The following is a 70,032-nucleotide window of genomic DNA, read 5'->3' on the forward strand; positions in this document are numbered from 1 at the left end:
TTCCATTAAAAGGATGTCACGTTCTTTCTTAATCATATGAATAGTTCGCATTAATTCCCGCACCACTTCCGTATTAACAGATTAAGAAAAATCTGGAAAAACTCCTGTAACTTCATTGCAGCACTATTCATTTCTTCGGAAGCCATCGGTTTATCTTTGAATAAAGATATATCGCAGTCAGCTTTTACCTCCTTTGCGTTTTGTTCTTCTGAGTGGGAGACATGTCTCCTTAATATACTTTTATAACCAGTAGGAAAAATAGACCTTTTGGAGATATAAAATATTACTATATCTGTCATACGTCGGGAAAATTCAAAAAGTATTGTGTGTGTGCATGCGATTGCTGGTATGTGTGCTTGTATGTGCGTGTGTCACAGAGCTATATGGATTGTGTGCTTGTAATAAAGCTTTATGCAATGATATTAAAGACCGTTGCTTATTTGTTTTTTGTTCATTAGGAGACACGCAAAACTAAAAGAAAACTTTTAGAGACACAAAATATTAGTTTATAATCAGGTTATAATAATCATAATGTATGTTTATGTGAGTACGGATGTGTGTGTGTGTGTGTGTGTGTGTGTGGGTATGTGTGTGTGTATATATGTGTGTGTGTGTGGGCGATATGCATCAGGGGGAGCACAAACAGCCGCCATCACTCCCCTTACTGTGTGTATTTAATAAGACATAATGCTATAGAAAATTAATAAAGTGACCAAAAAGAAAGAGGAACCGATACACCATTGTATTAAATTGTCAAAAGATTAATTTCCTCATCTGAGATCACGCATATACCCAGTAATTAAAATCGAAAATAATTTAAATATTGATCACGGATAACTAAAGTTTTATTGCTATACATTCTACGATTAATTTGGACTATAGAACGCTCATGCACGTAAATTGTATACACTCCTTTATGCGGAAATATAAACCACGGCTGGTTAATGTTAATGCGGTTCGGTGAAATGTATTTTGAAACTCTGGGGGAAGAAGACTGGTTCATTCATGTGGTGTCAAAGTATGGTTCTTTGTTCGCTTACATACAACGTGTCTGCAGACAAAGTCAATACGAACCATTTCCTATGTTTTGCTAGGTAATAGGAAAGAACAACATGGCCTCATGATTATGATAATATCACGGAAATCTATGACTGTATGTGCTCTGTGATATCGGATCTGACTTGATGTTCTAACCTATTGGGGAAGTTTGGCTGTTTTTTATTTCGTATGGATGCGGTGTATGCAGAGGGATTTATACATTATGTGAAAAAAAAATAGGAAAATAGATGAGGAAATTAAATTCACGTATGTAAATGATATTTGATTCCAGTGATTTCAACAATTTGAAAATTAGACAGCATAGCAAATATAAGGTGAGGAGTTTTACAAGTGTCAAATGATTTTGCTTATTAAACATGAGGTGTACTTATTGCAGCTGATTGACAAACTGCCCTACATCGACGTAAATAAGCACTGAAGTGATCAGTGATTTAGTAGTAGCCATTATGATAAAAAGAATTATATTATTTCTCCACATCACACATACACATTGCATATAGGGCATAAGATAGTATATCTTTAGCACTCTCCCACGGGATTGTACATGACACGTTAAAAAAGAATAGTGTCAATATGATTGGTTATGACGCCACATCTTCATTTTCAGAATCATTGTCGATATGGGTTTATGCAACGATCCAAAATTTTCTCTTATGGACAGCCTGTATTCTATGTTTTGTAGCTGATTACAATTTTCGTTTTCTTTGGGTTGTGCTTACAAATGAACTTCAAATGACAAAAATGGGAGAAACCCTCACATAACATGCCAGACATTGGGTACTATGCTGTAAGGAATTAATTTTCCTGATTTAAGTCTAAACTGTCTATTTAGCATCTTCTAGACGAGGGATTTAATCGTAGAAATAGCAGGAAAATGTGTCCTTTGTTATATTGCGTTTGTATCGTACACTCCTAGTTTAATACCATATAGATTCTAACTTCCCCTTGCAATACAAGACAAATTTATTCTTTAACACGAGAATAGAGTGATCTGTAAAATTGAGAGTAGTGGGGATGTGTGTGTGTGTGTGTGTGTGTGTGCACCCAAGAGGAGTTAGAGTTGCCTATTATATATATAGTGCATGAGGCTGAATGCACTATAACAATATAAGCACCGACAAATTCTGAATTTGCCCCGAAGGTCAGTTATATTCAATGAGGCCGCAGGCCGAATTGAATATAACTGCCTGAGGGCAAATTCAGAATTTGGAGGTGCTTGGTACTTGTTATAGTGCAATAAGATGTCATGCACTATGTGTTATATAAAATAGCATACATACCCAGGCGAACCAAACGAAAGCCTAGATCACTTAAGATTCTACACGTGCATGACCTGTCTAGACAATACCAGTTTCTTTGAACCTGTGTAGACAAAATCATAAGTGTGTATGCTATTTTATATAATGAAATAGGTCATACAAACAATGTCAAATGTGTGTCTGAACTAACTTTCAGAGACAGTTTTACAAAATATCACAGAATATTAGTTAAGTATTTTGATAGTTTATGGTCTTTTTCATAAAATGACTCCTAATTTGGGTAAAAAATTTAGTCATCGTTCATGAGAAGTAGCCTGTTCGCAAGTCATTGTTTTCACACAGTATGGCTCTTTGATGGTCAACTGTTATCATGTTGACAGTGTAGCAAGAAATCATACACGTCGTGTTAGATTTTGAAACCAGGATGTATTGATGAAGTCAGTTTAGTCTTTGTTACAAGCACGCAGGAAACAAGGCTTCACGTATCAAACTGACATTCATCACAATACCATGGAACATTATTATCATTGCATCATGACGCAACTATAAAATAGAATATTCGTATCAAACTGACATTCATCACAATACCATGGAACATTATTATCATTGCATCATGACGCAACTATAAAATAGAATATTCCTACATACGGTTATGTATATTGTTCATAAAATCACGTTTATACTGAAAAGAAAGATAATGTATGACATATTAATATTACCTCAATGTGTAAAGTGCGTTGGACTAATGTTTTGAACTACAACAACAGCAGCAAACGCGGAAGAATTTTATGCAGGAATAGTGTGAGATGGTCGAATAGTCTGCACACGCACTCTAATAAGAAGTCGACGGAGAAAACGGACATCAGGCCATCAAGCTTACCAAAGCTTTAACGTCGTCTTGCAGCGTAAACATGTTCGTTCTTATTCATTGTCGTTATCTAACTCGATTTGGCATTTTTCTCAGGTTGAAAGTTAATCACAAAGTTTGTCTTCCGCTCTGCTTTAGAAAATGCAACGAATCGAAAAATTTTTGTTACAGACTTGTGCTTACTAGCTTATTATGGTTTACGCTGCGAGCGTTTTCGATAATTCCCTTGAACCTGTTATTACAGTTGATGAATATTTATATTTGTCCTCTATTCTGCCATTTATCTTTATTTACAGGATTCAACAGCGTCCGAGAATGATGACTGCAAGACGAGTATTAGCCCTTCTTGGGATAGTTTCTATCGCCATTCATTGTATTGGTAAGATATGAACATCATACGTGTACGTATACATGGACATATATACATTTGTACATTTACATATCCATGCATACATGCACAAATGTACAAAAATATTTAACATAAATTTATATTGTTTTTAAAAATTCCACAGCCAACTCAGCTGTGAAAAGGAAACATATATATATATATATATATATATATATATATATATACATTTCATAATGAGTTAACAGTGGGCTTTTTATCAGTGGTCTTGTCATCTATTATTCTTATATAATCATCTTTGTTTTTAAAAATGCCTTGTACTTCGCTTTAAAGAGACAGAAAATCGCCCAAAAAGATGAAATAAAACGTTGTATCTGAGAAATAAACAAGAAGACAAGACGTCCATCCAGCCTCATTATTCTGTCTGCGTTTTATCTTTGTTGGTTTATGTAGGTGGAACCAGCGTGACTCTCAATGTACTAAGCCCGCTGACACCAGACCAGGAAATTACAGCCGTCTGTACAGCCGATAAAGTCTTTGGCTCAGAACACGTGATCTGGTACCTAAATGGCGTACAGATTACCAATGGCGTACAAACAACCAGTACTGTAGATAGCATGATCAACTACTACTATTACCTAGAGGGTCAGAAAGAAAATTTGGAAAAACATATTGGATATTTTGAATTGTTCAGATAGATTGATTTTGATAAGAATAATCTTAGATTAATAAAAGTGCTGCCATAGTTTTTGGTATTTTCAAGATATTCTTGAAAATCTTAGTGGATTTTGATATTATTTTCTGCCAGTCTTCACGCCTTCTTCTTCCTGGCACCTTGCCCATAATGTCACATCATCCTTCAAACTTGTGACGTCAGATGACGAGTGGGAGTTCCTTCACACGGACATTCAAGTTGGATGAAATAAGACAGAATATGTTCTCATTCTCGCATTGGAGAAATTGACGCAATATGTACATGAGAAGGACAAAATCAATGGCATGAATTACCCTGAATCAATGTAGATTTCTTAGAAGAAGGTATTTGTCAAATTTTAACTTTCTGTTTAACTTTTTTCTTATATTAGCCAAAATACTTTTATATTGCAATCATTAAAGGTCCTTTTTACCTGTGGGAGCAATGATTTAAAAATGTTCAAGATATCATATTTCATGCATATGCGTAGGTCTGTTGTACCACAAAAATCCTACCATATAAAATGTTTCCAATAAAGCCTAAAATATTAGGAGATATCAGTATTTTTCTAGGTAGAAGGTAATTGTAGACGGTTTAGACTGCGAAATTTTATTATAACTATTGTTCACATTTTTTACATTTAACAATACTTATTATCGATTTTACTGATTCATATTTCTACAGTGGTTGTTTCTATCCCTAACTCACATTTTAGAACTATTTGAAAGCACTAATGCTGGGTTTTTGTTTCATCTGCAAATGGTAAATTATGCCTTTGTTATAGTGGATATTGCCCACTCCCTTTCCTTTAATCTTACTGCTCAAAATGTGCTAATAACTGATTTGTCGACTGTTTCAAATGTTTAATCTACTGTTAAATGTTCAATTGTGTTTTTGTTTTTTCATTTCAATGAAGTTTGGGACTTATCGTGGATAGGTCTTTAACCTGTTCAACCCCTTTCCTTCTGTTGACAACCCTCGATGAGAAAAAAACAACAACAACGAACGCACAACAAAACAAGACAATACACCTCCCCTTCTCATAATAATAAATACGCACACAAATGTGCGAACTCACTTAAAAACAACCACAGTAAACCATGAAAAATTAACTCCACTAAATAAGTTTATTTCTCTTGATCTATTTATGAAAAACAAAAACATAAATTCATCTTTACACGTTCATTCGTAAAATTCAATAAGTGACGTTTACTTCATATTGTATTTTGGCAAACTCTATATTCAGTGTTGTTTGAATAACAATACATGAATGTTTATTGATGAAAACCTGTATGTGACATTGACTTCCTTTTATCATTTTGACAAACATTATCCGTGCTGTGGGTAAGTGGAATGATTTTCATAGGGAAATCTCGTACAAGGTAATGTGTCATACCAAATCAATTCAGATCGCATTGCCGGTTACAAAGTAATAACAACTGCATCAATTTGATCTGCTGTTTCAAATACAAACGATCTTTTACATATACAGGTGGAAATTTCACCTTTGGTTTATTGGATTTATGAAAATAGAACCAAAACGAAAATATGGTAAAATGTTGGACATCTTGGATTCAGTGAATAGAAAAGGCTGATCTGCTTTGTTGACGACAATCTCTTTTGATGAAATACGGCAGGCCCTACAGATTTAGGTAGCATTGCTGGTAAGATATACATTAAAGACGAAATCTATCCCAAAAATTAAAAAAAAAAATCTTCAAAGAAAGGGAAAAATATTCCTTCCAGAATGCTACAAAAATAACGAAATTCAGACAAGAAAATTTTATGGAATATTTGACATTTTAGAATTTGACATTTTTTTTTCGGAAAATATTTCTTGACCAGTCCTTGTGAATATTCAATTGAGCAAATTGACCATGTCATGCTCTCACAATTTCTTATTCATTTCACAGGCAGAAATTACAAATCTCATATTTCAGCTGTATCAGTCCTTACCAGCCAGGAAGAGTTAGAATATACCTTCGTTCAAATACCATCATGATTTTTTTTTTGTTAAAGTGATGAGATGATATCCCCTTAAAAACTTGTGTTGTTAATTTGTGTTTCTTGTAATGTTAAAGATTTGTAACACCAATGATTTTAACTGTGAAGGGGACGCAAGTCATCGTGTAGAATCCCCCCCCCCCCCCAAAAAAAAAAAAAAAACTCCAACAAAAACAAAAACAAAACAAAACATTAAGAACTTGTGTAAATCTCCACATGGAGCAAAACGAATGCATTCAATAATTGACAACCTTAATCCTTCTCTCCAATCCATAATATCTGGGATACCCTAATCGAAGGCGATGATTCATAACAATGGAATATCCGATCCTTTTCCGATTCCAAACATTGGGTCATTACGATGCACATTTTTGTGTGACGGAAGTGAACTCTCACCCAGATACATCACCTCACTTTTTGAAATCGAATTTGCAGTAATGCGATGGAACAGTATTGCTCGAAAAATGCATGAAATTTTTCGGAGATATCCCTGACAAGATAATGCTTGAATATCTGAACATAGTTTTACGTCGTTAAACCAGAAAACACGAAAATTCCAGGCTCTCTCTCTCAATCTGACGAAAAGCTTCATAGGCAGGAATTTTCCGTTCCCTCATTGGAATCTCTATGCAGTTATAGATGGGACGATGTCAATTTAATATAGGAATAAAGTCGACTATATTTTTCTGTTTACTTTCCGTCTACAACCAAACTTACACATATCATATTGTTTACTCGACATGAAAACCTTGAAGCACTAAAAATGTAATCCTTTTCGGTACACTAAGGACTGATTTTTCTTCCTCCCACTATATGTAGTCTCTATGTGTCCATCATTGCACTGGATGATAACTTGCAGAAGACGCGCTTATGCCAACGCGAGATGTGTCCTAATATTCCCGATCTCAGTTTCAGAACACGAGCTTCATACATATGGAAGCATGTTGCTTGGTACAGGATTCAAGACTTCAAATAAGAAGCATCGTCACTAATTAGTGAACTGCATACGAAACACGTTAAGATAACCTTTTCTTCGTTAATTCGATAATTTGTGACAGAGGAACAAAATGAGACGGAAATGAACTTTGACCTCACGCCAGTAGAAGGTGGCATAATGTGACTCCTATTTATATGCAACGAACACGCAGTTCATCCCAGAGTGCTGCAGAGAGTAAGGTACACATATAGGATTACCTTTGTAAAAAAATTGAGGTTGGTATCACTAAATATTGCTGCTAAATCTTCAGATTTTACACGACATGTAGCCAAAGTTTAGTCGGGAGTTAGAAGACTGAAAAGCTTTCAGGAACATCGGTCTACCTACGGGCACCTAGGATGGAGTGAAGGAATTTTTGTTTTTATCATAATCGCCTTGCAATCATCATCTCAGATAAAGGAGACATTAAGAGACCAGGAAGACGACTACCATCCAGACAGGATATTTGTGTAAGAAATAAACTGGACTTGATCACTGTTTAGAACTCAAAGTTTTTCGTCATGCTTTAACGTTACGAGATGCTGTCCGTAAGTTACGCATGAATACCGGGTGTGATTTCATTATTATGGTTAAGCAAAGTAGACAGCAGCTGCTCAGTAAATACAATAACCCTGAGCGATTTAGTGCAAGCGTCCTTATCAAAGAGTCGTTGATATGAAATTAATCTCTGGGAAACTGGAAACAATGAAATATCTAATATTTTTATGCCTTTATTGTGGTCAATCTCCACGCAGTACCGTTGAATGATTTGTTTTCAGTAATATTTGACAGGTTCGTAACCTTTTTCTATGATATCTTGTTCTGTTCGTACAAGCAAGCAAGTAAATACTACTATTCTACTCTATAGTTGTAAAAGATGAAAAACCAACGTGTTTGAGCTTACAAAAACACATAAACTCTGTCTTGATAGTCATGTTAACAAAGGACAAATATCACCATATATTCAACACAGAGCAAAAAGAAGATAATGTTGTCGTATCAGCGTACTCTCTAAAGCTACCTAGCGACGCCGGTAAATCTTTTCATTTAAGACTTTTAGACTTTCAAAAAGTGTGACAGAAAGATGATATCATCTATTTTGTAATTCTTACACCTCAAGTCGGGTAAAGACTAATGGGAATCATGTAACAGAATAAATCTATTCAAAATGAGGAGGGGTTTTCCTGCCCTAGAATCTCATAGGTTTACGTGTAAGCCATGTCTCAATTCAAAATCCTAACACTACTCATTCTGTGGAACTGCACAGCATTATAGCAGGATAATTTTATCTATTTTCTGAATGAAGGCGATATTGCCGATGCCTTTCAATGATATCACCGCGAACTTTCAGGACGAATTGGACACACACCTTCAGTAATTTCAATCATACTGATGGACTTTTTATCAATCTAAATGAAAATAATTCATCGATGACATACCTCATTACGTTTGAGACACGTTTCCTCAACAGCATTGACCTGTGAGAGTTTAGCGCATTGCACAAAATGTTGACCTCTGACTTTCGTCTTCATTTAAATTTGACATTTTGTCTGTTTTTAGATATCGACGACGGAAGTGAAAATATTCCCTCAATATGTTCCTATGTTAAATAATCCCTCATAATGATAGAGGAAAATGTAGTAAAACGAAAGCGAGGTTGTAATGTCACATATCAATTTCCGGAGGATAAAGCTGAAACCTTCTGGATGAATATATGATCTTTTTGCCATATCATTTTTTAGCCGAAATAGATAAAACAACTGGGAATTAAAAACAGTGACTGTTCAGATGGCAGCAGTTGCTCATCGGCAAACTTAGGTTTCTATACCTACACATTCCGAGGAAGTCACTGCTCGCGGCCCTGCGATGGTAGAACCGGTGAGTATCAGCGAAAAATGTGGATTCGTTCCTGCTATTCTAAACCCGAACTAACACACAAGCGAGTGGGTAGATCACAGATCTTGTCGCGTTTCTCAGTCCATGAAAGCTCTGATCGTGTGTTTGCATATCTATTGATACTCCATCCATTTCATCAATTCTCGCTACAGAGCACGAGGTATTACAAGCTAAAAGGGTAAGATATTAACTTGTGTTTTTTTTTCTTTCTTTACTTATTGAGGTAATGATGAGATTAAAATAATGTTAATTTTAGTGAAGTTATTTCAACACCTCACATTCTACAGCTTCAGGCTTTCCTTTGTCAGGGTGCATGAAGCTTCTATTTAATCTACTCGGATAATTTAACATATCCAGATTGGCCTGGGCCCACACTTTGACATCAGGTTTCATCGCATCACACTTCATTCCATTAGATGACATTCTTTCCGTTGTTGAGAATTTTTTTTATCCATGTCATCCCAGCCCCACTGTAACGTGGTTTCCTTAAAAGTGTCGTCCATAGCGATGCTATTTAAAGAAAGTAAATTTCAAGATTTGATTTAGCATCCACTGTTTGTTAGTGTGAACCAGTTTTTCTCGATAGATTCATTTTGATATCATTTGTAAAAATTTCAGTAGTCTTGTTGATACGAATATGATTCAAAATTCTAACTATTTCTGGTTACACAATATAAGTAATTCTGAATATAAACATTGTAGAATCATAATTTTGTAGATTTCAGAATGTGAGCCGAGAATGCGTAGAATGCGTCTTGAATTTTGTATAGTATCATAGCAGGTCGTGCATTATATGATGATAACTCACTTTCAGTTCGGTCATAGAATCTGAAATTCTACTCAGTTTCCGCCTGTTTTTCCACATGTTTTAGTGAGACTTGCCGGAGGAGTTGACGAACATGAAGGGCGAGTGGAGATATTGTGTGATGGGGTCTGGGGCACGGCGTGTGGCAACGGTTGGAATATGAACGCAGCTCACGCTGTGTGTAGACAGCTTGGGTACTCGGGGGCTGCATCGGTCCATTCTAATGCCTACTTCGGAGAAGGATCGGGCCCTGTTTGGTTAGACGATGCTTTTCACTGTCCCACGTCAGATAAAAACTCCCTTTCGGAGTGCGGTCGATTGCCGTGGGGATGCGCTGATTTGACCGGTTGTGGACACAGCAAGGACGTAGGCGTACGATGTGATGGAGAACGTGAGTCAATTCTATATATAACATCTTTGCTTGTTTTTATTTATATCAATAGTGTTGTTTTCTTTTTTGGTTTTTGCCAGTTGGAACTTTTTGTACACGTAAGTCTCATCAACTGTGATCATCTGAAATATCACACTGTTAAATCGTAATTGGAGTATTGTCATAAACTATACCCTTTCGCATGTGATATTTTGGTTGTAATCAGTAATACATCAAGTATGATTGATCGATGCCATGTTGATATTTCAGTTCTTGATACTTAAAGTTTATCTAATTTGAACTGCTTCAATTGTCATTGTAATTGGGCTTATTAGGTTATATCTTCATAGAGTGAGAAATTGTTACAGAATTGACAGACCTTTCAATATTTCAATCGTGATTGTTTTCGACCTTCCCACAAGTGACATTAACACTTTATATTAGGGCCTACGTTTACTCTCACACAGGGAGTTTTCCTAACGCAGTTCAGAGGGGTATGTACTCACACTTGAATTACAATGGTTTAAAATAACGCTATCTTTTAACGGATGGATTAATCATGACCAGAACGTCCGCTGATTTTTACCCAATAAAGGGGACGTTCGCCCTAAAAATTAAGTTCGTTTGAATAGAATCATAAGAATGAGAGGAACAGGGTAGTGGAAATTTTACTGTATTCTGATGAAAATTTTACGAAAGTTTGAAGGTGTGACCAGCGAAACATGAATTTACGACCACGTGTAGTAGCATTCTAACTTTGTCCTGTGCACAAAAAACATAAAATCTTTCCCTTTCCCCTTATTTATGACTAGATATGATATACATTTAAATATTATTCATTTACTCATTTATATGATATTATTTCAATGTAGGGATTGTATAAGAAATATAACATTTACACTGATTGCATTAAAGGCGCATGTGCGATAAACGGAAATATCAAAAATTCATATTTTGTAATACTGAGCAGAAAGGGTTTGAGCTCGTGAATGACATCATAAATTACCAGTGTGCGTTTGATTGATCACAACGTCCCCTCCCCCCCCCCCCCTAATTGCAGGAGATGCGGAAGCTGCGGCCGCAATATTTAGGAACGGAGACTTGAGTTATGGAGTTGATCGTTGGACTTACTACGACATACGCAGCGAGTTGACATTCACCCCAACGACAGCCAACAACGGCGATATACTTCAGTGTCATGTGTACGGTGTTGTGCGCTCTGCTACTCTGGAGGTTGTAGGTAAATCTGTCAGATTTGATATCAGCATATATCTATGGTACATCTAGAACATAATATTCCAATGGCAGTAGACCTATCATTACTGCATAGTCATACATTACACACATGCATGTGTATTGTTGATTTCATATTTACATTAACCATTTTTTTTAATCGAACATTACACTTAGAATAGGTTGTGAAGTTTATCTGTTGAAAACTTATAATGTGCGATTACACTTAAATAATTCAACAGGTGGTGTAACACCATCTCCCGTCCGGTCAATCACTCCATGTATCACTCCAAGTCCCGATACACGCCCAGGAGAGAACATCTTATCCATCGATGCTGTAGAGATTAAAGGCGAGGATAACCTGGTTAATCTGGTCATCTCTTGTCACGTGAACTTCACTGATCAGCCGTCCCCGTACCTCCACACCTACACCATCGGGACTGAGAATACAACTCTATCATCATCAAGCAGCGCCTCAGCCATCCTCTCACCACGCCCAAACGCCTGCATCGAACTCACGTGCTCCGCGACGAACGGGATTGGAACGACCTCAGCGACGCGAAGACACTGTCCTCGAGGTAATTAGTGTTGGTCTAACTTGTGAATTATGTAAATGATGCAGCATTCTTTGCTGAGATTTTATCACATAGGTATTTGTTCTTATCAGTCCGTCGTAGTTGGGCGAACTCTTGAAGAGTACACGTTTTCATTCACGCTCTCATCGATGTTAGCATGTGTGAAATCACTAATATTCCATGCTCAGTAAAGTATATCCTTAATTGTTAGATACCTTTCTCAACCATGAGTTCCCATTATCGAAGCCACATGCATAACCACCTAAAATGATACTGACACTGCATACCCTGTTGCCAGTTGCAGCTATACCGTTGGTAAACGGCTGCTCTTGTTTTATCTAACTCGTGCTCGAATATTTTGCAGTCAAAGATAACGTCCTAAAAATTTTGAGCATCTTTTTTTTTTCTTTTTTTCTTTTTTTAAAGATCGTATCTGACTCCCCTTCCGGCCAACAAAGTCAATCACATGAAGTTGCTTCGAACATAATTTCCCATTGGTGACCGGGTACCGGTTTGGACATTGATCAATACATAACAAACAATCATATCTAACAGATAAGCCATCAGAAGGAATCATCAGCGTAGAGTTTGAGACTCTAGAGGATGATGATGACGAACCAAGCCTCATCATTATTTGCCACGTGGATCCAGAAGACCAACCCTTTCCACCAATCAACACGTACCTCATTGCAGTCGACGATAGCATCATTTCCGATTCAGCTTCTCCTACGGTGACGATTGACCCTCAACCCAACACGTGCATCGATGTCGTGTGTACTGGTATAAATGAATACGGAGAGATTGAAGCGACCAAGACATACTGTCCCTCACAGCCAGGTAAATTTAACAACAAAGCATAGTTAACGAACAGTGGAGCATTAGAAAACGGTAATACGAAATGTAAAAGATGTTTTCTTTCTTCGTTTTTGACTCTCTCCCCAAGGTGAAACGAATTATAGTCTTCAGCATCTATTGTTCATGTGATTCCGTAGAAGTTTCACCGTAGTAACCACGTCTGATCAACAGCGGTTCTGCAAACTTCAGAATTTAGATGGGATAGGGATAATATATGTAATAAAGTGAAGTCAGGGTGTTGGCAGTATGACAATGTCGTGTTAGCACTGACAAGAAAAGTAAACGAACGTCCACGCGCTGTGTGAACACAGGATATCCCGACAATCAAAGTCAAAACTGCAGATAAAAGTGAGCGTCTCATTTGCTAGGTGACTAGGTACCGAACTGGTGACGACTCGAGTCTCGCTGGTCGCGGAGACGTCTCCTGGAGATTATAACCTGGTCTCTGGGGGAGTCACGAGAGAATGACACTTGTTCTTTTTTTTTTCGGAGGGCCTTTCCAATCTTCAGCTGGTCTTTAGAGACGTCCCTGCAACGTATCCGCGAAATCTCCTTAGTCACAGTCTGGTCGCTCAGACTAATATTTTGTCCGCGAGGTCTCTGGGATGTCTCCGCGACGTTGTTGAGACCCATGAACCGGAGACGTCGCCAAGACATCTCGCAACTGAGAGGACGTCTCGGAGACCTCGCGATGACCTCACTATGATGGCTCCGCCACGTCCAGGTTAAGAAGTTGTCATCTTATCTGAGACGTCTCGGACGCTTCCTGGAGTCGCCTTATTGGCGAGAGTGCATGCCAATTCTTGGTCTTTAAATAGATTTGCACAAGTCACAGCGAAGTCTGCTCCATTGAGATAGGCCCTAAACTCATGTTTAATGTCACTTTCAGTATTGTTCTTGACTTTTCTAGGAATAGGAGCCTTCAGGTTATTTATGTTTAGTCCTTCTATTTTGTCATCTCTCGATCTCATTGTAGAACCAGTCCCCGAACAACCTGTTGGAAACATCCTGAGAATCGAGACGACAGAAATCAGAGGTGAATGGAACCTGGTAATTCTAATCATCACCTGTCATGTTGACCTCTCTGACCAGCCTTACCCACATCTCCACACATACACCATTACAGCTGATAACGACACCTTGTCCTCCTCCAGCTGTGCCTCAGCGATCCTGTCCCCACTTCCCGATGACTGCATCAATGTCACATGTTCTGCCACCAACGGAGTTGGAGATACGTTGTCATGGATGAAACATTGTCGGACAAAAATACCTCCCGGTTCGTGAAAAAGAAATGACAAATACGATTAAAGTGACATTGTTTTGCTAAATTTTGCTCAATTTTTAGGGAATGTGCATTCCAATTGTGTCTTTTGGTCATCATAGGAAATATAGCAGTGCTTGACAATTTATGTCTTCGGCAGAATCTTGGTTCGTAAGCTTTTTTTTTTCTTTGTGGGCTGTTCCAAGTAATCTGAAGAGAAGTATAGCAGAAAAAAAGAATATAGAATATGACTTTTGCACATACTATCTAGACAGTCTTTTAGCCACATGACTTTGGCACATTTCTAGACAGTCTTTCAGCCTCATACGTGATGATCAGAGTATTATGAAATTAACACGAGTCAACATGCATTTGCATTGATTAGGTCCTTTAAAGAAACAAAAGCTATCATTCCTGAAGCAAGGCATATAGTGCGTATATGAGCCTAAGCGTGATCCCATTCTATGATCGCAGGAAAGTACCCCTGCTTAATCTTGTCTCTTCTTTCCAAGTTGTGTGTCCTTTGGGGATCAGGAATCTCCTAGTTACTTCAGGAAGTACGGAATAAGACGTGTGTGTTCAAGGCTATCTTTTAAGTGTCAAATCTCACTTCTTGAATTATGCAACAGCTTCTGATTTATTCCGTATTTTTCTTCATAGGTATGGTATGCAATTATAACGTTTTCCCTGTTTAAATATAGCGCTTTCATCGGAAAAGACTGAAATCGACGAAAATGTCTTTGCGAAAAATGTGTCCGTGCGTTCTTCGCAGCAAATTATACATATACAGCATTTAAGTTAGAGGTATCTCGTTCTGCAGTAAGAAAAGATAAACAAATTAACAGACAAACAAACAAAACAACTACAACAAACTAAAAACGAGTTTCTAAACACACACAACTGACAGGAGATGAAGGGAAAATAAACGAGGAAGTTTCAAACGCTATTACATTGTCCATTGATGCTTTATTGACAGGGGGTCCCATAGCTAGCCCTCAACAGGGGTTCCTTCAGAAGTCGTCGACCACATACGTTCTTCTCATCGCCATTTTCGTCCTCTCCATCATCACCTGTCTCACTGTCCTCATAAAGAGAAAGATTGTCTACTGATTGAGGTGAGTATAATCATTCATATGGCCAAGAAGTGGCATGTTCTAGCATATTCAATTATTACCTGTTACCACATTATGTAAACACGAAACTCGGTGCTATTGAAATATCGTATATCATATGCTTTCATTTTTTCTCTTCTTTTCTAATGTGTTATGCACTTTACAAGCGTTGTTTATCATCATCATCATTATTGTCAATACAATCATTAATATCATCGTTATCATCATCATAATATTACCATACCAGTGCGCAAGCAGGCCTACTTGGTAAGAAACCCAAGATGAAATCGTTTATGAAAAGAAATGAGAATATCAATTTTCATCGGAAAAAATACACTTGTATGTTTGACATGCTGTGTTCTATGTAAACTTGGTAAACGTATTGAGACAATTATTTTTTATGAACACGCCGAGGTTCACATGTTGCTTTATATATATTCCATCGTTTTTATTCCAATGTTCATCCATGCATAAGAAGCTGATGAATACACTATATCTTTCCTTTTCCTGATTCATTATAATTTCTCATTCCCACTGTGTGTTCTCTGCCATCCTTGTGCTACACTCGAATTTGGCAGAAGTTCTTCTGATAATATGCTTTGACAGTTGCTTCCATTTTCTTTCCTATATACAGTAAGAGTTGGTTTTATATAGAAGACACTGTGCTGTCTACAATACTTGTCCGTCTGTTTGTTTGTTTTTTCATTGACACCTTGTCCTGTCTAAATTTCTTTGGTAACGATTACTAGAACCTTTATGGAAATTCTTTTTGCAGGTATGCAACACTGCGAAGGTCAACATGAGGGAAAGTTTTGGACGTATGACAACAATGTTTCCTCCGATTGAAGAATCATATTTCTGTACTTTGTGTGTAACCTAGTTGTGAAATTATTCATCCACAGTTTCCGAAATAGAGTTATTGCCTAGCAACGATTTCTACGTCATTGGAAGAAATAACTTAGATGCTTTGAAAGCAGCAGTAAACAAGGAAAGAACGTAACACAACAGTTGTTAATCTAATTTATGTAATATAATCAATAAATCTTATACATTTTAGTGATTCCATGTACAATCTCCCTGATAATTATGATATTGTTATGAAACATTTATGATCTCCCGCAGACTTTCAGACAATTGCTGTTTGCTTGCTATTCATACACTCAGTAAGTGGCAAGATTCATACTGTTCTTTATGACTGTTTATCTTACGTGGAAACATCACCTGGGCCCACCTTTTCATTCAAGTTCTGCTAATGTAGACGATCCTCTGCATTTCCAATTCTTTTCTCAAAACCTTATGCGAAGAGTGTCCCCTGCTAGTGTACCTTCAAATTCATATTGCTTTACATTGTACATCTCTTCTTACGTTTTCCTTCTGTTGTGATGCATGTAATGTTTATGCATAGAATTTATACGAAAATGATGACAATTTCTTAAATTGTTGATTATGGTATAGACAATGGAATGTAGAAATAAAACTGAACCGACGTGAACTGAAGTAAAATGGAAGGAACAGTAGGCTGCTAAACTTACATGATGTAATTTGACGTGACATTACTCAAGAGATTATGTCTTGTCTTTATGGAAACAAGGCTTTGCAGTAGTTATTTCATAATGATATCACTGGTCTTCATTTTCATTTTTGTTTTTAGTGTGTGATGTTTTTATCCTGCATGCATATCTTCCATTAAAACAATGTCATGTTCTTTTTAAATTAGAAGAATACTTCGCATTATATTAATCCCAGCACCACCCGTATTAAGAAACATCTGGAACCCAACTTCATCTCAACACTACGTATTTCTTCAGAAACCATCCGATCATTTTTGAATAAAGATACGTCGTCGCCAGTTTTTGCCTTCTTTGCGTTTTGTTATTCTGTGAGCAATGAAAGGAGACGTGTCTCTTTAATATACTTGTATAACCAGTGGGGGAAGAAGAGACTTTTTGGAGACACAAAATACTACTATATCTGTCATTTATCGGGAAATCAAAAAAGTAATGTGTATGTGCATGTGATTGCTGGTGTGTGTGCTTGTGTGTCAAAGAGTTATACGTATTGTGTGTATGTAAGGTATACAATGAAATTAAAGAACTTTGCTAATTTTTCTTATTAGGAGACACGCAAAAGGCGCAAAATGGATATCTTTTGGAGACACTAAATATTAGTTTTCATATTTCTAGAAACCCTTAAGGTTATAATAATTATGTATAACAATGTTCATGTGAGTGCTGGTGTGTATGTGTGTGTGTGTGTGTGTGTGTGTGTGTGTCGCATAAGATGTATGGTGCTCCTATATCTAGTATGGTTTAAACGATGAATTTACCAAACGTTAATAATTTTTGCGCATTCTGGAGACACATAAAGAAAAATACTTTCTGAGACATAAACTACAGTATTAGGATATCCTTCATACTTTGAAAAAACCCAAAAGGTGATGTGAGTCCGAGAGTGAGTGTATGTGTGTGCGTGTGAGTTATTGTGCATTGTGTGCGTGTGCTTGTGTGTGTATATATATGTGTGTGTGTGTGTATGTGTATGTGTGCCCATGGCCGTACGCATCAGGGCGGAGCAGAAACGGCAGCCATACCTCTTATTGTGTGTCTTTAAGGATACAGTAAAATATGCCATGCACCATTGGAAAATTAATAGGAATGTGACAAAAAGGGAAGAGGAACTGATACATCTGCATAATCGTTTCTTAACTACAATTGTTATTATAATCACTGCTGCATAGACATGCATATTGTATATCATATCATTAATTTTCTTTCATATTGTTGAATGTGCAATTCAAACGGCTCTATGTTAAATTTACTTTGTATATTTCCTACATGTTCATGATTATGTAACTTATGTATATCGCTGTTTACGCAAGTCAAACGACTCTCTGTTGAATTTACTTTGAATATTTCCTACATGTTCATGATTATGTAACTTTTATGTATGTTGATTTGCAGAAAATAAAGTATCTATCAAACTATCAAACTATCATTGTATACAACTAGGCCTATATAATGATATATATCATACTTTATTTCAAATCAAATCAAAGCATGTTATAAACAAACCTAGTTTACTACCTGCCCACAGGCAGGTAAGTACAAGGAAAGAGAGAATATAATGGACCATTACAACACAGTTGACAAGGACACAAATATACACATACATTTACAAACGACCGAAATACATAATTATGATCAGCTGTTTCAGAACAAAATAAGAAATAAGTTATTTCAATGTACATTTAACCATTTAATCCCCCCCCCCCCAAAAAAAAAGAGAAATCAATTCTAATCATTCATGCGGTTGCATAAACTACCAAAATTGTCAAAATATTAATTTCCTCATATGAGGGAACGTACGTATATATTCATTTATTACCTTGAAAGTAATTCATGCATTGATCATGAATAACTAAAGCAGGGCTCCACACTAACTTTTATTTTTTGTTTGTTTGTTTGTTTGCTTTTATTTCTGCATTCAATCAGATGCAATTTGAATGCAAACTTCAAAAAGTACAAAGACAAAGAATAACAAGTGCAGTGAAATAAATCGATAACAGTACATAAATAGATTCACATAGGTGATTGCATTGAGCAATGTAGATACACAGTAACATAAAATAAAATATACAGTATTTTTCAGTAAACAACAGAGATAATTGAATGCAGGAGACCACCATCATAAGCGATTGAGCTTGAAATGGATGGAGGCCTCATAAAATGACTATCCAACGACATAACTCTCTTGGAGGAAGGTGATCAGGTGAGTGCAGTGCAGTTGCAGGTGAGAGTGCAAGATGCAGTTGAAGGAAGAAAATAGAGATTGACAATAAGATGACAATCTATACTATAAATATTTGTTAGCTCAATTGGTTTGGAGAATATAATTGTATCAAATATCGTTTAAGTGAAGCTTTCAAAGAATAAATACTTGAACAAGACTTTATATTATCCGGGAGATTATTCCAAATATCCGGACCCGAATGTCTTATAGATTTATGTGTCACTAATAATTTGGGATTCAAAAGGTGGAAATTTCTACATATACGAGTAGGGTACGAATGGACAGAAGTATTGAACCTAAACATGTTATCAAACGATGATGGAAGTTGATGATGTATATATTTGAACATAATTACTGCTACCTGAATAATATTCAAATCAAAAACCTTCAATGTTTTAAGCTCATGAAATAAAGAATCAGTATGAGCCATAAAATGCGATCCTGTACAAATACGTGTAACTTTCTTTTGTAATTTGAATATAGAATTTATTTTGGTAGAGCCGCAAGTACCCCATACAACATTGCAATAACTTATATATGGGAGAATTAAGGAATTATATAATAGGAATAAAGTTGAACGAGGAAGAAAGAACTTCAGCTTGGAAATTATCCCTATATTTCTAGAAATACACGTTGTAACATGATGTAAATGCTCATTCCAAGTCAAACTTTCATCTATATATACTCCTAAAAATTTTGAATTCATTTTCTTTTCTAATGGGATATTTTTGGTGACCCAAAGGCAAACATCCGACCTTTTTTGGTTGCCCGATCAGGCTACCAAATTCTTCATTTCTGAAATTTTGGTGGCCCGACTTGCGTTTTTGGTGGCCCCGGGCCACCGGGCCACCGTTAGTGTCGAGCCCTGACTAAAGGTTTATTACTATACATTCTCCGACTGTTTTCGACTACAGTGCGCTTAGGCACGAAGAGGAAATTGCATGCACTGCTTCGGGCGGAAATATAAACCACGGCTCGTTAATGTTAATGCAGTTCGGTGAAATACATTTCGAAACTTTCGGGGAGAGGAGTGGTTCATTAATGTGGTGTCAAATTATGGTTCTTTGTTCTCTCACAACGTGTCTGCTGACAAAGTCAACACGACCCGTTTCCTGTGTCTTGTTGGGTAATAGGAAAGAATAACATGGCATCATAATGATATGACGAAAATCAATGGCTGTATGTGTTCTGTGATATGCGATCATGACTTGATGTTTCAATCCAAAGAGGAAGTCTGGCTGATTTCATTTCGTATGGATGCGGTGTATGCAGAGCGATACACTTTGTGAAAAATTAAGCAAATTAGATGAAGAAATTGAATGTTATTTGTAAATAAAATTTCACACCAGCTCTCCCTGTGTGGTATAAGAAAATCAAGCAAAATATCTATTGCTTTAACAAAAATAATGGAAGTCTCGGTCAGGTTCTATGTGCGAAAACATTTTACGTTACTGGTAAAATCTTGTATTAAAAATCTTAGAAATTTGATTTGGAGAAAATTCAGAGACGGCATGGTAATGAAGTGGGAAATATTAGAAAGTCAAATGTTTCAGATTTCTTCTAATTACGTACTCTTTGACATCACATATGTGGACTTCATACAGCGTATAAGACGGCATGTCCTTAGCACTCTTCCATGGATTTGGACATGACTATTATACATTAAAATATATTTATAATATTGTTAACGGCACCATCTCCTCCCCTTTAAAAATGATTATCGATGAAATTACTGCAAATGATCCTAAATTTTCTCTTTCTAATCTGCATGGTTCCTATGTTATGCTTTGTAGCTGAATAAAAACTGAGTTGCCTTTCAGTTTTGCTCACAAATCTTCAACTTTGGACGATTAAGAAAAGAAAGCATTGGGTACTGGGCTAGAAGAAATTGATTTTTGGGGTTTACGAGTGATTAAATTGAAGAAATGGCAGGAAAATGTGTCCTTCTCATAATGTATTTGCATCGCTTAATCCTAGCTACCACATAGATTCTAACTTTCTCCTTGCAATACGAGACAATTTTATTGTTAGACACGAGCATAGAGTGACTGTAAAAGTGATGATGATGGTGATGTATGTGTGTGCCCCTATATAAGAGGAGTTGGAGCTAATTGACGAAATAGACCATACAGTATCGAATGTGTGTCTCGACTAACTTTCAGAGACACTTACTGCAGAATATCACAGAGTATTAGTCAAGTGTACTGATGCTTCATGGTCTTTCTCAAAAAGCGACATTTAATTCGGCTCTAAAATTAGTCAGCTCTAATGACAAATAACCTGTTCACACATTATTGCTTTCGCATAGCATGGTTCTTTGATGGTCAACTATTATCATGTTGACAGCGTATCAAGCAGTCACACACACGACGTGTTGAATTTTGAAACCAGTATGTATTGACGGCATCAGTTTAGTCTTTGTTACAAGCACACAGTAAACACGTATTCATGTATCAAACTGACATACTTCACAATACCATGGAACATGATTATCACTGCATCATGGCGCAACTATAAGTATGATAAAATAAAATACTCCTACATCTGTTATATATCATGCTTATACTGAAATGGACGATAATCTATGACATCCTAAATATTACCCCATGTGTAATGTGCGTTGGACAAATATATTGAACTATAACAACAGCAGCAAACGCGGAAGAATCTTATACAGGAATAGTGTGCGATGGTCTCCACACACACTCTAATAAAAGGTCTACAATGAGAGCGGACATCAGGCCATCAAGCTTACCGAAGCTTTAACGTCGTATTACAGCGTAAACCTTTTTGCTCTTATTCATTGTCGTTATATAACTCGATTTGGCGTTTTTGTCAGGTTGAAAGTTAACTATAAAGTTTGGCTTCCCCCCTGCTTTTGCAAATGCAGGGAAAGCGAGAAATTTATGTTAACTCCGTTAGGTTTTAACAGACTTGTGTTTACTAGCTTATATGGTTTATGCTGAGTGTTTTCGACAATTCCTTTTAAACTGTTATTACAGTCGATGAATATTTATACTCGTTCTCTATTCTGCCTTTTATCTTTCACCTACAGGAGTCAACAGCGTCTGGGAATGATGACTACAAGACGAGTATTAGCCCTACTTGGGATAGTTTCTATCACCATCCACTGTATTGGTAGATATGAACATCATATATATACATTATATACGTATACATGTACATATGCATAGATGAATATTCATGAATGACTTAACAGCGGACTTTATCTTTTTATCAGAAGTCTTGTCATCTATTATTCTTATATAATTATTTTTCTTCTATGGGTTTCTCAAAAATACCTTTGTACCTCGCTTTAAAGATCAGAGACAGAAAATCGCACGAGACAGTGTTTTGTCGCTTATGTCTTCATTGTTTTCTTTGTGTGTGTGTGTGTGTGTGTACAACCAGAATACTGTAATTACAGCCAGCTCCTGAGAAAATGAACTGGAGTGATGAATTCAAGACGAGGTGAATATTGTTTTACTTCCATCGAGTTGCATTATTCTGTTTCTATTCTATCTTTATTGGTTTATGTAGGTGGAACCAGCGTGACTCTCAATGTACCAAACCCGCTGACACCAAACCAGGAAGTTACATCCGTTTGTACAGCCGATAAAGTCTTAGGCTCAGAACACGTGATCTGGTACTTAAATGGCGTACAGATTACCGATGGCGTACAATCATCCAGTTCTGTGAATAGCATGATCAACTATGTCTATAATCTAGAGGGTCTGAAAGAACATTTGGAAAAACATTCTGAATATCTTGAAGTGTTCAGATAGATTGATTTTGATAAGCATAATCTTGAGATTCATCAAATGCTGCCATAGCTTTTGGTCTTTTTATGATATTCTTGAAAAACTGAGTGGATTTCGGTACAATTTTCTGCCAGTCTTCGCGCCTTCTTTTCCTGGCATCTTGCCCATAATGACATTGTCACATCAACCTTCAAACTTGTGACGTCAGATGGGGAGTGGGAGTTCCTTCACAAGGACATTCAAGCTGTAAGAAATAAGACAGAATATGTTTTCGTTTTCGTATTGGAGACAAATCAATGAAACGAAATAATCTCCATCAATGTTGATGTCTTTGAAAGGGCTATTTGTCAGATTCTAGCGTCCTTTCCTCCAACATTAGCCAAAATTCTGCAACACTGTAATTATAAAGTAACAGTAGACATTAATTGTCTCCTTCCTTTTCTTTGATATTACTAACCATAATAATGAATATGCGTTAATAACTAATATTTGACCTTTTTAATCCATAGCTTAACATCTTCTAGAAGTTTTCTTTTTTTCTTTTTTTACTTCAGTGAAGTTTTGCAATAGTTATTGTGGAGAAGCCTTTAACCCGTGCGCTCCCTTTCATTTTGTTCACGACCTTCGATGAAACGACAACAACAACAAACAAAGAATAAAACAATACAATACACCTCCCCTTTTCATACAAACACACACACACAAATAAACGCACACACATATAAGATTCAAGATTTAAGATTTATTCATTTTTATTTCCATGAAATAAACAGAGAAATTATAATGTGTATATATATATATATATATATATATATATATAAGCGGAACATTCATTATTTGTAATAATTACAAAAATTACATTGACAAAATTCGTGTGAAAATGAGTAATGAATAAATGAAGAAGACACAATTGTATTTGTATTTGTATTGTATTGTGTAAAGGATGGATATTATGGGACCCTAAGAAAGTACAGAGCAGCGAAAAATGAATTAACGAAGCTACAAATCAATGCTAACTGACGTGATATTAAATTGGGAAGGAGAAAAAAAGAAGAAAAAAATGAAACTACACACACACGCACACACACACACACGCACAAACACACAAGCACACAAACACACATACATACAACCACAGTAAACTATGAAAAATCAAATCCACCAAAAAAAGTTATTTCTCTTATCTATTCTTCAAAAGCAGAAAAATAAAGCAATCTTTACATACATATTAAGATGTGGAAATCTCGTACAAGGTAATGTGTCATGCCAAATCGATTCCCAATCGCATTGACGCTTACAAAGTAATAACATCTGCAACGATTGATATGATGTTTGAAATACAAACGATCTTTTACCCAAAGAGATGGAATTCTGACCTTTGGTATATTACGTCATTAAGATAGAAACTGAACGAAAAATATGGTTAAATGTTGAAAATCTTATGTTCAATAAATAGAAAAAGTTTTAATGCTTTGATGACGACAATCTCTTTTTATGATATACGGTACGCCCTACAAACTTAGGTGACATCGCTGGTAAAATGTACATTAAAATACCAACGATTGATATCCTGTAGGCGATATATAGCTAAATTTACGAAAGAAAAAACAAATGCAATGCACTTATGACCCCCGTCCCCCTCCCCCCCCAAAAAAAAAACAAAACAAAACAAAAACATATATTCCCGGAAAGAGTTAGAATTTCAAACACTATCATGATTAATATATTTCTAAATTGTTTATGAATATATGTGCTGAGGTATTAACCCCTTAAAACTTGTGATGTTAATTTCTGTTTCTTGTAATAAGATTTGTTACATCGAAGATTTTGACTATAAATGGGATCGACTAAAGTCATCGTGCAGAAAACATCTGAAAAAAAATATAAATCTCAAGGTGGAGCCAAACAAATGCATTCATAACGTCAACATTAATCCCTCAGTCCAATCCCTCGATAATATCTGGGATACCCTTAGAGAAGGTGATGATTCATAATTATGGAATATCCGCCCCTTTTCCGATTCCAAACATTGGGTCTTTACGATGCACAGTTTTGTGTGACGGAAGTGAACTCTCACCCAGATACATCACCTCACTGGTTCAAATTTAATTTACGGTATTGCGATGGAGTAATACCCTTCGAAAAATACATGAAATCTGTCAGAGATATCCCTGACAAGTTAATGCTTAAATATCGAAACGAAGTTTTCTGTCGGCAAAACAGAAAACACGAAAATCCAGAGCTCTCTACCTCGATTTGAGGAAAGTCTTCGAGGGCAGAAATTTTGTTCCCTCATCGGAATCTCTATGCAGTATAGAGGGGACGATGTGAATTTAAAATATGAGTAAAGTCGACTACATTTTTTCATTTACTTTCCGACTACAACCAAACTCACATAAAACAAAATGTTTACCTGACATGAAAACCTTAAAGTAGTTGAAACGCAATACTTTCCAGTACACTAAAGATTGATTTTTCTTCCACCCACATTGTGTAGTCTCTATGTGTCCATCATTGCACTGGATGATTACTCGCAGAAGATGCGCTTATGCCAACGCGAGATGCATCCTAATATTTCCGATCACAGCTTCAGAACACGAATGTCATAATCTGGAAGCATGTTGCACGGTACAGTGTTCAAGACTTCATATAAGAAGCATCTCCACTAATTAGTAAACTACACACCAAACACGTTAAAATGACTTTCTCTTCTTTAATTCGATAATTTTTGACAGAGGAACAAAATGCGACGGAAATGAACATTGACTTCATGCCAGTAGAAGGTGACATAATTGGCTTCTATTCAGGTAACGAACTCGCAATTCATCCCGGAGTGCCGCAGAGAGTATACGGTACACGTATAAGATAACTTTGGTAAAAAATGGGTTTGATATTAATTAGAATTGCTGTGAAATCTTCAGATTTTACATGACATGCGACCAAGGTTTAGTCAGGAGTTAGAAGACTGAACAACTTTCAGGAACATCGGACTACCTAAGGGTACCTAGGATGGAATGAAGACATTTTTGTTTTTATCAAAATCGCTATGCAATCATCATCTCACGTGACACGAAACATTAAGAAACCAGGAAAACTACAACCGTCGAGACAGGATGTTTGTGTAAGAAATAAACTGGACTTGATCACCGTTTAGAACTCAACGTTTTTCGTCATGCTTTTAACGTTACCAGATGCTGTCCGTAAATTACGCATGAATTTCGGGCGTGATTTCGTTACTGTGGCTAAGCAAAGTAGACATCAGCTGCTCAGTAAGTACAATAACCCTGAGCGAATTGGTGAAGGCGTCCCTATCTAAGAGTGGTTGATATGAAATCCATCTCTTTGCAGCTGAAAACAATGAAATATCTCACATTTTTATGTCTTTACTGTGGTCAATCTTCACACAGTACCGTTGAGTTATCTGTTTTCAGTAATATTAGACAGGTTCGTAACCGTTTTCTATGATATCTCGTTCTGTTCGTACAAGCAAACAATGGAATACTACTATGCTACTTTATAGTTGTATAAAATGAAATACCGACTTGTTTGAGCTAACAAAAACACATAAACTTTGACATGAAAACCATGTAAAGCAAGGACAAATATCGCCATATATCAACACGGAGCCAAAAGAAGATAATGTTGTCGTATCAGCGTACTCTCTAAAGCTACCTAGCGACGCCGATTAATCTTTTCATTTAAGACTTTTGGGATTTTAAAAAAGTATGACAGAAAGATGATAGCATCTATTTTGTAATTCTTACACCTCAAGTCGGGTAAAGACTAATGGGAATTATAAAACAGAATAAATATATTCAAAATGAGGAGGTATTTTCCTGCTCTACGACCCCATAGGTTTACGTGTAAGTAATGTCTCAATTCAAAATCCTAGCACTACTCATTCTGTTGAACTTACAATCATAGCCGGATATTTTTGTCCATTTTCTAAATGAAGGCAATATCACCGATGCCTTTCAATTATATCACTACGAACTTGCTGCACGAATAGGACACACACCTACAATCATTTCAGTCATATTTATGGACTTGTTATCAATCTAAATGGTAATAATTCATTGATGACGCAACTCACTATGTTTCAGACACATTTCCTCAATAACATTGATCTGTGAGAGTCTAACTAATTGCATAATTGTTGACCTCTGTCTTTCGTGTTCTTACACATTCGCCGTTTATCTGTTTTTTAATATTAACGACGGAAGTGAAAATATTCCCTCAATGTGATCCTATGTACAATAATTCCTCATAATGATGCAGAGAAAAATTGCAAAATGAAAACGAGGTTGTAATGTAACATATCAATTCCCAGAAGATAAAGCTGAAACTTTATGGATAAATAGTTGATCTTATTGCTACAATATTTGAGCGGGAAAAGGATAAAAGAACAAGGAGTGAAAAACACTGACTCTGCAGATAGCCACAGTCGCTCAGCGGCAAACTTAGTTTTGAGACCTACCGATTCAGAGGAAGTCACTGCTCGAGGCCGTGCGATGGTAGAACTGGTGAGTATCAGCGAAAAATATGGATTCGTTCCTGCTAACCCGAACTAACACACAAGCGAATGGGTAGATCACAGATCTTTGCGCGTTTCTCAAACCGTGGAAGTTCTGATCGTGTGTTTGTATGTCTAGGATCTGTTCCACCAATTCACGCTACAAAGCACGAGGTATTACAAGCTAAAAGGGTAAGATATTGACTTGCGGTTTTTTTCTTTCTTTACTTATCAAGGTAATGATGAGATTGAGATCTCAAATTAAGTTCATTTTAGTAAAGTTATTTCAACACCTCACATTCTACAGGGCTTTTCTTTGTCAGGGTGCGTGAAGCTTCTCTTTAATCTACTCGGATAATTTAGTATATCAGGGTGGTGCCACCTCCTGATGAGTATATCCAGATAGGCCTCGGTCCACATTTTGACAGAAGATCTCATCGCATATCACACTTCATTGCATTAGATTACCGTCCAAATCCATGAACTTTCCGCTGTTGAGAAATTTTCAATCCACATTATCCCAGCCCTACTGTAACGTGTTTTCCTTGAAAGTGTCGTCCTTTGCGATGCTATTTAAAGAAAGTGAATGTCAAGATTTGATTTAGATCCACTGTTTGTTAGTGTAAACCAGTGTTTCTCAATAGATTCATTTTGATATCACTTGTAACATTTCGGTAGTCTTGTTGATACGAGTATGAATCAAAAGTCTAACTATTTCTTGTTTCACATTATATGCAATTCGAAATATATATATTGAAGAGTCACAATTTTGTAGATTTCAGAATGTGAGCCGAGAATGTATAGAATGCGTCTTGAATTTCGCATAATATCACAGCTGGTCGTGCATAATATGATGATAATTCACTTTTAGTTGCGCCAAAGAATCTGAAATTCTACTCAGTTTTCTCGTGTTTGTTTTTTCCCCACGTTTCAGTGAGACTTGCTGATGGGGCTGACGAACATGAAGGGCGAGTGGAGATATTCTGTGACGGAGTTTGGGGCACAGCATGTGACACTGGTTGGAATATGAACGCAGCTCACGCTGTGTGTAGACAGCTTGGGTACTCGGGGGCTGCATCGGTCCATTCCAATGCTCACTTCGGAGAAGGATCGGGCCCTGTTTGGTTAGACGATGCTATTACCTGCCCCACTGGGGATAAAAACTCCCTCTCAGAGTGCGGTCGATTGCCATGGGGATGCGCTGATTTGACCGGTTGTGGACATAGCAAGGACGTAGGCGTACGATGTGATGGAGAACGTGAGTCAATTCCAATTATATCAAAATAGTCTTTGGTTGTTGTTTTTTGTTATCAATAGTGTTGGTGTTTTTCTTCTTCTTCTTTTTTTTTTGCCAGTGTGCACACTAGTCTCATCAGCTGTGATTATCTAAAACATTAAGGTGTTAATCGTACTGAGTATCGTACAAAAGTGTACCATTTCTGACTTGATAATTTGGTTTCAATCAGTAATACATACAGTATGATTGATCGATGTCACGTTGATGAAATCATTTTAGTTGTTGCAGTGGCGTATCTAGGGGGGGGGCAAGGGGGGCACGTGCCCCGGGCGCCACTCCTTGGGGGCGCAAAAAACGGGGAAAAAAGCGAAGAAAAGAAGAAAAAAGAAAAAAAAAACGAAGAAGAAGAAGAAAAGAAAAAAGAAGAAAGAAAAAAACTCGCCCGGAAGGGGGGGGGGGGGGGGGAAGGGAGAATGGTGGGGGGGGGGGCAGAAAACCAAATCAAACAAGATAAAAACAAAACATGATGATGACGCGGACAAAATGACAATGTTTATTGTGTTCACACAAGAATTCCATGTTCCGTAAGCTGAAATACAAAAATTTTCGGTCGCCAAATATGTATAAAAATGTATAAAAAAGAAGGTATGAACAAAACTTGATGATGACGCGGACAAAATGTCAATGTCTATTGTGTTCACACATGTCATTTAATATTTAGCAGGCAAAATGTTTCACTGAGCAGCGGCTGCAATTTCTTTCTTTCTGAAGCGATCGCCAATTGGATCAAAAGGCGCCAACGGTTTCGAACATACGGGGGGGGGGCGCAAAAACACCCCAAATCAAACAAAATAAGAACAAAACGCAATGATGACGGGGAAATATACAAATTTCGGCTCACTCGCTCGTACTATTAGAGTATTTTTTCAAGTCCTCAGTTTGGTGGTATAAATCGTTATCTATAAGGCCGTCACTATATCTTGATTAGAATTGTAAGATTTAATGAGCAAAAAATGACAAGAGTTCCATGTTTAGTAAGCTGAAATATAAAAATTTTCGGCTCGCTCGCTGCGCTCGCTCGCCAAAATTTATCAAAAAAAGGAAAAAGAAGATAACAAAACGTGACGCTGACGCGGACAAAATGACAATGTCTATTGTGCTCACACATGTCATTTAATATTTAGCAGGCAAAATGTTTCACTGAGCAGCGGCTGCAATTTCTTTCGTTCTGAAGGCGATCGCCGATTGGATCAACGGTTTCGAACACTACGGGGGGGGGGCGCAAAAAAAAACAAATCAAAAAAGATAAGAACAAAACGTAATGATGACGCGGAAATATACAAACTTCGGCTTCAGTTTGTTGGTATAAATCGTTATCTATAAGGTCGTCACTATATCTTGATTAGAATTGTAAGATTTAATAAGCAAAAAATGACAAGAATTCCATGTTTTGTAAGCTGAAATACAGAAACTTTCGGCTCGCTCGCTGCGCTCGCTCGCCAAAATTTATATATATATATAAAAAAGAGAGATAAGAACAAAACGTGACGATGACGCAGAAATATACAAATTTCGGCTCACTCGCGCGCACTAATTTAGAGTATTTTTTTAAGTCCTCAGTTTGTTGGTATAAATTGTTATCTATAAGGCCGTCACTATATCTTGATTAGAATTGTAAGATTTGATAAGCAAAAAATGGCAAGAATTCCATGTTTTGTAAGCTGAAATACAAAAATTTTCGGCTCGCTCGCTGCGCTCGCTCCCCAAAATTTATCAAAATTCGCTGCATTTAAATCACCCTCAAAAGACCACCTTTTAAGTGCTTGAAAAAAAGCATATCATGTAGACTTTGTTTAAAATCCCTACCGGGATGGGGTTGGGGTTGAACACTTTTTCAGAAATTAGGGGCGCAATTTTCGCGCTTGCCCCGGGCGCCGTTTCCCCTAGATACGCCACTGAGTTGTTGATACTTGTAGCCTACCTTATTTGAACTAGGTCCCCTACTTAAGTTGTAATTGTAATGGAGCTCATATCAGATAAGATCTTCATAAAGCGATAAATTCTTACAAAAATTGACTGACCTATGAATATTTCAATCAGAATTGTTTTTGATCTTCCAAAACGTGACATTACGCTAAGTACTGTTATTCTAACACAGAGAGTGTTTAATATAATTTTTCCAGCCCAATTTCATCAGATTTGCATTCGATTTAACGATGCGATCATTCAAGTTCGAGCGAATTTGTATGATCATCAAGATCAACATTCAAAGGCTATCTAATTCATTCAGTTTGATTTCGTCAGCATTCTTTCTCATGATTTCCTCACATGAACGTGTAAAAAGCGCGTTCAAATCCAGATTGCACAAGAAACGCATTTAAATTCGCATCAGCAAAAAGGCAAATATTTTACAGCATTTTTAGGCAGTGTTTTTCGTTACTGTTATACATAGTTTTGGATGACACTCCTTTAGAAAGAGTTTCATATTTTAAATTCCTTGGTGTTATTGTAGATGAGAAACTTTTTTGAAAATTGCATATTGATTTTATTTGTAATATAAATTCACGTAATATAGGCGTTATCAATAGAATAAAACTGTGTTTCCCTAAAAAATCATTACTTATGTCACACTCCTCATTGATATTGCCCTACCTTAATCATGGAGTTTTAGTTTGGTGCAACACGCACCAAAATTTGTTGGATAGGTGTTCCTTTTGCAAAAGAAAGCTCTTCGTGGCATTTGTTATTCTCCCATACGTTCTCATACAGATGCACTGTTTGCTTCTAATAAGCTGTTAAAATTTAGAAATTTGTTTTTATTTAATTTAGGAAAATTTATGTATATGTATAACAATAACTCTCTTCCTGATGTTTTTTATTCCATGTTCCTAAAAAATCAGTCATTTCATGAATATCCAACTCGACGTTCTAATGAATATCATTTACCTCTTTTTCGTACGATTTTAGCCAAGAACACATTTGTCTTTACTGGCCCGATTTATTGGAATTCTCTGCATGCCGATATTAAAAATGCCCCCTCTATATACTCATTCAAAAGGAAACTTAAATTTGTTCTATTGCAATCTTATAATTCTACTGAATTGAATTAACCAGCTGTTATAACTCTTTATCTTAGAACCTTCGTTTTCATGTATTGATTGCTACATATACTTTAGCTCCTGTCATTATACTCATATAAGGCTAGGATATTTCTCCGATTATACATTGTTCTTTCTCGCGTCACTTTTTCTCACTCTTTCGACATACTTCTTACGAGATCGCTGTCTCTGCTGAACGTTTTTGTCTGTTCTGTTCTTTTCTGCTATGTTAGCTTTGCCTCATTTTGTCTCGTCTCGTAGTCAACTCTCCGTTGTACTGTTACTCCTATTCCAGTCTGGTTTCATGTTTATTCGTGTGTATTATATCTGTCTGTTATTGTTGACCTCTCTTTCTAGTGGGCTTCCAGACTTTTACTTACCAGGCTCACAACTGATGTTTTTCCTCTGAGGGGCCCACATCCTACAAGCTTTTGTCTTTTTAGTGGGTCCCTCCATTTTTCGAATTTTATACTGTTTCCTTACTTCTAATCACTTGAGTTTTATAATAATGTATAATTATTGTAAGGTGGTACAATCATTGTACATTCTTTTCATCTTACATAGTTTTATGCACCTTATTTTCTGTTACCAAAAAAGTGATGTCTATATGTTCTTGTCGAAAAATAAAATAAATATTGAATTGAATTGAATTGCTTATACGTTCTATGAAGCAACTCATCTGTTTGAACAAATAATGCAAACTTAAAAGGGATGGCTAGTAACTGATCAGTGGGAATCAGTGGGAATGCTGGGGGATGATTGTTCCATTTCTTGTGAGATTCATTTAAGAGTACATTATATATCTATTGTTTTGTGAAAATTATTTGCTTCAGAATGGTCTCATATTCAGGTAATGTGCAGTTTAATGTTTCCAGGCTAGCATGCCTGTACAGTGACGGGGCATTAAACTGCACATTACTTGAATATGAGACCGTTCTGAAGCAAATAATGTCCACTCAACAATAGATATATAATGAAATTTTAAATGAATCCCTTAAGAATTGAACCAACCATCTCCCAGCATTCCCACTAATCACTTACTAGCCATCCCCTTTAAAGGAGACCTCCGGATGATTTTCAGATTTTTACATTTGAACAACTATAAATCAGTTATACTGAGGACAGAGTTTCAGAATTTCTGATAATAGGGATAAAGAATAAGAATATTGTCAAAATTTAGAACAAATTGCAATGAACAAGGATGATGACATGGAAGAGTCACCATAAGAATGCATGACTTGAGGCTCAATGAAGCAGAACAAAAGAAGAAGGCATGCATAGATTATACACAGGTGAACTCGCAAGTAAGCGGTATCGTAATTGAATTACACTGCTACATTTCTGAAATATGTGAACCTCCTATGTCATCATCCTTGTTCAGTGTAATTTGTTTAAGGTTTTTCAAAGTATTGTTTCTCTGCTCAAGAACCAAAATAAATTCCACAAATCTATACATGGAGTTGTCGATTTATGTACTACATGACGTGAAATTATGAACATCGTCTGGAATGCCCCTTTAATGTACTTTGGAATGGGACTTTTGACTTAACAAAAATGTGTGATAAACGGAAATTTGAAAAATTCTTATCTTGTAATGCAGAACAAATACGGATCATACCCTTATTAATTCGCGTTTGATTGCTCACAACGTCCCCTTTCGCCTTAAAAAAAAATCTCAGCTTTCTTAGCTTTATCAGAATTTCCTAAAACTTTCACTGTCCTGGATTTTCCTCTTATTTTCTGCTTTTATTCACACAGCCAATCGTCAGGATGGACTTAATCTTTAACAGTACTGACATTAACATGTGAAATGTCATGCACTGATTCAGTAACGACAACGCATATAACTTCTCTTTTGTTTTCTGAAAGAGCAAAGAAACGCGAATGACAACATTAATTCTGGAAGCAAAAGCTTCACACAAAGTATGTATAATATTGTAAGTTGTGACGCATATGACATAATAAATAGATGAACTCGTTAGTCTATTGGTTCAAAGAGCTTAGCACTGTTATTATGAGACTTGAAGAGATGCGAGGGGTATGATGACCACCGTCCCTCTTTCTCTTGAAATTTAGCAGATGTCTTGTGATAGTGATCAATGTGCTCTCATGATGTTGGGTGTCGAAGACAATTGTACTGTTGTAGAGATGTATTAATTGGTTTTTTTTTTGTGTTTTTATTGTATAACAGGAGATCCTGAAGCTGCGGCCGCAATATTTAGGAACGGAGAGTTGAATGAAGGCCTAAGTTATGGAGTTGATCGCTGGACTTACTACGACATAAACAGTCAACTGACATTCACTCCAACGACAGCCAACAACGGTGACATACTTCAGTGTCACGTGTACGGTGTTGTACGCTCTGCTACTCTGAATGTTACAGGTGAATTTGTCAAATTTGATATTAGTATATAATATCTAGTACACATTGTTTCAACGGCAGTAGACCTAACATCACTGCATTGCACATATTCATGTATACGAATCGCTGAATTCATTTGTTTATATCAACCATATTTTTTATTCTATTAAATGTTTGACTTGTTCTATTGTTAGGATCGACGATTACACTCGAAATAGGTTGTGAGGTTTATCTGTTAAGTGTGAAACTGATAATGTGCGATTACACTTAAAATGATTCAACAGGTGGTGTAACCCCGTCCCCCGCCCAGTCCACCACTCCATGTATCACTCCAAGTCCCGGTACACCCCCAGAAGAGAACATCTTATCCATCGATGCTGTAGAGATTAAAGGCGAGGATAACTTAGTCAATCTGGTCATCTCTTGTCACGTGAACTTCACTGATCAGCCATCCCCGTACCTCCACACCTACACCATTGGGACTGAGAACACAACTCTATCGTCATCAAGCAGCGCCTCAGCCATCCTCTCACCACGCCCCAATGCCTGTATCGAACTAACGTGCTCCGCGACGAACGGGATTGGAACAACCTCAGCCACGCGCACACACTGTCCTCAAGGTAGCTATAGTCTTTATGCAGTCTGGACCAAGTGGTGAGCTATAATATCCCAATGAGGCTGCATGTGTGGGGAGGACACCTCTTTTCAACCCTGAGTTCCCATTACAGAAGCCAAGAGCATAATATCAACCTGAAACGTTTCTGACACTGTATACTATGCCCTGTTGTCAGTTATAGCGGTAACCTTGGTAAACGGCTGCTCTTTGTTTCATTTAACACATGCTTACTGAATGTCTAGATGTCAAGTCAAAGTCCTAGAAAGTTTTATCATTTTTCAAAACCATATCTGACTTCCCTTCCGTCCAGCAAAGTCAATCACATCTTCTATCTTCTATCTTTATTTCCGATTGGTGACCGGTTACTGGTTTGGACATTGATCAATATATAACAATAATCATATCCAACAGATATGCCATCAGAAGGAATCATCAGCGTAGAGTTTGAGACTCAAGAGGATGATGATGATGACGAAATAAGCCTCATCATTATTTGCCACGTGGATCCAGAAGACCAACCCTTTCCACCAATCAACACGTACCTCATTGCAGTCGACGATAGCGTCATTTCCAATTCATCTTCTCCTACGGTGACGATTGACCCTCATCCCAACACATGCATCGATGTCGTGTGTACTGGTATAAATGAATACGGAGAGACTGAAGCAACCAAGACCTACTGTCCCCCACAGACAGGTAGTTATTACGGGTACAAGTCACGAGGTAAACACCCATGAGTCATACTGCCCACGAGTCATACAGCCCGAGAGTTATACAGCTCATGAGTCTTACAAGCGGCCACAATTTACGAGTAGACACTGTGTGAACAAGGCCCTTGACCTCAACAAGGACGATATACATACCCACAAGCTATCGTCCACAAGCTAGGCGCAAGACAAATTTTGCCTAATAGGATAAGTGCCAAACTCGTGGACTGTATGACTCTTAGGCTGTATGATTCGTCGGTGTCTAGCTCGTGAGATGACGCCAATATCATAGCCACAAAGCGCATTTTATAAACAGTAGAGAAAACCTCAACATGAAAAATTATTATTTACAAAATTTGTTTGTTTTTTCATTTATGCGACGTGTCTCCAAAAAAAAGAAGAAAGGGACTAAATCTTTAAGTAGCTTTTGTTTATGTGATTCTACAAAGGTTTCACAGTAATAACCATAATTGATCAACAGCTGCTCTGCAAACTACAGAATTCAAATGGTACTCGTGCGGTTACATGCAGTCAAGCTGTCGACAATGTAACAATATTGTGTCACCATTGACAAGAAAAATACTGCGGCAAACCCCCCAAGTGCTGCAAGTTGTGAACACAATATTTATGGTCCCGGCTATCTGAGTAAAAACTGTAAATAAAAGGAGTGCACGTCACGACACCGACATCCACGAGTCATACAGCCCGTGAGTTGGACACTAGGCAAACAAGGCCCACGAGACCGACACATTAATCCCTGTGTTGTAATGTCGAACTCTTTGGCAGTTGTTACCTAGTGTGGAGCTCATGGGTCTTATTTTCCTAGTGTAACACTCGTGGGCTGTATGACTCATGGACCTTTTTCAAATGTCGAACTCGTGGGCAGTATGAATCGTGTGTGTCGGTCTTGTGGGATAACACGGATAAAAGTGGGTATCTCGTTTGGTTGGAGGCCACGTGACAGGCAACCTGTTGGCGACTCGAGTCTCGCTGGTCGCAGAGAGGTCTGCGAGACGTCTCCTGGAAATGCGCCTCGTCTCTAGGGAGTCGCGCGAGAATCAAACATGTTCGATTTGTTAAAGACCTTTTCCAGTCTTCAGCTGGTCTCGGAGATGTCTACGCGACTCTCATTAGTCGCGGCGTAGTCGCTGAGACTAATTTTGTCCACGAGGTCTCCGAGACGTCTCCGCGACCTTGCCTAGGCCCGCCAACCGGAGAGGTTGCGGTTACGTCGCTGTGACGTCTCCATAACGTCCAGGCTATGAAGTTGTCATTTTTGTTTAAAGACGTTTCAGATGCTTCCTGAAGTCGCCTTCTTGTAATGATCGCATGCCATTTCATGGTCTGTAGATTGGCGCGAGTCGCGGGGACTGATTAGTCGCTGCAGTCTCGGCAAAGTCTCTTCCATTGAGACAGACCCTGTACTCACGTTTCATGTCTCTTTCAGTGTCCTTATGAAATGGAACCTTCAGGGTATTCCTGTTGCATTCACCCATTTTGTCACTATTCGCTCTCATTACAGAACCCGGCCCCGAACAACCTGTTGGCAACATTCTTAGGATCGAGACAACTGAAATCAGAGGTGAATGGAACCTGGAAGCTCTATTCATCACCTGTCATGTTAACATCTCTGACCAGCCTTACCCACATCTCCACACTTACAACATTACAGCTAATGACAACACCTTGTCCTCCTCCAGCTGTGCCTCAGCGATCCTGTCTCCACTCCCCGATGGCTGCATCAATGTCACGTGTTCTGCCACCAACAGAGTTGGAGATACGTTGTCATGGATGAAACATTGCCGAACAAAAATTCCTCCTGGTAAGTTAAAGAAATTGCAAATACGATTACAAAGACATCGTATCGAAATGTGCAAGTTTTGCTAAGTTCAGAGGAAATGCAGTCCTATGTGTTTTGGTAACCATATTACTACTCTAACAATGTATGGCAGATGATGTCATCGGCAGGATTTTGGTTTGGAAGATATATATATATATATATATATATATATATATACATATATATATATATATATATATATATATATATATTTAATTCTTATATTCTTTTGTGTGTAGGCAGATCCAAGTAACCTGAAGAAAAAAAAAGAAGTAGAAAAAAGGTATAAAATATAATTATGGCACATTATGTAGATATTCTTTTGGACACAGAAGTGATGATTATAGGGCATCATAAAAATCAACAAAAGTCAATATACGTTTGCACTGACTAGGTGTGTTACCATTCTTGAAGCAAAGCGTACAGTGTGTATATAAGCCAAAAGGTCATCCCTTCACCAAATCAAGAGGTTAGTGAAGGAAAGTACCACATGTTAACCTTCTCTATCGTTTCTAGCACTATCTCACTACTTTCAAAGTTGTGTGAATGCTAGGGATCAGGGGTATTTCACTTAGAATCTAAGTCAATCTTAAAAGTTAAAACCATGTTATTATACCACTGGTTTCCCTGTAAATGGTTCATCGTCCTTTCATTATCCATTTCATATTGTTATCAAAATTTACTTAAAAATTTCTTTATCAAACATTTTATTTGCATATCAATGGCTGCATGAACAAAGTCTTCAATGTTATTATTTACATATTAAAGAAGCTAGAACACCACTGAAGACACACGCAGCATGTCATGATTTTAAGTCGATCTTAACATTTAAGATAGGCTAAGATTCCTTCTGAAATACAACAAGAAATCTTCTAGTCACTCCACAAAGTCAGGAAAAAGAAGACGATAAGCACAGATTACAGAAACACGAGAGGGCGCTCTAGAGCTTTGATTGACAGCTACAAACCCCTAATGTGCATCTTTTTATCCATTGTCGTCAAGTGTTGAGCCAAGCAATTTCAGTCCAGTGTGTGTTCGAGGTTACCATTAATTTGGAACAACGTAATTAGTCTGAACAGCGCAATAGCATGTATTTTTTGTGTTTCTCTGCATATTTTTTTTTTTTTAACCTGCAACGTTTTGGCTGAATGTATCGTATCTTTATTGAGACAGGAAAAGACATAATGGACAAAAAATATATTTCAGCAAAAATGTATCTTTACGCTCGTGTAACGAATTATTCCTAGACAGCGTTTAATTGGTGGTAATTTGTTCTGAATAAATAAACAAATAAAAATATGAACAAACAAAAAACAAAAACGAGTTTTCAAACACACACCACTATTGAAATGAAGGTAAAATAATTCAGGAATGATCAAGCGCTACCGTTGTCCATATCATTAATCAATGGTGCTTTATTGACAGGGGGTCCCATAGCTAGCCCTTTTCAAGGGTTCCTTCAGAAATCGTCGACCACGTACGTTCTTCTCATCGTCATTTTCATCCTCTCCATCATCACCTGTCTCACTGTCCTCATGAAGAGAAAGATTGTCTACTGATTGAGGTGAGTATAATAATTCACATGGCGTAGCATATACAGTATTCAAGCTTTGACAGAGTAACCAATTAAAGGACAAGTCCACCTTCATATACATAAGGATTGAGAGAATGCAACCATAGTAGTAGAACACATCAGTGAAAGTTTGAGGAAAATTGGACAATCCGTTCAAAAGTTACGAATATTTTTAAGTATCTGCGCAGTCACTGCTGGAAGAGAAGACTACTACAGTGTATGATGTCATATGCGTACAACAATATAAGGAAAATAAAAAGAGAATTTCACAAAACTTTACTTTTTGAATAAAGTGCACATTTCTTCGACTTGCTACTGACGTATGTTAAGGGTAATATTATTCCCCCCGCCTTCTGAAAGAGAGAAGTCGAGTGTTCTTTTGTTATGCGAGAAAAATGGAAATATGTTGAATTTTCTTTATTCTTTCTTTATATCGTTGTACTCATGTGACATCACAAGCTCTAGTAGTCTTTTCATCCAGCCGTGACTGAGCAGAAACTTCAAAAATTCATAAATTTTGAACGGATTGTCTGATTTTGTTCAAACTCTCACTGATGTGTTCTACTAATATTGCTGCATTCACTCAACCCACATGTCAATGAAGGTGAACTTGTCCTTTAAAAAAGTGGCATGCTTTAGCATTTTCAATTACTACTTGTTACCATGTAACCACATTATGAAAACACGAAACTCGGTACTATTGCAATTTCGTATATTAAATCTTAGTTTTTCATTTGTTTTCTTTTGTCAACATTACAGTACCATCTCAGTGTACACGTACTTGGTAAGAAATCCTCATACTCCAAGATGACATCGTTTATCAAAAGAAATGAGAATATAATTTTTTTATCGCAAAAAATACACTTGCTGGTTTGACATGCTGTGTTTTACGTAAATTTGGTAAAGGCACTGATTAACACGCCGAGCTTCAAATGTTGCTACAAATATATTATACCATCGTTGAAATATTGAATTGAATCTTCTCGCATGGAGAAAAAACTGATGAATACACTATGTCCTTCCTTTTCTGATTCATTATGATTTCTCATAAGCGTTATTCTCTGCCTTCCTTGCTCCACTCTTTCTTTGGGCATGATTTCCTCTAATAATGTGCTTTGATTTCTTTGGCAACTATTATAAATATCATTTTGGATATTCTTTCTGCAGGCATGCAACACAGCGAAGGTCAACACGAGGGAATGTTTTCGACGTACCTTATGGCAATAATTTTTCCTCCGATTGAAGAATCATAATTGGCATATTTTGTGTATAACCTAGTTGTGAAATCATTCATCCACAGTTTCCGAAATAGAGTTATTGCCTAATACGTCATTGGAAGAGACTTGAAGCGAAATGAACAGCATGATTTAAAAGCATAAGTAGTCAGAGAAAGAATGAAACACAACAGTCAGACAGTCGTTAATTTTACTATTGTAATTATAGATAAATTCTATACCTTGTAATGATTTTATGTACACTCTCCCTGATAATGATATAAACATCTATTATATCTTGCAGACTTCCATTTTAAATATTGCTGTTTGCTTGCTATCCACTCACTCAGTGGCAAGATTTATACCGTGTTTATGACAGTTCATCTTATATGTTGCAACATTACTTGGGCCATCTTTCTATTCAAGTTCTGCTTATGATGACGGTCCCTTGCATGTCCGATTATTTCTCAAAACTTTATTCGAAGTGTTCTGGTGGCGGAGTACCTTCAAAATGATATTGCTTTACATTGTACATCTTTTTTTACGTTTTCCTATTATTGTAATGTTTATGATGTTTAGGGATGCATAGATTTATACCATTGTGCTGACATTTTGTTCAAGTTTGTTATATGGTATAGACGATGGACTGTAGAAATAAGACTGAACTGAAATGAACTGAGTAGGCTACTAAATTTAGACTATGATATTTGACGTGACTTGTCTTTATGGAAACTAGTATTAAAACTATTATTTCATGATGCAATTGATACTCATTTTTTTCCTCGACGTATTTTATGTGAAGTCGCCATTCCTTTTCTTCTAATCTTTTATTATTGTTAAAATAATTTTCCTTTTTTTGATATTTTCATCCTCCCGGCATATCTTCCATTAAAAGGATGCTCTATTTAAATCAGAGGAATGTTTCGCATTATATTAAAGACATGGTATAGATGTGGTTGAGATGGAATTTAGGTCTTAACTTTTTACGAGATAAAAACACTTTTATGAAATGTTAAAGAGCAAACATTTCTAAGAGGAATTAAAAGTTTAGTTAATGAAAATCAGTTTTGAAATGGCTGAGATATCAAAGAACAAAGAGATTCTAATAAAAGCCTGGACCCACCTTTTATTGGGACCACCTTCTTTTACTTTCTTTTTGGATATCAGCCATTTCAAAACCGATTTTCATCAAATAAACTTTTAATTCTCCTTAGAATAATTGTATGCTCTTTAATGTTTCGTAAAAGTGGTTACTAATTATCTCGCAAAAAGTTGAAACCTGAATCCCCATCTCAACCAAAACTAAACTTATATTATCCGTTTAATTCCAACACCACTGGAACACATCTGGAACTTCCTGTAACTTTATCACAACAGTACTCATTTCTTTAGAAACCAGCCATTTATCTTTTAATAAAGATACATCGTCGTCAGTTAATTTTTTACCTCATTTGCGTTTTGTTCTTCTGTGAGCGACAGTGGGAAAAAGAGACATTTTGGAGATACAAAATATTTCTATATCTGTCATACGTTGGGAAAATCCAAAAAGTAATGTGTATGCATGTGATTGCTGGTGTGAGTGCTTGTGTGTGCGTGTGTCATAGAGTTAAACGTATTGTGTACATGTCAGGTATGCAATGAAATTAAAGAACTGTGCTAATTTTGCTCATTAGGAGGCACGCAAAACGCGAAAAAGGAGATCTTTTGGAGACACTAAATATTAGTTTTCATATTTCTAGAAACCCCAAAGGTTATAATAATTATTATGTTAATGTAGTATACGCTCATATGAGTATGTGTGTGTGTGTCGTATAAGCTGTATGGTGCTCCTATATCTAGTATGGTGTAAGCGATGGAATTACCAATCGGTGATAATTTTTGCGCATTCTGGAGACACACAAAGAAAAAATACTTTCTGAGACATTAACTATTAGGATATCCTTCATACTTCTAGAAAACCCAAAAAGGTGATGTGAGTGCGGGAGTGAGTGTGTAAGTGTATGTGTGTGCGTGTGCGTGATTGTGTATATGTGTGTGCGTGTACTTGTGTGTGTATGTGTGTGTGTGTGTGCGTGTGTGTTGAGTGTGTGTGTGTGCATGTGTGTGTGTGTGTGTGTGTGTGTGTGTGTGTGTGAGTGTGCCCACGGCCATATATATACATGATATACGCATCAGGGCGGAGCAGAAACGGGAGCCATCATACCTCTTATTGTGTGTCTTTAAGGAGACAGTAAAATATGCTATGCACCATTAGAAAATTCATTAATAGGAATGTGACAAAAAGGAAAGAGGGGCCGATACATCATTGTTTATAACTAGGCCTATATATAATAATAATATATATAACATACTTCATTTCTTCACAAATTAAAGCATGTAATAAACAAACCTATACTACTTGCCCACAGGCAGGTAAGTACAAGGAAAAAGAGATTAAAATGGACCATTACAGCACAATTATTGACCAGGACACAAATATACACATACTTTTACAAACGAACGTAATACATGTGATCAGCTGTTTCAGTACAAAAAAAGTAAAATAATTTCAATATACATTTAACCATTAAAAACCAAAAAAAAAAATATCAATTCTAATCACTCTGTCGATTACACAAACTACCAAAATTGTCAAAAGATTCATTTCCTCATGAGGGAACGTACGTATTACTCATCAATTACCTTGAAAGTAATTGATGCATTGATCATGAATAACTAAAGGTTTATTGCTATACATTCTACGACTGTTTTCGACTACAGTGCGCTTAGGCACTAAGAGGAAACTGTATGCACTCCTTCAGGCGGATGTATAAACCACGGCTCTTTAATGTAAATGTGGCTCGGTGAAATACATTTCGATACTTTGGGGGAAGAAAAATTGGTCACTCATGTGGTGTCATTGTATGATTCTTTGTTCGCTTACTTACAGCGTGTCTGCTGACAAAGTCAATACGAACCGTTTCCTGTGTTTTGTTAGGTAATAGGAAAGAACAACATGGCAATATGATTATTATGGTATCACGGAAATCAATGGCTGTATGTGCTCTGTGATATCGAATCATGACTTGATGTTCTAACACAAAGAGGAAGTCTGGCTATGAAGTGGGAAATATTAGATATGTCAAATGTTTCAATTTTTTTCTGATTATGTAATATATTCATCCACATCACACATACAGATTTCATGTAGCGTAAAAGATGACATATCTTTTGCACTCTACCATGCGTATGTACATGACATTCACATCAAAAGATATCGTATCAATATATTATATTGGTAACGGCACCAACTCCTCCCCTTTAGAATGATTATCAGTTAAATTACTGCAGCTGATCCTAAATTATCTATTTCTAATCTGCATGGCTCCTATGTTATGCATTGTAGCTGAGTTAAAATTCAGTTGCCCTTGGGTGTTGCTCACAAATTTCAACTTTGTATGAATAAAAAAAAAAAAAAAAACCTCACAGAACGTGCCAGACATTTGGGTACTGGGCTAGAATTAATTGATTTTCAGGTTTTAAATCTAAACGGTCTTCTAAATGAGTGATTAAATTGAAGAAATGGCAGGAAAATGTGTCTTTTTCATAATATTTTTTTTAAATAATTTTTGCAACCATATAGATTCTAACTCTCTCCTTTGCAATTCAAGACGATTGTCATTGTTAGACACGAGCGTAGTAATCTGTAAAAGTGATAATAATGGTGATGTGTGTGTGTGTGTTCGTGTGCGTGCACCTAAAAGAAGTTAAAGTTGCCTATACGAAAATTATCATATATACAATGTCGAATGTGTGTGAACTAGATTTCAGAATCCAGAGTACAGAATATCACAGAGTATTAGTCAGATATACTGATACTTATTTCTCAGATAGTGACACTTAATTCGGGTCTACAATTCGTAAACTCTTATGAGAAGTAGCCTATTCACACGTCATTGTTTTCACACACCATGGCTCTTTAATGGTCAACTATCATCATGTTGACAGTGTAGCAAGAAATCAAACACGTTGTGTTGGATTTGAAAACAGTATGTATTGATGACATCAGTTCAGTCGTTGTTACAAGCACAAGAAAAATGATTCATATATCAAAATGACGTACTTTACAATACCATAAACATGATTATCATTGCATCAACTAGAAGATAATACTCCGACATCTGTTTTATGCACTGTACATAAAAAGCTTAGAAAATCACGTTTATACTGAAAAGGACAATAATCTATGACATCCTAAATATTACCTCGTGTGTAATGTGCGTTGGACAAATATTTTGAATTATAACAACAGTAGAAAAACGCGGAAGAATCTTATGCAGGAATAGTGTGCGATGGTCGAAGAGACTGTACACACACTGTACAATTGCTGTAATAAAAGGTCGACGGAGAGAGCGGTCATCAGGCCATCAAGCTTGCCAAAGCATTAACGTCTTATTAGAGGGTAAGCATTTTCGCTCTTATTCATTATCGTTGTTTAACTCGATTTGGCATTTTTCTCAGGTTAACAATAAAGTTTGGCTTCCGCTCTGCTTTAGCAAATGCAACGAAAGCGTGAAATGTCTGTTAACTATGTTAGGCTTTTTACAGACTCGTGTTTACTAGCTTATATGATTTATGCTGAGTGTTTTTTGACAAATCCTTTTAAACTGTTATTACAGTTGATAATACTCGTTCTCTATTCTGCCTTTTATCTTTCACCTACAGGATTCAACAGCGTCTGGGAATGATGACTAGAAGACGAGTATTAGTCCTTCTTGGGATAGTTTCTATCACCATCCACTGTATTGGTAAGATAGGAACATCATATATATATATATATATATATATATATATATGTATATATATATATATATATATATATATGTATGTATGTATATATATATATATATATATATATACATTATATACGTATACATGTACGTATGCATAGATGAATATTCATGAATGAGTTAACAGCGGACTTTATCTTTTTATCAGAAGTCTTGTCATCTATTATTCTTATATAATCATTTTTCTTCTAGGGGTTTCTTAAAAAATACCTTTGTACCTCGTTTTAAAGATCAGATACAGAAAACCGCACGAGACAGTGTTTTGTCGCTTATGTCTTCATTGCTTTCTTTTTTTGTGTGTGTACAACCAGAATGCTGTGATACTCCTGAGAAAATGAACTGGAGTGATGAATTCAAGATGAGGTGAATATTGTTTTACTTCCATCGAGTTGCATTATTCTGTTTCTATTCTATCTTTATTGGTTTATGTAGGTGGAACCAGCGTGACTCTCAATGTACCAAGCCCGCTGACACCAAACCAGGAAGTTACATCCGTTTGTACAGCCGATAAAGTCTTAGGCTCAGAACACGTAATCTGGTACTTAAATGGCGTACAGATTACCGATGGCGTACAATCATCCAGTTCTGTGAATAGCATGATCAACTATGTCTATAATCTAGAGGGTCTGAAAGAACATTTGGAAAAACATTCTGAACATCTTGAAGTGTTCAGATATATTGATTTTGATAAGCATAATCTTGAGATTCATGAAATGCTGCCATAGCTTTTGGTCTTTTTATGATATTCTAGAAAAACTGAGTGGATTTCGGTACAATTTTCTGTCAGTCTTCCCGCCTTCTTCTTCCTGGCACCTTGCCCATAATGTCACATCATCCTTCAAACTTGTGACGTCAGATGGGGAGTTGGAGTTCCTTCACAAGGACATTCAAGCTGTATGAAATAAGACAGAATATGTTTTTGTTTTCGTATTGGAGACAAATCAATGAAACGGAATAATCTCCATCAATGTTGATGTCTTGGAAAGGGCTATTTGTCAGATTCTAGCGTCCTTCCCTTCAACATTAGCCAAAATACTGCAACACTGTAATTAATTGTCCCCTCCCTTTTCTTTGATATTACTAACCATAATAATTAATATGCGTTAATAACTAATATTTGACCTTTTTAATCTATAGCTTTTAACATCTTCTAGAAGTTTTCTTTTATCTTTTTTACTTCAGTGAAATTTGGCAATAATTATTGTGGAGAGGCCGTGCACTCCCTTTCATTTTGTTGACGACCTTCGATGAAACAACAACAACAACAAAAAAACAACCAAAGAATAAAACTATACATTACACACACATATATAAACACACACACATAAGATTCAAGATTTAAGATTTATCCATTTTTATTTCCATGAAATAAAGAGAGAAATTATAATGTATATATATATATATATATATATATATATATATAAGCGGAACATTCATTATTTGTAATAATTACAAAAATTACATTGACAAAATTCGTGTGAAAGTGAGTAATGAATAAATGAAGAAGACACAATTGTATTTGTATTTGTATTGTATCGTGTAAAGGATGGATATCATGGGACCCTAAGAAAGTACAGAGCAGCGAATAATGAATTAACGAAGCTACAAATCAATGCTAACTGACGTGATATTAAATTGGGAAGGAGAAAAAAAGAAGAAAAAAAATGAAACTACACACACACACACACACGCACGCACGCACACACACACAAGCACACAAACACACACGTGGGAACTCACATACATACAACCACAGTAAACTATGAAAAATCAAATCCACCAACAAAGTTACTTCTTTTAATCTATTCTTGAAAAGCAGAAAAATAGATCAATCTTTACATATATATTAAGATGTGGAAATCTCGTACAAGGTAATGTGTCATGCCAAGTCGATTCCCAATCGCATTGACGCTTACAAAGTAATAACATCTGCAACGATTGATATGATGTTTGAAATACAAACGATCTTTTACCCAAAGAGATGGAATTCTGACCTTTGGTATATTACATCATTAAGATAGAAACTGAACGAAAAATATGGTTAAATGTTGAAAATCTTATGTTAAATAAATAGAAAAAGTTTTAATGCTTTGATGACGACAATCTCTTTTTATGATATACGGTACGCCCTACAAACTTAGGTGACATCGTTGGTAAAATGTACATTAAAATACCAACGATTGATATCCTGTAGGCGATATATAGCTAAATTTACGAAAGAAAAGAAAATATTCCCGGAAAGAGTTAGAATTTCAAACACTATCATGATTAATATTTTTCTACATTGTTTATAAATATATGTGCTGAGGTATAAACCCCTTAAAACTTGTGATGTTAATTTCTGTTTCTTGTAATAAGATTTGTTACATCGAAGATTTTGACTGTAAATGGGATCGACTAAAGTCATCGTGCAGAAAACATCTGAATAAAAAATATAAATCTCAAGGTGGAGCCAAACAAATGCATTCATAATGTCAACATTAATCCCTCAGTCCAATCCCTCGATAATATCTGGGATACCCTAAGAGAAGGTGATGATTCATAATCATGGAATATCCGCTCCTTTTCCGATTCCAAACATTGGTTCATTACGATGCACACTTTAGTGTGACGGAAGTGAACTCTCACCCAGATACATCACCTCACTTGTTCAAATTTAATATACGATACTGCGATGGAGCAATACCGCTCGAAAACTACATGAAATCTGTCGGAGATATCCCTGACAAGTTAATGCTTAAATATCGAAACGAAGTTTTCTGTCGGTAAAACAGAAAACACGAAAATCCAGAGCTCTCTACCTCGATTTGAGGAAAGTCTTCGAGGGCAGAAATTTTGTTCCCTCATCGGAATCTCTATGCAGTATAGAGGGGACGATGTGAATTTAAAATATGAGTAAAGTCGACTACATTTTTCCATTTACTTTCCAACTACAACCAAAGTTACATAAAACATAATGTTTACCCGACATGAAAACCTTAAAGTACTTAAAACGCAATACTTTCCAGTACACTAAGGATTGATTTTTCTTCCACCCACATTGTGTAGTCTCTATGTGTCCATCATTGCACTGGATGATTACTCGCAGAAGATGCGCTTATGCCAACGAGAGATGTATCCTAATATTTCCGATCACAGCTTCAGAACACGAATTTCATAATCTGGAAGCATGTTGCACGGTACAGTGTTCAAGACTTCATATAAGAAGCATCCCCACTAATTAGTAAACTACACACCAAACACGTTCAAATAACTTACTCTTCTTTAATTCGATAATTTTTGACAGAGGAACAAAATGCGACGGAAATGAACTTTGACTTCATGCCAGTAGAAGGTGACATAATTGGCTCCTATTCAGGTAACGAACACGTAATTCATGCCGGAGTGCCGCAGAGAGTATACAGTACACGTATAAGACAACTTTTGTAAAAAATGAGTTTGATATTGATCAAAATTGTAGTAAAATCTTCAGATTTTACATGACATGCGACCAAAGTTTAGTCAGGAGTTAGAAGACTGAACAGCTTTCAAGAACATCGCCCTCCCTACGGGTTCCTAGAATGGAACGAGGGAATTCTTGTTGTTGTCATGATCGCCTCCCAATCATCATCTCAAGTAAAACATGACATTGATAAACCAGGAAGACCACAACCATCGAGCCAGGATGTTTGTATGAGAAATAAACTGGACTTGATCACCGTTTAGAACTCAAAGTTTTTCGTCATGCTTTAACGTTGCCAGATGCTGTCCGTAAATTACGCACGAATATCGGGTGTGATTTCGTTATCGCGGTTAAGCAAAATAGACATCAGCTGCTCTGTAAGTACAATAACCCTGAGCGAATAAATGAAAATTTCCCTGTCAAGAGTTCTTGACATGAAAATACTTTGTGAGAAGCTAATAACTATGAAATATCTCACATTTTGTGCCTTTCTTGTGGTCAAGCTCCACGCAGTACCGTTAAGTTATTTGTTTTCAGTAATATCAGTCAGGTTTATTACCGTTTTCTATGATAACTCACTCTGTCTGTAAAAGCAAACAATTGAAAGCTACCGTTCTATTACATCGTCGTATCAGATAAAATACCGACGTGTAAGAGCAAATAAAGGTACATACATTTCGTCATTAGAGTTATGTCAATCGAGGACAAAAATCGTCATGTAACCTACACGCTGCCAAAAGAAGATAATGTTGTTGTATCAGCGTACTCTCTAAAGGTATAGAGCGACCGGAAAGCATTTTTGATTTCAGACTTTTATATTTTAAAAAGTTTGACAGAAAAATGATAACATCTATTTTGTCATTCTTACACCTCAAGTCGGGTAAAGACTGATGGGGATTATATTACAGACCAAAGCTATTCAAAATAAGGAGGTTTTTCCTGCCCTATAATCCAATAGGCTTATGTGTAAGTCATGTCTCAATTCAAAATCCCAGCCCTGCTCATTATGTGGCCCTGACAAGCATATCCGGATATTATTTGTCGATTTTCTGAATGAAAGCAATATTTCCGATGCCATTCAATGATATCACTGCAAACTTGCAAGACAAATTGGACACTCACCTAAAATCTTTTCAGTCATGCTGACGGACTTTTTAGCAATCTAAATGGCAATAATTCATGGATGACGTAACTCATTACGTTTCAGACCAATTTCCTCAATAGCATCGACCGGTGAGAGTCTAGCGCATTGCAGAATTGATGACATTTGTCTTTCGTGTTCTTATATATTCGCCATTTTGTCTGTTTTTTAATATGAACGACGGAAGTGAGAATATTCCTTCACTGTGTTCCTGAGTACAATAATGCCTCATAATGATGTAGAAGAAAGTTGCAAAATGAAACCAAGGTGATAATGTGACACATCTCTTTCTAGAAGATAAAGCTGAAACTTTATGGATTAGTAGATGATCTTATTGCAAGAACATTTTGAGCTGAATGAGGTAAAAGAACAATGAATAAAAAGCAGTGACTTTGCACATTGCCAAAGTCATTCACCGGCAAACTTAGTTTTGATAAGTACACATTCAGAGGAAGTCACTGCTCGCGGCCCTGCGATGGTAGAACTGGTGAGTATCAGCGAAAAATATGGATTCGTTCCTGCTAACCCGAACTAACACAAAAGCGAATGGGTATAGATCACAGATCTCTACGCGTTTCTCAATCAGTGGAAGTTCTGATCATGTGCTTGTAAGACTATAGGATCTGTTCCACCAATTCACGCTACAAAGCACGAGGTATTACAAGCTAAAAGGGTAAGATATTGACTTGTGGTTTTTCTTTCTTCACTTATTAAGGTAACGATGAGATTGAGATCTCAAATAAAGTTCATTTTAGTGAAGTTCTTTCAGCACCTCACATTCTACAGCTTCAGGCTGTCCTTTGTCAGGGTGCATGAAGCTTCTATTTAATCTACTCTTATAATTTAGTATATCCAGATAGGCCTGGTCCCACATTTTGACAGCAGATTTCATCACATGACACTTCATTGCATTAGATTACCTCCCAAATCCATGAACTTTACGCTGTTGAGAAATTTTCAATCCATATTATCCCAGCCCCACTGTAGCGTGTTTTCCTTGTAAGTGTCGTCCATTGCGATGCTATTTGAAGAAAGTAAATTTCAAGATTTGATTGAGCATCCAGTTTGTTAGTGTGAACCAGTGTTTATCGGTAGATCCATTTTGATGCCATTTGTAAATTTTCGGTAGTCTTGTTACGATTATTAGTCAAAATTCTAACGATTTCGTGTTAAGCATCATGTGTATTTCGGAATATAAATATTGTAGGAATCACAATTTTGTAGATTTCAAAATGTGAGCCGAGAATACGTAGAATACGTCTTGAACTTCGCATAATATAGGTCTTCCCATTCATTTTCAAACTTTTTTCATTCAATTTCACAATTTTTTACCTCAATTTCGTCGCAGGATGTCTTTCGTCGTTCATTTTCAAATAAAGTCCATTTAATTTAGTCATTTGGCATACATTTTCGTCATTAAGAGTTCAAATTCGTCAGTCTCACTCGCAGCACTCAAAACAGCAGGATCGATTTCGTCTTTTGTCAATCATTTTCGTTAAATTTTCATTCATATTCAAGTGTCCCCCCCCCCACACACACACAAAACCACTGATACAGACACACACACAAGCAATCCGAGTACACACTGATACAAACAGACGTACCGTCTCGCAAACGAAAACACTGACAAACGATTTCTAGGCAAACATGATTAAAGACAAAATTTAAGTGTAGAATTGTAGCCTGTTTAATGTCAAAGAATGGATAGCATAGCTGCTTTCCAGGGTACAAAACTTGAAGTTTGCTTAATGCATTATGATGCGAAAACCTGAACATTACGAGTTAAAGATCAAAAGGTGACACTGACATACTGTCCTGGGTTATGACTTTTGACTGTCGTTTATCCTTCAATCAATTTTGGTTGGCAGTCATGTTTCACGTGTGTATTGTCTAATAAAGCAAATGGTTAGGGAATAATGTGTAACGATACAATTTACTGGAGAAAGTAAAAATATGTCGGCTTAAAATTGGTTCATCATCAAAATAAAGAATCGACAACATCTGACTAATTTGAATGAAAAATTCATGGAATTGTGTGAACAAAAACGAATTTGATCTTCACATTCTGCGATCCGTCAGCGGTAAGGATGAATTTAAATGACAATAAATTGACGATTCTGAATGCTATGTCTTCGAAAATGTTTGACGAAAAACGAATTACAATGACAATTGACGAAATTGAAGTTAGGATTTGCGTTCCACGTGCTTCTCGGGACGAAATTGAATAATAAATCTTTGAAATTGAATGACAAAAGTGCGAAAATGGATGGGGAAAACCTATACCATAGCCGGTCGTGAATAATATGATGGTAAATCACTTTCAGTTGGGTCGTAGAATCTGAAATTCTACTCAGTTTTCATGATATTTTTCCGCGTTTTTCCGCATGTTTCAGTGAGACTTGTCGGAGGAGTTGACGAACATGAAGGCCGAGTGGAGATATATTGTGATGGGGTCTGGGGCACGGCGTGTGACAACGGTTGGGATATGAACGCAGCTCACGCTGTGTGTAGACAGCTTGGGTACTCGGGGGCTGCCTCGGTCCATTCTAATGCCCACTTCGGAGAAGGATCGGGCCCTGTTTGGTTAGACGATGCTATTACCTGTCCCACAGAAGATAAAAACTCCCTTGCAGAATGCGGTCGATTGCCGTGGGGATGCGCTGATTTGTCAGGTTGTGGACATAGGGATGACGTAGGCGTGCGATGTGCTGGAGAAAGTGAGTTAATTCCAATTATATCACATAGTCTTTTATGGTTGTTGTTTTTTTGTTATCCATAGATAAATGTTGTTTTCTTATTTGTTTTTTTTGTTTGTTTGTTTTACCAGTTAGAATTTTTTGTCCACACTAGTGTCATCAACTGTGATCATCTGAAACAGTGTTGAATTGAATATGAGTATCGTGTAAAAAAAGTGTACCATTTCTCAGTTGATAGTTTGGTTTTAATCAGTAATACATACAGTATGATTGATCGATGTCACGTTGATAAAATTATTGTAGTTGTTGAAACTTGTAGCCTACCTAATTTGAACTATTTAAATTGTAATGGTAATGGAGCTCATATCACGTCATATCTTCATAAAGCGAGAAATTGTTACAAAAATTGAAAGACATATAAATATTTCAATCATTATTGTTTTGGATCTTCCTACATGTGACATTAATGTTTAGAAAAGTTACGACTATTAAACACAATGAGTGTTAAATATAGGTTTTCCGGCCAAATTTCATAAGATTTGCATTCAATTTAACGATGCGATCATTCCAGTTCGAGCGAATTTGAATAATCATCAAGATTTGCATTCAAAAGGCTAACTAGTTCATTCAATTTGATTTCATCAGCATTCTTTTTCATGATTTTCTCACATGAACGTGTAAAAAGCGCGTTGAAATCAAAATTGCACGAGAAATGCATTTAAATTCGCATATTCGTATAAGCACCGTCGTAGTGAACGTGAAGGAATTCAAAGGCAAACAAAAAAAGGCAAACATGAAATTATATCACAAGTGGGAATTCAGCAATTCAGAGGGACATGTACTCACACTTGAATTGATAGGGTTTAAAATAACGCTTTTTTAAACAATGAATATCAATCATGTCTGGAACATGCGGTAATATGAACATCAAATGGGGAGTTAAAACTTTAAAACTAAATTTGTTTGAATAGAACCATAAAAATGAGAGAAATGGTTTAGTGGAAATTTGACTGTATTTTGATTATTAGAAACAAGAAGCTCATAAATTTTGAAGGTGTGAGCAGCGAAAAACAATTTGACGACTACGTGTTGTAGCATTGTAACTAAACTTGTCCTGTGCACTATGCTTCCTTTTTCCTCCCTATTATGATCATGACTAAATGTATGATATATTATTTTAATATATTGATTGTACAGAAAAAATGAAACCTTTACAATGATTGCATTAAGGGCGCATGTGCGATAAACGGGAATTTGAAAAATGCTTATTTTGTAATACAGAGCAAATGCGGATCATACCCTTATCGATTTGCGCTTGATTGCTCACAACGTCCCCTTTCGCCTTAAAAGAAGTTTCTCAGCTTTCTTAGCTTGATCAGAATTGCCTCAAACTTTCACTGTCCTGGATTTTCCCCTTATTTTCTACTTTTATTCACACAGCCAATTGTCAGGATGGACTTCATCTTTAACAGTACTTGCATTAATATGTGAAATGTCATGCACTGATTCAGTAACGACAACGCATATAACTTCTCTTTTGTTTTCTGAAAGAGCAAAGAAACGCGAATGACAACATTAATTCTGGAAGCAAAAGCTTCACACAAAGTATGTATAATATTGTAAGTTGTGACGCATATGACATAATAAATAGATGAACTCGTTAGTCTATTGGTTCAAAGAGCTTAGCATTGTTATTATGAGACTTGAAGAGATGCGAGGAGTATGATGACCACCGTCCCTCTTTCTCTTGAAATTTAGCAGATGTCTTGTGATAGTGATCAATGTGCTCTCATGATGTTGGGTGTTGAAGAAAATTGCACTGTTGTAGAAATGTAGTAAATATATTTCTGGTGTTTTTGTTGTATAACAGGAGATCCTGAAGCTGCGGCCGCAATATTTAGGAACGGAGAGTTGAATGAAGGCCTAAGTTATGGAGTTGATCGTTGGACTTATTACGACATCAGCAGTCGACTGACATTCACCCCAACGACAGCCAACAACGGTGACATACTTCAGTGTCATGTGTACGGTGTTGTACGCTCTGCCACTCTGAATGTTACAGGTGAATTTGTCAAATTTGATATTAGTATATATCTAGTACGCAATATTTCAATGGCAGTAGAAATAATATCACTGCATTACACATATTCATGTATACGAATTGCTGAATTCATTTATATATATCAACCATGCTTTTTCATTCTATTAAATGTTTGACTTGTTCTATTGTTAGGATCGACAATTACACTCGAAATAGGTTGTGAGGTTTATCTGTTAAGTGTGAAACTGATAATGTTCGATTACACTTAAAATGATTCAACAGGTGGTGTAACCCCGTCCCCCGCCCAGTCCACCACTCCATGTATCACTCCAAGTCCCGATACACCCCCACAAGAGAACATCTTATCCATCGATGCTGTAGAGATTAAAGGCGAGGATAACCTGGTTAATCTGGTAATCTCCTGTCACGTGAACTTCACTGATCAGCCGTCCCCGTACCTCCACACCTACACCATCGGAACTAAGAATACAACTCTATCGTCATCAAGCAGCGCCTCAGCCATCCTCTCACCACGCCCCAACGCCTGCATCGAACTCACGTGCTCCGCCACGAACGGGATTGGAACGACCTCAGCCACGCGCACACACTGTCCTCGAGGTAACTAGTCTGTATACAGTCTGGACCAAGTGGTGAGCTATAATATCCCAATGAGGCTGCATGTGTAGGGAGGACACATACATAGGCATTTGTTCTTGTTAGTCCGTCGTAACCGAACTTACACGTTTTCATTCACGCTGTCATCAGTGTTACGCAGTATCCGAAATCACAAATCTTCCATTTTTATGCTCTTTAAATTATCCTGTTGATACCTCTTTTCAACCCTGAGTTCTCATTATAGAAGTCAAGAGCATAGCAACCTGAAACGCTTCTGACACTGTATACCCTGTCGTCAGTTATAGCGGTAACCTTGGTAAACGGCTGCTCTCTGTTTCATCTAACACATACTTACTTATGTCAAGGGCAAAGTCCCACAAATTTTTAGCATTTTTTCAAAACCGTATCTGACTTCCCTTCCGTCCAGCAAAGTCAATCACCTGAAGTTACTTCGTTACTTCTTTTATCCTTATTTCCGATTGGTGACCGGTTACCGGTTTGGACATTGATCAGTATTACAACAATAATCCTATCCAACAGATAAGCCATCAGAAGGAATCATCAGCGTAGAGTTTGAGACTCAAGAGGATAATGATGACGAACCAAGCCTCATCATTACTTGCCACGTGGATCCAGAAGACCAACCCTTTTCGCCAATCAACACGTACCTCATTGCAGTCGACGATAGCATCATTTCCGATTCAGCTTCTCCTACGGTGACAACTGACCCTCAACCCAACACATGCATTGATGTCGTGTGTACTGGTATAAATGAATACGGAGAGACTGAAGCGATCAAGACCTACTGTCCCTCACAGCTAGGTAAATGTTTACGTTTGCAGGTCACAAACTAGACACCCATCATGCCCAGGAGTCATACTGCCTAAGAGTCATACATACTGCCAAAGAGTTATATAGCTCATGAGAAATAGGCGTACAAGCGGCCACAAGCTAGACACATCAGTAAACAAGCCCTCGACCTCAACACGGAAGATATACATACCCACAAGCTATAGTCCACGAGCTAGGCACAAGGCAACTTTTGCCTAGTTCCAAGCTCGTGGACTGTACGACTCGTGGGCTGTATGACTCGTGGGCTGTATGACTCGACCGTGTCTAGCTCGTGAGATAACGCCAATATCATAGCCACAAAGCACATTTTACAAACAGTAGAGAAAACCAAAATATGAATAATTATTGTTTACAATGTTTTTTTTTTCTTCATTTATGCGACCTGTCTCCCCAAAATGAAAGGAACTAAATCTTTAAGTAACTTTTGCTTATGTGATTCTGCAAAGGTTTCATAGTATTATAACCACGTTTGACATACAGCTGCTCTGAAACTGGAAAATTTAAATGGTACTCGTGCGGGTAAAGTGCAATCAAGCTCACGACAGTGTAACAATAGTGTGTGACCATTGACAAGAAAAGTACTGCTGCCCATAGCTCCACGTGCTGTGTGAACACAGAATGTTTCGCCAATCTAAGTAAACCCTGAGATAAAGGGAGTGCGCGTCATGAGACTGACACCCACGAGTCATACAGCCCATGAGTTTGAGTTTGACACTAAGCAAACAAGGTCCACGAGACCGACACATGTATTAAGACCCGTGTTGTAATGTCGAACTCGTCGGCTGTTTATACATAATGTCGAACTCATGGGCCTTATTTGCCTCATGTCGAACTCGTGGACTGTATGACTTATAGTCATGAACTTTTATTGTTGTTTTTTTATGTCGAACTCGTGGGCTGTTATGGGTGTCGGTCTCGTGGGATGAACCTGATAAATGTGGGTATCTCATTTGGTTGGAGGTTAGGTGGCAGGCAACCTGTTGGCGGCTCGAGTCTCGCTGGTCGTAGGGCCTAGAGAAGTCTGCGAGACGTCTCCTGGAAATGCGCCTGGTCTCTAGGGAGTCGCGCGAGAATCAAACATGTTCGATTTTATTAAAGACCTTTTCCAGTCTGCAGCTGGTCTCGGAGATGTCTATGCGACTCTCATTAGTCGCGGCGTAGTCGCTGAGACTAATTTTGTCCACGAGGTCTCCGAGACGTCTCCGCGACTTGCCTAGGAGGTTGCGGTTATGTCACTGTGACGTCTCCATAACGTCCAGGCTATGAAGTTGTCATTTTGTTTAGAGACGTCTCAGACGCTTCCTGAAGTCGCCTCCTTGTAATGATCGCATGCCATTTCATGGTCTGTAGATTGGCGCGAGTCGCGGGGACTGATTAGCCGCTGCAGTCTCGGCAAAGTCTCTTCCATTGAGACAGACCCTGTACTCACGTTTCATGTCTCTTTCAGTGTCCTTATGAAATGGAACCTTCAGGGTATTCTTGTTGCATTCACCCATTTTGTCACTATTCGCTCTCATTACAGAACCCGGCCCCGAACAACCTGTTGGCAACATTCTTAGGATAGAGACAACTGAAATCAGAGGTGAATGGAACCTGGTAACTCTAATCATCACCTGTCATGTTAACATCTCTGACCAACCTTACCCACATCTCCACACATACAACATTACAGCTGATGACGACACCTTGTCCTCCTCCAGCTGTGCCTCAGCGATCCTGTCTCCACTCCCCGATGGCTGCATCAATGTCACGTGTTCTGCCACCAACGGAGTTGGAGATACGTTGTCATGGATGAAACATTGCCGAACAAAAATTCCTCCTGGTAGGTTAAAGAAATTACAAAAACGATTACAAAGACATCGTATGGAAATGTGCAAGTTTTGCTAAGTTCAGAGGAAGTGCAGTCCTATGTGTTTTGGTAACCATAGTACTACTCTAACAATGTATGGCAGATGATGATATCGGCAGGATTTTTGTTTGGAAGATATATATATATTTCATTCTTATATTCTTTTATGTGTAGGCAGATCCAAGTAACCTGAAGAAAAAAAAAAGAAGAAGAAAAAAGATATAAAATATAATCATGGCACAGTATATGTAGATATTCTTCTGGACACAGTAGTGATGATGAATAGGGCATCATAAAAATCAACAAATGTCAATATGCGTTTGCACTGACTAGGTGTGTTACCATTCTTGAAGCAAAGCGTACAGTGTGTATATGAGCCAAAAGGTCATCCCTTCACCAAATCAAGAGGTTAGTGAAGGAAAGTACCACATGTTAACCTTCTCTATCGTTTCTAGCACTATTTCACTACTTTCGAAGTTGTGTGAATGCTAGGGATCAGGGGTATTTCACTTAGAATCTAAGTCAATCTTAAAAGTTAAAACCATGTCATTATACCACTGGTTTCCCTGTTAATGGTTCATCATCTTTTCATAATCCATTTCATATTGTTATCAACATTTACTTTAAAATTTCTTTATCAAACATTTTATTTGTACATCAATGGCTGCATGAACAAAGTCTTCAGTGTTATTATTTACATATTAAAGAAGCTAGAGCACCACTGAAGACACACGCAGCATGTCATGATTTTAAGTCGATCTTAACATTTAAGATAGGCTAAGATTCCTTCTGAAACACCCCAAGAAATCTCCTAGTCACTCCACAAAGTCAAAAAAAGAAGAAGATGATAAGCCGAGATTACAGAAACACGAGGGGGCGCTAGAGAGCTTTGATTGAAAGTTACAAACCCTTAATATGCATCTTTTATCCATTGTCGTCTAGTGTTGAGCCAAGCAATTTCAGTCCAGTGTGTGTTCGAGGTTAGTTACCATTAATTTGGAACAACATAATAAGTCTGAACAGCGAAACACCATGTGATTTTTTTTTTTTTCGTATTTCTCTGCATATCTTTTTTTTTTACCTGCAACGTTTTGGCTGAATGTATAGTACTTTTATTGAGACAGGAAAAGACTTAATAGACAAAAATATATTGTTTCAGCAAAGAGCGTATCTTTACGCTCGTCGTAACGAATTATTCCTAGACAGCGTTTAATTGGTGGTAATTAATATGTTCTGAAAAAATAAATAAATAAAAAATATAAACAAATAAAAAGCAAAAACGAGTTTTCAAACACACACCACTATTGAAATGAAGGTAAGATAAATCAGGAATGATCAAGCGCTACCGTTGTCCATATCAATGGTGCTTTATTGACAGGGGGTCCCATAGCCAGCCCTTTTCAAGGGTTCCTTCAGAAATCGTCGACCACGTACGTTCTTCTCATCGTCATTTTCATCCTCTCCATCATCACCTGTCTCACTGTCCTCATGAAGAGAAAGATTGTCTACTGATTGAGGTAAGTGTAATCATTCACATGGCGTATCATTTATAGTATTCCCGCTTTGATAGAATAACCAACAGTGACCAAATGGCATTTTGTAGCATTTTCAATTTCCACTTGTTACGGTGTTAACAGGTATAGGCAAACATGAAACTCGGTACAGTTCCAAAAGTCTGTATTCAATTATAGTCTTTCCCTTTTTATCTCCTTTTCTTATGTTTTATTAGTCAAGCTCTGGTCCCTTTTTATCGACTTTTTTTCACCGACAATAAGCGTTAAGCCGAGTGATGGCGCAATCCCGACAAATGCTGCGGCGAAAAGAAAAAATCGATTAAAAAGAGTCCAGAGCTAGATTAATGTTTTATGTGCAATGTGATTGTTGTTGATGATGATGACAATCATTATTGTTGTTGTTGTGATTATTATGATCATTATTATCATTATTATTATTATCATTATTATTATCATTATCATTATTTTTGCTATTGTTATTGTCGTAGGCCTAATTATCATTACCATTATCATCATTATTATTGTTATCATTACATCATCCGTATCATTATCATTCATACGACATCGATGTGTTTTGATAAGAAAACCTGATAATCTGAGATGAAGCCTCCATCGAAAGAAATCAGAATATTAGTTTTCATCGGAAAAATTACACTTGCTGGCCTGACATGCTGTGTTTTTCGAATACATACTTTGTAAATGTACTTACAGACAATGATTATGAACATACCGATTTCGTATGTTGCAACCGATATATATGATGGTAGATTTATTGAACTGAATCTTCATGAGACGTGAAAGATACACTCTGTTTTGGGTTTTTTTCCTGATTCATTATGTATTTCTCATTAGCGTAATTGTGTATTCTCTTATGTCTTAGTCGTGTATCATTTTCCTACAGTAGAAGTGCCGCCAATATTACACCTTAATACTTCATACCACATCCTTTCTATAAAAAAGAGGGAAAGAGAAACTTGATTTGTATAGAACATGCAGTGCATGCTCTCCACCATCCTTGTTATTTTTTCATTTACACCTTGCTTCCTTGCTTTGTTTCAATTTCATTGGGAATGCTTACAAAATTCCTTTTATGATTTTTTTTTCAGGTGTTGGACCACCTCGAAAGTCAACGTGGGGAAAAGCTTTGGATGTTTGGCAAGAAGATTTGAAGAATCGTAACAGTTTTTACACTTTGTACATGAAGGGGAATTCCAGACCAGTCAGAATGTAGTCTGGAAATTAAAGAGTAAAATTGTATAAGCACAACCGTAAAAAATTGATCAAATCGGTTATACATGTGAAGGAGCTGAATAATGATGTCATCACCTCACAAATTTTCGTAGTTTTTGTACACTTTTCGTACACTATAAAAGTGTAAAACATAATGTTATCTTTGGCTGAAAACCTTCAAAATAATAGGACAATCGTCAATACTAGGATTTGACACTGGGGCGTAATTGCTGTTGAACAATAGGGAGAACAAAATAAAAACATCCCCAGGCAATTCCACGATTTTGTGTATAATTACGCTATATGGCATATTGTGAGGCAAGGACATCAGCTCACTCATTTTCATATTCATTCTGACTGTTCGAGAAGTGTTTTGCGAAAATTAGTGAAACTTCATAATTTCTCAACTTTCTTAAAGTTTATTCCCATATCAATCAAAGTTTCATTATTGTGCTCATGAAATTTTACTGTTTCTTATCAGACTCCCGTTTATCTGGTCAGGAATTCACCTTTAAGCCTATCTGCGCCATTGCCGTTTGACATTATATACAATGCTATGGGGTTTTCTGCACCAATCGTCATGCAAAGCACGAAAAGGGCTAACTCGTTGCGAAGTCATTAATATTCTGTCGCCTCTTTCCCAATTTCCAAAAGAGGGTCATCGCTTCCAACTGCGTTTCCGTCATTTGAAATGACTTTAAACGAAATGATTATCATATTTTCAAAGCAGAAGTAGTCAGGGAAAGAATGTAACACGACAGTGGTTAGATTTACTGCATGTTGCAATTGTCGATAAACTTTACCTTTCAGTGATCTGATGTACAAATCCCCTAAAAAGCATGATAAAAGACAATGATCTTTTGCGGACTTGCATTTTCAATAAATTGTTGTTGCTATTCACTCAGAGAGTTGCTAAGATTTGTACCGTATTTGATGAGTTTGTTTTATGTTGCAGCATCACCTGGGGGCTACCTCTCTAGTTTTCTATAGTCAAGTTCTGCTTATGAAGACGGTCCCCCGCATTTCCAGTCATTTTCTCAAAACTTTATTCGATATGTTTCCTCCGCTAGTGTACCTTCATTATGACATTGCTTTATGCGCTGTATCGTTACGTACGTTTTCCTGCGATTGTACAGAATATATATAGACGATGATGATGTAGACAATAGAATGCAGAAGTTAAACTGAACCCAAGTGAACAGAACTGAAATGAACTGAACAATGAAGTACTAAATTTAACTGATGGACTTTGACGTGACATTACTTACTGAAAACCAAAGTGTGGAGTAGTTGTTTACTAGAATATTATTGGTATTAATTTGCTTTCCTCGAAGTATCTCATCTGAGGCTAACAATTTTATTCTCCCCTTCTATTCTTTTTTTTTTACTTGTGTGAAATATCTTCATCCTCCCAGCATACTCCCTTTAAAAGGAAGTGATGTTCTTTTGAATTCTGAGAAATTCTTTGTGACAGTATTACCTTAATACCAGCACCTATACCATCCGTATGTGAACTAGGTGAATGATGGTCACGCCAAGAACTTAAACTACAAATTGTTTCAAAGGAGAAAAGCGAATGTGTGTGTAGTGCTGAAACGGTGTTCGTGTTATTTACCAACGCTTATACTGAAAAATTAGTATTTAGCATTTTGAGTGTTGAAATTTGTAACGTAGAAACATGATACAGTTGTAACACAACGTAGAGCGAGAAGCATGCTAGTATGTTGAAAGGTAAACGTGGATCGTAACTCCTAAATTAATGACGCTAACCTATGAACATACACACTCATTCTGTCAGTGTCTTTATATATATATATATATATATATATATATATATATATATACATATATATATATATATATATATATATATATATATATACAATTTATATATGCATGACTCTGGATAGGATATCAGGAAGACTATCAAAATAGTTTCATTGAATTAAGAAATGCATACTAATTTTACTTCTCAGGCGCAAAAGTCTTTACACTATGGCAATTTGATTACAACACTAATATTTTTTTCTTTATAAATCAACGTTTGTTTGTTTTTTAATAAATATATATCGAAAGTATTGTCTCCTTTAGGTTTTGTCTTCCATCTACGGGAAATTACGGAGCCATGCCTCTTAAATGCACTCCTATGATCCTTGAGGGCAGAAAGACCTTTAAGTATTACAAAATATTAGTACATTGTGAAAGACAGCATTCATACTTTAAGAAAAACCCAAGGGTACATGCCACGATAACGTGAGCGAGGGTGTGAGTGTGTGTGCTAGTGTGTATGTGTCGCAAAAGTATAGCGGTCGTGAATTCTGATACATGTAGAGGTGACTGAAATAGCTTGGTACGAGATCCTTGGAGAAACAAACAAACAAGCATACAAGCAACAACAACAACAACAACAACAACAAATATTCATAAATTTGAAATCACAAGTATCTTGGCCTATCCCGTCAGGTCAAACTTTTCGGGGGAATGTAAACGACCTGAACGGCGTTTGAAGTTGATACCCATCTTTCGCTATTGGGAAGGTCAAGTGTTTATCTAGGTGCCACTTAAGAGGCTCTCTTTATGTCAATATCCTGTTACCATTTCTCTGAGAGATAAGGTAACAGAATTTAGAAAAAAAATGGTTATAACGAGCCCATGAACAACCAGAACGTGGGAGATAAAAACATTAAAGGAATGTGCCTTTCGTTTGCTTCCTTTGTGTACGTGATTAAAGTCGCCGAATTTCACTTTCGTTTCGAAACCGAAAGATATATAGTTCCTTCCTGCTGCTGTTAGGCCAACTTTTTTATCCTCTTCTGTACCACCAGACCTTACCGCAAGCTTTCTCTTTGTATAGTTTGCGTGTGTGTCTGTTCGCATAGGTGCCAATGTACAATTTATATATGTATTCTTGTTTCATTTTCATATAAAATCATGATTTAAAAAAAAGAAAAATTATAATCCTTTTGAAGTATTTTACATCCATAACATGCATAAGCTTGTATTCAAAACGGAAACAGAAGATGCTATTTTTAAATACAAATGATGAGGTTAGATGGGTATGTCTAACCAATCGTGCTATTTTTTCCCCCTGTAAAACTGCATGTCCCAGTTAATCTACGTATATGGCGTCGTGAATATAACATTTCGTTTGCTTAATACTATCTAGAAGTTGTAGCAAGTCATGTTTACTCACTAATGAATATAACTCAATTTACAAATTCCATATACTCATGACATATAGACCTTGTATTTTGATCAATTAGAAGAAAAAAAAACTGATCGAGAACGAGTTTGTAACAACACTAAAAATAAACTAGAAAATAATTAAATTCAAGTCAATAAAAACAAAAACAGAAAAAAGAACTCATTCTCATTCATTGCATCACTATTAGAAGAAAAATATGTGTCTATTTACATCGAAAAAACAGCAAAATTTCTCGGTCAAGATATCACATTAGTCGTATAAAATTGTACATCTTTATTGCTGACTGCCATTTCCCTCGGTACGACTGACGAATTCAATTCTCAAATCATATAGGACTTATATAGAAATACATAGAAAATTAATCATGATATGACTGTCTCATTTACGTACAATAAGCATAATCATAGGAAATCAATCAATATTGTATTGCAGAGCAGAGGTAGGCCTGCAGAATGAGCTTTCCAAAAGAAGTATAAACACAAACTTACGAGGTAAACTTTTAGGGGGAGGCGGAAATCTATCCGAAAAGATGTCGTGAGAGCATACTTAGCTGGTGACGTCATGCTATTGCACAGTAAAAAAAAAAAGGAGTCGTATACTGACATCAAGAATCACTCTAGATTTGTGTATATCTTTTACTATTTTCAAATGTTTATACAAAACAGTTCAATGTACACATTGTATACATTGCAAGTCAATTATTTTCAGCATGTTCCACATAGTGGTGTAGTTATAGGCCTACAATCGTCAACGTTGTGTAAGAAAAAAGAATGGGCCAACCTTTAATAGCTGTGGTTTCCTGTTGTCCACCATTCCAAAAACGCATGATATATATATATATATATATATATATATATATATATATATGTATATATATATATTAAGCAAATAATCAATCTTTCCGAAGCGCAGCTGAGGAAAGATAGCGTGCACATTCAGATCGACGAGGAAGTGATAGTTTGTCTCATTGCCTGAAACTAAAAGTTGATTATTTGCTTTATATTCCACATCTAGGGTGCTAGATATTCCACATCTGAAACCATTTTAGCTGTCTTAGGGTATCCTCAGGGCTTTTAGTCTACGTAGTTTACTTTAGACGTATGCGCGTATAGATGACAAAACAACGAATTTGCTCCGCGCCCCGCGCGTGGCACCGAAATAAGATTGCGTTGCACTGTGGTCTATCACTTGACCCAGGTCAAATGATAGACCACAGTGCAACGCACTTTTATTTCGCGCGTACTCAAAATCGTAAGTTATTCGGTGGTTAGGACTGTGTGGACTAAGAGATCAGCGAAACAAAATGACCATCAGCATAGAGTGTAACGAACTTTTCTTCTCAGGTGATGTGATGGGCAAAACTACGCTTCATCACGTGATCAGCTCTTGGCCAATCCTATAGCAAGATTCTTAGTATGTGGAAAATAAATATATATATTAAGCAAATAATCAACTATCACTTCCGAGGCGGATGTAGCTATCTTTCCGAAGCGCAGCTGAGGAAAGATAGCGTACACATTCAGATCGCCGTTGAAGTGATAGTTTGTCTCATTGCCTGAAACTTTAAAGTTGATTATTTGTGACCGTATACCTCAAAACGAACATAAAGTCGCACACACTGATTTTGCTTGAGGACTGAAAATAAGTGAAATGGGTCAACCTAGCCGAACTTGACTTTTTCATATTTTCTGAAAGAGCGGGTCTTCTTTTACATTATGCTAAAATTTGGTATCATAAAACGGACAGGAAAGTGTGTTTTTTTAGCAGTTTATCTCGAACATTTTTGGTAGAATAGTGTGATTAGGTGTGTCTTTAGATTCCCCTTTTCATTTCAGAAAAACCTTGTCCGCACTCTTCATTTTCAACTCTAATAACTTTTGAAAAGATGGTGCTACTGCTTTGAAAGTTGGCATTAATTATGGACAGAATGTGTTAATGAGGTATGCTTAATTTCAGTTTAATCTGATAATTCCTTCATTGTTGTTGCTCTGGTGGTTTACTTCCTGTTTTTTGTCCCATTCATCGCACAGCCAGCACGGTTTGGTAAAGATTAAGCGCTTGAATAGACACTGTACTTCAGAGCCTCTTTTCTCAGTTCACACTTTTCCTGAGTTTGTGCTTTCTTTCCAGTATTTAGATAGGTTAGGAGAGTCCATTTGATTTGAGTTATACATCATTTTAAAGCTTAAAGTCTGCTCTTTCAGAATATGGTCTTAACTAAAAATTCATGTGTGGCGACTTTTTGTTTGTTTTGAGGTGCAGGGTCACATTTGCTTTATATTCCACATCTAGGGTCCTAGAAATTCCCATTTTATTCCACGTCTGAAACCGTTTTAGCTGTCTTTAGGTATCATTAGGGCTTAGGCTACGTGTGCGCGTAGATGACAAAACAATGAATTTGCTGCGCGCACCGCGCAACACCGAAGTGAAAGTGCGTTGCACTGTGTACTATCAAGTGACCTAGGTCACATGATAGTCTACAGTGCAACGCACTTTTATTTCGCGCGTACTCATCTTGCGTTAGGACTGTGTGGACTGTGTGGAGATCAGCGAAACAAAAGGGAATATCAACATAGAGTGTAACGATCTTTTCTTCTCAGGTGATGTGATGGGCAAAACTACGCTTCATCACGTGATCAGCTCTGGACCAATCCTATTGCAACATTCTTAGTATGTGGAATATAAATATATATATTTGTGATTCAATATCTTCATAAGTAAAACAAAACAAAATTAAACACAAGACACCATATTGCTCGTGCATTGGCATGATATTATTGGTAGATTACTTCGCCGTAATAGAAAATATATATAAGATGTACATGTGCACACACATGTACGCTATAAACACATATACACACACTCACACAAACATACACACACACGCACACACACACACACACACACACACACATACAGACACACCCGGGGCATTAGTATGACTATCCAATCAATAGTACCTTTGGAACAGACCGAAATACACGCCGCAAGGCCGAGTGAATTTTTGGATTGTTCAAAGAGTGACAAAGGGGATGATTTTACCAACCAAGTAAGGTGCCTAACTTGTTTTATAAAACGGTGATGCCATATAAATTCCACGGCAGCCGTTTTCTCAAGATTCCCAGGGCTACCTGCACGCTCCAGAGCTATTAACTGAACCGCACACACAAACTATTGCAATTGATTTATTCTATACAGGCAATGGAACTGAGCTCAGATGAGCTTTCGTATTAGTATACCGCTTATTATACTAACACGCGGTGAAAAAGTAACTTTGGGCCTTTATAGACAAAATTCAAAGGATTGGTCACAGGAGAGCTTTAAGCCAATAGTTTCATTATATGATCCATTTATCACCATTTTATCATTCTCAATGATGCCTCCCATTATTTTGCTTCCAGGGCTAATTCACTGAGCACGCCAACGTTTTGCGAAGGATGGCTGACAAATGGAAAAGTTCAACATTCAGAAAATTTTTCCTTCGAATGTTTCGCGACAATGGAGCGGTAAACCATTCTTGCGCAGTTTGTACGTAAATAGTTCTCACGACGCATGTGCCATTGTAGTGCGTACCATTGCTGAACTATGACCAGTCACATACTTCGAAGAACCCGCAACTTAAACGCGAACAACGCAAATTTTTCAATAGTCGCCGGCAAAATTTTTCCAAGGATAGTTAAAAACTGTCTTGAATTGAAGTCAAGCGTGGATATATGATTCGCTATCGTACTGTTATGTCACTCACATAATTTATCCTTTTTTACAGATGCGTTTCCCATGTGAGAGAATGTAATTGAATGAGTCTACACGTAGGTGTTTTCCCTTCCTTTGTACCCTCGACACTCTCGCACATTCGTGTACGCGTGCACATCAATGTCCACGTAACTTCCGCTTGACATAAGACGAGTGAGGCGCGCCTGTTGGTTAGGCGCGTCAGATTTGCTAGTCTCTTCCTGCGCATCGTTTCCTTTGTTGTCTCCTGTCTGCCCTTCAATGTGTGTGAGCTTCAGCTCACTGTACGCGGTACGATCGCCATCGGACGGTGAGTTGCCGTCCCCCTTCAGCCGGTACTCGCAGTATTCGCCCGCCGGGAGCGCCGAGAACTCGTTGGCCTCGACAGTCGGTCCCGTCGCTGCCACTTGACGAGATCGTCTGCGCTTACGGATGATTAACAGGACCACGACGACTATTATGATGGTTGCCAGTGTTCCGGCGCAAAACCCAGCGAAAAAGCCTATCGTAAAATTCATTTCTGTTGCTGTGAAATGGAGATTACGAAAGAAAGTTGTATATGGAAGAGGTTAAACAATAACGATACACATGAATGACGACTTGTCTTTCAACTATTATTCGTATTCATTGATTTATCTGTCAATCCCTGCAAAATAATGGATTCCACTTGGCATAAAAAAAAATCTTCAGCAGCCAGATTTATAAACAATAAACAAACAAACAAACAAACAAGCAGTCAAAAACAACAAAATGGGAAAAGGGCAGTCATTGGAATAATAAAAAGATTACACATGACATGACCAGTTTACTTTTTAAAAGCGACAATTTGTCATGTCATCGTAAGTTTTGTAAATTAGGTAAAATCTACTCATAAATGGATATAAAGAACAAAAGAGAGCATAATTAAGGCCATAGCATTATAAAACTCAAAAACTTAAGTGTAGGAACATAAAGCACTTAAAAAGCAAACGAATGTGTAATAAGTAAGATGTGAATGCATGAGAAGAAATATATGTGTCTGATCGTATGTGTTCGTGTTTGTGTTCTTGACATGTTTTATGTAAATTAGGCGTTTGATGAGACGTCATTGTCACTGTCAAATCATTACTTTAAAGAGTGTGTACAGTTCTGGTTGAGGTGAGTATTTAGCTTTTGACGTTTTGCGAGATATTCAGAAACCACTCTATGAGATGTCAAAGCTCTTGCAATTCTAATTGATATCAAAAGTGCATTTGATAAAAATCGGTTTTGAAATGGCTGAGATATCCAAACACAAGGTGAAACGAAGGGATCGTAATAAAAGGCGTGGCCTGTCGCCTTTTATTATAAGCACTTTTTGGGATATCTCAGCCATTTGAAAACCAATTTTCATCAAATAAAAGTTGAATCCTTCTTAGAATTACATGCTCTTTCATATTTCATAAGAGGTTTCTCATTATTTCACCTAGGAATGTTCAAAATATGAATCCCCACCTCAACCAGTACTGTACAGTCCCTTTAATCTACTTGAACATAGAGGGACATCGCAATATAAAAATGTCGAGGGGTCCTGATACCTACCTTTCTGGCCGCTGGGGGTTACGACGGACATATGGCTGATGTGGTCCGTTGATGTTGCCATGCTCGCAGTAGTTTGTGCCCTGTGCAGTTAAGTATTAAACATTCGTCAATCTTCGTGTTACATAATAACATAATTGTCGCACCGATTATTCATATCTGTTTGTGCTGGGAACACGATGATAATATGAAAATACATGGACGCAATCTGCATTATTGCCATACTGCATATGCTCTACCAAAGGGGCCCTACCATTATCATCATTCTATCGTTGCTAGGTAACCACTTATACTGCTGGGTCGAGAGGGACATGGTGTATCAAAAATATCTTGTCCAAGGACATTGACTCGTGATGGGATTCGAACACGGGTACTCTGACAGAACGTCGACAGTCTTATTCATTATGCCACAGTGTCCCCTTTATTCTGTATATCTTGGTAGGTCTTTCTCATCTTGATTGTCATCATCGACATCATTACTACCACTAATGGTTGGTGGGGATACCTGTATGGCGAACAATCACTGGAGACAAGTGTCTAAAACACACTCATTACATTCCAGAGAGCATAACAAAGTAGTAATCCTTGCATGGTTTCGCGCTTTTGTTGTGCACCTTTCAGTAAGAGTCACACAATTATTACGGTTTAAATTCCTTATCTACAAATCCATTCGGATTTTCACTGCATCGTGAATAGAGTTTTCATATTTTCAGAGATAATAACAGTGGTGTAATGCATAAGAGGAAAGTATCTTTTCTGTTTGATTGCCCCCCCCCCCACCCCCACCTGCGAGTCACTTTCATTAAACCCATCATCTCTATTGCTAATATCACATTATAGGTGATGGAAATCAATTTAGCGAAGTCAACCCCGCATAAGTTGATCTCGCCCGAGTCGAAAATTTGCCTAAGTCGAAGGAGATTCTTCCAGGCTAAATGTAAACTTGTGTTGATTATATCTCGTCGATAGAAATTCACGTAAGTCGAAGCATTTTTCCTCCGGCCCCTGGGGTTCGACTTTTGGGCGGCTTACTGTAGGCCCATATGCATACAAGCCTAAGAATGTTCTATGGTTCTGCATGGTATTAGCAGTCTCAGAAGATTTCTTCATAGAAACTGACCCCCCCCCCCTTCTCCTCTTCTCTCTTCTCCTCATCAGTGTACACACAAATAGAGAGAGAGAGGGGGGGGGGGGGGAGAGAGTATGAGAGGAAGGGGGAAAAAAGAAGGGAAAAACATCCTTACCCTGTAAACGCCATCGCTGATGTCGTAGCGTTGATAAGCTCTCCATCTCCCGATGAATTAAG

General features: G+C 37.1%; 2 protein-coding genes and 1 long non-coding RNA gene across 3 annotated transcripts; all 3 read left to right on the top strand.

Annotated features, from left to right (window-relative positions):
- Window positions 1-9,236: 9,236 nt before the first annotated feature.
- LOC139736469 (uncharacterized) lies at window positions 9,237-15,315 on the top strand. Its single transcript, XM_071647219.1, has 7 exons — window positions 9,237-9,280; window positions 9,975-10,298; window positions 11,338-11,517; window positions 11,753-12,088; window positions 12,641-12,922; window positions 13,917-14,216; window positions 15,178-15,315. The coding sequence occupies exons 2-7, from the start codon at window positions 10,067-10,069 to the stop codon at window positions 15,309-15,311; spliced, it is 1,464 nt and encodes a 487-aa protein (XP_071503320.1). The 5' UTR covers window positions 9,237-9,280; window positions 9,975-10,066; the 3' UTR covers window positions 15,312-15,315.
- A 10,303-nt stretch (window positions 15,316-25,618) lies between these two features.
- LOC139736470 (uncharacterized) lies at window positions 25,619-38,796 on the top strand. Its single transcript, XM_071647221.1, has 7 exons — window positions 25,619-25,670; window positions 28,311-28,634; window positions 33,903-34,094; window positions 34,358-34,693; window positions 35,101-35,385; window positions 36,919-37,218; window positions 38,662-38,796. The coding sequence occupies exons 1-7, from the start codon at window positions 25,619-25,621 to the stop codon at window positions 38,793-38,795; spliced, it is 1,623 nt and encodes a 540-aa protein (XP_071503322.1). The 3' UTR covers window position 38,796.
- Window positions 38,797-57,215: 18,419 nt separating this feature from the next.
- Window positions 57,216-60,247, top strand: LOC139736484 (uncharacterized). Its single transcript, XR_011711259.1, has 3 exons — window positions 57,216-57,461; window positions 58,867-59,005; window positions 60,109-60,247. It is a non-coding gene; the product is annotated as an uncharacterized lncRNA (long non-coding RNA).
- Window positions 60,248-70,032: the final 9,785 nt, after the last annotated feature.

The sequence above is a fragment of the Diadema antillarum genome, unplaced genomic scaffold, assembly GCF_040938485.1.
Source record: "Diadema antillarum isolate AM-2024a unplaced genomic scaffold, OU_Dant_1.0 seq00000649_RagTag, whole genome shotgun sequence".
NCBI lineage: Eukaryota > Metazoa > Echinodermata > Echinoidea > Diadematoida > Diadematidae > Diadema > Diadema antillarum.

What these genes read in the sequence shown, in the direction of transcription:
- LOC139736470 (XM_071647221.1), top strand. Translation starts at nt 25,619, where the DNA reads ATGAACATTGACTTCATGCCAGTAGAAGGTGACATAATTGGCTTCTAT. An exon ending in CGTACGATGTGATGGAGAAC is followed by an intron (nt 28,635 to 33,902) that starts GTGAGTCAATTC and finishes ATTGTATAACAG; the next exon opens with GAGATCCTGAAGCTGCGGCC. An exon ending in GCGCACACACTGTCCTCAAG is followed by an intron (nt 34,694 to 35,100) that starts GTAGCTATAGTC and finishes CATATCCAACAG; the next exon opens with ATATGCCATCAGAAGGAATC.
- LOC139736469 (XM_071647219.1), top strand. Translation starts at nt 10,067, where the DNA reads ATGAACGCAGCTCACGCTGTGTGTAGACAGCTTGGGTACTCGGGGGCT. An exon ending in GCGAAGACACTGTCCTCGAG is followed by an intron (nt 12,089 to 12,640) that starts GTAATTAGTGTT and finishes CATATCTAACAG; the next exon opens with ATAAGCCATCAGAAGGAATC. An exon ending in TCGGACAAAAATACCTCCCG is followed by an intron (nt 14,217 to 15,177) that starts GTTCGTGAAAAA and finishes CTTTATTGACAG; the next exon opens with GGGGTCCCATAGCTAGCCCT.